Here is a 72,089-nt window from a genome sequence, read left to right on the forward strand (position 1 = left end):
TTCCCTTGACTGGAGATCAAGCCCACAATCCATGCATGTTCCCTGACCATGAAAGTAACCCGCAACCTCTTGGTGCGTGGGATAATGCTCAAGCAACTGAGTCACATCGGCCAGAACTGCTGTTGAGCATATTTTTATATACCTATTAGCTATTTGTATGTTCTCTTTGGAGAAATGTCTGCTGTCAGGGACATAATGTGCCTATTATTATATGCATTATTGAGATAACTATGGTGCCATTCAGGGGCACTAAGAGACTTTCCAGCATTATAAAAAGTAAAATCTGTGTATGGAATATGAAGAAAAAGATGGCAGCAGGCAGGACTGGAGGGAGGGTGAGTGCGTGAGAGAGTGAGCAAATGTGAGAGAGAGTGTGAGTGGATGTCAGTGTGGATGAGCAACTTTGAGCAGTGCAAAAATGTGGAACAGAACTTTCCTGTGCTTTGGATAGAGAGCAGCTGGCTACGGTGGTAAGTGACTCTTCATGGCATTTCTCCCTGCATGGCCAGGAAGCCCCACCATTTTAAAAGACCCATGGTCTTTTCTGGGAGGAGGCAGTGGGAGCGGCTAGGGTCCAGCAACCTGAGCCCACCAGTGCACCTGGCACCATCAGACCAGTGGACTCGCTGTGTCAACACCGACCAGTGCACAGTAGTGGCACTGTCAAGGTGCCTGCTGTGGAAGCCACAAATGGCTGGGATCCCAGTACCATCCCTCACAGTAGCAGCCTGATCAGAGCTGAGACACACCCCCAGCATAAGGTGCTCCAGAGCACACATCCATCCCCAGGCAGCAGCAGTAGCACAGATCAGCAGCTGAGGCCCATCCCCAAAAGTTTCAGCAGAGGCTAAGCAGGAACTGGAGCCCACCAGGCAGCAGCACTCCCCAGCCACCAACAGTGGGACCTGGGGCTCCAGTGGGGCCTGTGCAATCCAGATGCCCATGGGATCAGAGGCATGTGGCTCCAGTGGGACCTGAGGGCCTGAGCAATACAGCTGCCTGTTGCACTGTCAACTGGCAGGAAATGCAGCTTCAGTGGGGCCCATGGTATCCAGCAGATGCACATACTAGGACAAACCAGTACCAGCCACCAGTAGTCAATCATCCAGGACCCACAGCAGTCAAGAGGCAACATGCAGTCTGGGAGGTACAGCAGCCTTATTTGATACACACTGATCTGCCTACACATCCCAACGTTCCTCACTGGGTCTAGAACTACCAGACAGCTAAAATGGGGAGACAAAAAGATAACACCCAAATAAAAGAAAAGGAGGAATGACCAGAAAAAGAACTACATGAAATGGAAGAAAGCAATTTGTCATATAAAGAATAATTAAAAGCAATAATTTTAAGGATGCTCAAACAATTCAGTGAGAACCACAAGCAACTTAAAGAGAATTATAGAGAGCTCAGTGGAAACTACATCACCTTAAAAAAAGAGGTAGAAACTATGAATAAAAATCATGAGGAAATAAAGAATGACATAGCTGATATGAAAATTACCTTGTAAGGATTCAATAGTACATTAGAAGAAGCTAAAGACTGACTCAGTGAGTTAGAAGAGAAAGTAGAAAAAAATGCCCAAATAGAACAGCAAATGGGAAAAAAAAAAAACAAAAAAAACAGAAGAGTTTAAGGAAGCTTTGGGACAATACAATGCGTAACAACATTTGCATCATTGGGGTACCAGAAGGAAAAGAATCAGAGAAAGGAATAGAGAAACTGTTTGAAAAAATAATGACAGAAAACTTCCCTAATTTGGTAAAGGAAAAAGTCACACAAGTTCAGGAAACACAGAGAGTCCCAAGCAAGATGAACCCAAAAAGACCCATGGCTAGACATTATAATTAAAATAGCAAACATTAAAGGCAAAGAAAAAATCTTAAAGGAAGCAAGAGAGACACAGAAAGTTACTTACAAGAGGGCGCTCAATAGACTGTCAGCTGATTTCTGAATAGAAACACTGTGGGCCAGAAGGGAATGGCATGAAATATACAAAGGAATGAAAGGCAAAGGTCTGAATTCAAGACTACTCTATCCAGCATGGCTATTATTCAAAATTGATGGTGAAATAAAGAGCTTCATGGACAAATAAAGCTAAAGGAATTTACCATCACCAAACCAGCACTGTAAGAAATGCTAAAGGGACTGCTGTAAGAAGAAGAAAAATAGAAAGAGAAAGAGAGGAACACAGGCACAAAATATAGATGGCAACTATATGTATATATCAACAATAACCATAAATGTAAATGGCTTAAATGCCCCAATCAAAAGACATAAAGTAGCTGATTGGATAAGAAAACATGACCATATATATGCGGTCTTCATGAGACCCACCTCACAACAAAAGACTCACACAGAATAAAACTGTAGAAATGGAAAAAAGTTTTCAGGCAAATAAAAATGAAAAAAAAGCTGGTGTAGCAATACTCATAGCTGATAAGATAGAATTCAAAATGAGGGCCATAATAAGAGAAAAAGAAGGTCACTACATAATATTAAAGAGAACAATCCAACAAGACGATATAACCCTCATAAAAATATATGCACCAAGCACAGGAGCACCAAAATATGTTAAAAAAAAACTCCTGGAGGACTTCAAAGAAGAGATCAATAGCAATACAATCATAGTGTGTTACTTCAACACTCCACTGACACCACTGGATAGATCTTCTAGACAAAACATGACTAGGGACACAGAGTCCTTAAATGACAAACTAGATCAGCTGGACTTAATTTATATTTACAGAACATTTCACCCCAAGCTGCAGATACACATTCTTCTCAAGTGCACACGAGGCATTCTCAAAGATAAACCACATATTAGGACACAAAGTAAATCTTCACAAATTCTAGAAAACTGAAATCATATTAAGCATCTTCTCATATTACATTGGCATGAAACTAGAAGTCAATTAGAACAAAAACATTCAAACACATGGAGGCTAAATATCATGCTATTAAACAATAAAATGGTTACCAAGGAGATCAAGGAAGAAATTAAAAACTTCCTGAAAACCAATGAAAATCAACACACAACAACACAAAATCTATGGGACACAGCAAAAGCAGTCCTGAGAGGGAAGTTCATAGTACTGCAGGCTTACTTCAAGAAACAACAAAAATTTCTCATTGACTTCTTAACTCTGCAACTCAAAGAACTAGAAAGTAAACAAAATGAAAAACCCAGAACAAGTAGAAGGAAATAAATAGTGAAGGTCAGAGCAGAAATAAATTACTTAGAAACCAAAACAACAATTCAAAAGGTCAATAAAAAAAGAGTTGCTTCTTTGAAAAGGTAAAAAACATTGATAGACCCTCAACCAGACTCACCAAGAAACAAAAAGATAATATTCAAATAAACAAAATCAGAAATGAAAGAAGAGAAATAACAACGAACACCATAGAAATACAAAAGGATCATTAAAACACACTATGAACAATTATATGCCAACAAATTGGACAATGTAGGTGAAATGGACAACTTTTTAGAAACACACAATCTCACACAACTGAAACAGGAAGAGAAAAAACACTTGAATAGACCAATAACAATTAAGAAAATTGAAGATGTAATCAAGACTCTCCCAGCAAACACGAGCCCGGGCCCGGACAGCTTCACAGGGGAGTTTTATCAAACTTTCAAAGAAGATCTAATACCCATTCTCCTCAAACTATTCCAAAAAATCCAAGAAGAAGAAAGACTTCCAAAATCATTCTATGAGGCCAACATAACTCTAATTCCAAAACCACATAAAGACACCACAAAGAAAGGCCAGTATTCCTGATGAACACAGATGCCAAAATTCTTAACAAAATATTAGCAAATCGGATCCAGCAATACATCAAAAGAAGTATTTATCATGACCAAGTGGGATTCATTCTAGGCATGCAAGGATGGTACAATATTTATAAATAAATAAATGTGATAAACCACATAAACAAAATAAAAGATGAAAACCATGTGATCATATCGATAGATACTGAAAAAGCATTCGAAAAAATCCAGCACTGATTTTTGATAAAAACACTCAGCAATGTGGGAATAGAGGAATTATATCTCGACATAATTAAGTCCATATATAAAAAAACCTACAGCCAACATCATACTTAATGGGTAAAAACTACAAGCATTTGTCTTAAGAACAGGAAATAGATAGGGATGCCCACTCTCACCACTCTTATTTAACATATTACTGAAAGTCTTAGCCACAGTTATTAGACATGAAGATAAAATTTAAAGAATCCAAACTGGAAAGGAGGAAGTGAAACTGTCATTATTTGCAGATGACATGATATTGTACATAGAAAACCCTAAAGTCTCCATCAAAAATCTACTAGACTTAATAAATGAATTAACAACGTAGCAGGATACAAAACTAACACCAAAAAATCAATGGCATTCTTGTACACCAACAACAAACTCAATGAAAGAGAAACTAAAAAAGCAACCCCATTTACCACTGTGGCAAAAAATTAAGACACCTAGGAATAAACTTAACCAAAAAAGTAAAGGACCTATTTACAGAAAACTACAGGTCACTGAAAAAAGAAATAGAGGAAGATATAGAAAAGTGGAAGCATATACCTTGTTCATGGACTGGAAGAATTAACATCATTAAAATGTCCATACTCAAAGCAATCTATAGATTCAATGCAATTCCCATCAAAATACCAACAACATATTTTACAGAACTAAAACAAATACTCCAAAAGTTTATATGGAACCAAAAAAGACCCTGAATAGCTACAGCAATATTGAAAAAGAAGAACAAAGTAGGAGGGATCACAATACTAGATATCAGGTTATACTACAAAGCCATAGTAATCAAACCAGCCTGGTACTGGCACAAGAACAGGCATGTAGATCAGTGGAAGAGAATAGAGAACCAAGAAATTGACCAAGACATTATGCTCAATTAATATTTGACAAAGGTGGCAAGAGCATACAATGAAGTAAAGACAGCCTCTTCAATGAATGGTGTTGAGAAAATTGGACAGCTACATCCAAAAAATTGCAGCTAGACCACCAACTTACACCATACACAAGAATAAACTCAAAATGGATTAAAGACTTAAATGTGACTCATGAATCCATAAAAATCCTAGAAGAAAATGCAGGCAACAACATTTCAGACATCACATGCAGCAGAATTTTCACTGATACATCACCTACGACAACAGAAACAAGGGAGAAAATGAACTCATGGAACTAGGTCAAACTAGAAAGCTTCTGCACAGCAAATAAACAACTATCAAAATGGAAAGCAAATCCACTCTATGGGAGAGCATAATTGCCAATGATACATCAGATAAGGGGCTAATTTCCATAATATATAGAGTACTCATACAACTCAAAAAAAGGAAGACAAAGAATTCAATTTAAAAATCTGCAGATGACCTAAATAGACACCTTCCCAAACAGGACATATAAATGGCCAAGAAATATATGAAAAAATGCTCAACATCACTAGTCATCAGAGAGATGCAAATTAAAATGACTATGAAGTATCACCTCACAACTGCCAGGATGGTTGCCATCAACAAATCATCAAACAACAAGTGCTGGCTGGTGAGTGTGTGGAGAAAAGGGGACTCTAGTACACTGCTGGTAGGAATGCAAACTGGTGCAGCCAATATGGAAAACAATAGGGTGTTTCCTCAAAAAATTAAAATTGAACTGCCATTTTTTTCAGTGATCCCACTTCTAGGAATATACCCTACAAAGCCTGAAACACCAATCAGAAAGAATATATGTACCCCCATGTTTATAACAGCACTATTTACAATTGCTAAGATCTGGAAACAGCCCTATTATCCATCAATAGATGAGGGGATAAAAAAGTTGTGGTGCATACACACAATGGAATATTATGCAGCTGTAAGAAGGAAAGGTCTCTTATCCTTTGAGACTACATAGAGGGACCTGAAAGGTATTATCCATTTTCACTTTTTTATGGTCTTTGTACAAATTAACCACTTTTTTTTTCTTCTCTTTATCCATTGCATTTGGATCGCCATATGAATTGTTTCATATTTTGGGCACTTAATTCAGTGCTACCATAGCTTTTTCTGCAGATATGTATTGGTGCACATTGGTATGATTTCCTTGGGTTTATAGCTAGTAATAGAAATGTTAGTCAGAGTGTATGCATAAGTGCAGCTTTACTAAATACTGCCAGTTTTCCAACAGGGTTCAGCCAATCTATACTCCCAACCCACTGCATTAGGGTTCTCATTGGTTCGCCTCCTAACCAACTTTTGTTATTGTCAGTTGTGCTTTTTTAGCTTTTTTTCTGAGTATATATATTTTTCTATTTCTATTCAATTATCTTTAAACATATTCTCTGAGTTTGTCATATACATTTCATGGACAGAGGGTGAGTTACTAAAACTGAAGAAAAAAATAACGAAAGCAAGTTTTTATTAAAAGAATGAGAGAGGTCTTGGGTGGAGGTTTTCATGGCCAAACCAAAATCAAGTAGCACAAATTTAAATTTGTGGATATTGGTGTGCACTCATCATCCTGAATTGGTTAAAGCATGGCGGGTAGCTAAAGTATAATGTCCTAGCAAACGTGTAGAAACTGAGAATGAGAATGAGAAAACAATAGCTTAGCATGACCATGTAACCTGAACAATTTTTTCCCACAAAGAACATGCATTTCTCTAAAGGAGTGAGAGAGAATTATGGGATTTCATGGTGGGCTTGCTTCTCGCTCCCTGTCATTCCACATGAAACAAATTTAACCCAAGGTCATTTTTGTATCACAAATTCAAATTGCAGTTTCCATTTAAATCCAGTTACCTAACATTTCAAGTTTCTTTCACCAGTTTGTAGCTCCTTTTTGGCCATAACAATATTTTTGTATTTTATCCTAAGAACAATGGGGATTCATTGGAAGACTTTTAAAAGTCACATTTTCCATCACAGGTTTCATGAAGGGGAAGAGCTTAGTTAAAAACCTTAGATGTTGAGCTTGCAAATTGAATGTAAAGGAGACTTGCTTGTTCTTTCCATCAACATGTTCCCCTGCTGTGGGTTTTACCAGTCTTCACTCTTGTAGCTTCAACCACATGTCATGATTTGGGGTCAGTTTCTTTTACTAACTTCCTTGGTTGTTTTTCATTTGTTTTTACCACCAACCTGTAAAATTCCACTATTGAATTTCTCTCTGCCTTTTTTTTTGCTCCACAGATTTTATGGCTTTTTTATAGTATCAATTACTTGGCCTTTAATATCCTTCAGCTGGAATTGTGCTAGTTTATAGATTCCTACCCCCAGGTGAATCTAGGATTCAAGAAGCCTTTTTTTTTTTTTTTTTTTTTTTTTTTAAATATCTTATAAACATCCCACAATATTCTCTAACATTTATTCTCAAATTGGTTTTTCATGTCAGTAAATAACACAGAAGTGATGGTTTGAGGAACAGAATAAAAGATGAGCAACAATCCAGTTTTAGTTTCAGAAAAATTTTGTGCTGAAATCACAATATTTTATTATTAAAGACAAATTAAGATTTATAAAATTACATTCCATCTAACTGTATGGGCATGGTGTTGGCAACCACAGATTTATAAAATAAAAAATAAAATTACATATTTCTTTGAAAATAGAAAAGCTGTTCAAATGGTAATAAGCTGGAATTATCATTTTAAAAGATCTTATTTTCTTGTAAAGTTACAACAGCTATTTTAAAAAAGTATTTCTATCTCAGAGAAAAATGATCCATAATTATTGTTGAAAGTAGTTTTTTTTTTTTTTTTTTTTTTCACCATCTAATGAAGGTAACCCTTCTTTTATGTTATAAAATAATGGAGTAATTTTAAAACATCTATCAAATGTTTTTTACATCAAGAGAAAAAAAGATATATTACATGGATTCAAAACTTCAAAATTATGAACACTATTTTTCTTTAAAGCATTAAGCAGAGACAAAAAGTTTAATAAGATTTCTCTACAGTTTAATTTTTACTTTAGTGATTGGTTTGAAAATTAAACCTCAATACTTAACAACTTTTTTTCCAATTAGTTTCTGTTTTACCAGATGATTGAATGGCCTCACATTGTACAAAACTATACAATTATTTTTATATGTAAAAGGGTAACTGTAAAACTTTGCCCACAGCTTCTTTTTTATGATTTTCTACCTTTACACTATTATATAAATACATGTGTGCATAACTGTCTTGTCTCCTGTATAACGCCCCATTACTTCCCTCTTATTTAGAAACCTGATTTGTACTAAAGGTATCATTAGGACAATTTTGTAATTTCTGAAATAGTCATGTAATTGTTGAGTGTTACTAAGAATTTACTTCTTTATGGTTGAAGACCTTTCAGTTGCTACAATCCCATTGCATTCTTACTTACAGGAATAGCTGCATTCTTTAAGTTTGCACAAAAACTTTCTTGTTTATTATCATTGCTCTTCCCATTTCTAGATGCTCACAAGCATTTTCTCTTGGCTAGATGTTGAAGTATGCCTCTTGTATCTAGACTCCTCCCACTCACCCATCCATTACTTTGGCAGTAGAATTACCATTTCATCATAGGATTTAGTGCCGTGGACTTTAGAATAAGTCAACTGTAGGTGTGATTCCTTCTGCCACCTTCTAGCCTTGAGCCTGAAATATCTCATATAACTGCTCTGGCCCTCAGTTTCCAATTTAGAGAAATAAGGCTAATGATACATAACTCCTAGAGCTGAGAGGATTAACCCAAGATAAGTGAATCAAATATTTATCACACATAGTGCCTATCAAATGGTGTATGTTCAAAGAAGGAGTATTATATTTCTATTATTGGCCAACTCTCTCTGCTAAGAGACCATGAATTTCTTGAGAACAGGAAGGATATTTTTGCTTTGGTTTTTCTTACGTTCACTAAACATGTTTGAGCTGATATAAAATAGAAGCTCAATAGATGATTTTATTGTAATTGTATGCAATTCAACTAAATAATAAGGTTGGCCTCACTCTTCTGTATTCCTATCCTAACCCTACTAAAACTGCATCTTCATTGCATTTGTCATTGCCTCTTTGGGATCCTCTCTGGTGACTCCTTCTCCATTGATATTATTGCTCCTTAGATTATAACTTATGGCCTGTATGGGGCAGGCAATGACACCCTTTAGATTCATTCATTCAATATATTTGAACATGTAATCACCACACAACAGCCACTTCAGTGGCATTAAACCTATCACTGAATCTGGTCCAGTAGTCCAATTGTAACAACTTGCAGTCCAATGTCAGCCTTAGATTCTACCATTCTCCTTCTCTTCTGTGTAATTTATTTTAGTTTTCTAATTAATGGTCCAAATTAGAAAGAATCCCTTATTCAATATGTAAATCACTATGAAAAAAATGACTTATAAAGCAAAGTGATGGGAAATTTACTCCCTCCTAAGGAATCTGCTTTCTTATTTCTCCTGAAAAAGTTTTCCTAAGTTAAGCTGCTTTCTACTTCAACAAGCTTTTTTCCTATAGTAAATACATTTTTATTATTTTAGAAAGAGAGGAAGGGAAAGGGAAAGAGAGAGAAACATTGATCAGTTGCCTCCCACACATACTCAACCACTAGGGATTGAACCCGGTGACCTTTCAATGTGCAGGACAATGCTCAGCCAACTAAGCCACACCGACCAGGGCAAGAATCTTCCTTCCTATAGTGTTTTTTGTTTTTCTTTATTGATTATAGAGAGAGAGGAAGGGAGGGGGAGAGAGAAATAGAAACATCAATAAGAGAGAACATCAATTGTCTGCCTCCTGTATGCCTCCCACTGGGGATTGGGCCCACAACCAGGGCATGTGCCCTGACCTGGAATCAAACTGGCGACCTTTGGTGCATGGGTCGACACTCAACCACTGAGCCACACTGACCAGGCTCTTCCTATAGTTTTAATACTCCTTTTGGCAAGACTGATTTGTCTTTTATGAAATAGAAGATTTCAACTATTTAAAGGTAGTTCTTGCTTATTCCCTGAGACTATTTCATTAAAATATATATATATATATATATATATATATATATATATATATATATATTTCCTTCAGCTATACTTTATGCAAGTTAATATTAGATTCTCTAAATATTAAATTGTTGGACAAATTTTTTCTGTGTTCTTGTTAATGACCCATACCCAAACAGTAGTATGGATTGTCCAACATGGAGAATTTGTGCCAAATATTCTCTGGGCAGCAAAGGTCTGAATTCATCAGTGTTGGGTTTTGATGAAATTGCTATCAACTGAAACCTTAACACATTTTATTATTTGTTTCTGATACTCATTCACTTCTCCTCCCTTGAAACTACTATCAGACATATGTTTTGCCCTATTAAATTGCACTGCTAATTTCTGACTCATTCTTCTAACACACTCCCAAGATATTTTTGGATCCTGATTTTATCAGAATCTGAAATGTAATAATTTTCCTTCCCAGTCTCCCAAATGCTTGCCATCCACCTCTGGAATTAAGTCTCATTCCAACAACCTTGTAGCCAAAATCATCAACATTTGTAGCATCTCTAAAAGCATAACACCTCTGAAATATATCTCACTTTTCATCCCCAAACACTCTTAGTTATTAATGTCAATGTCTGATTTTAAAATACATATGTGTATATTATTGAAATTGTTAATGCCCACTTAAGCCATAACTCCTTTTGTGAACTACTGAAAATATATACATTATTGAGTTTTTTTATTTTAATTTTATCCATGAATACATCAGAAAGATTTGTATTTGATAGGAATGCACTAATTATTATTTTTTTCTTTTAAAAATGAAGTTTCATTTTCTAATAAAAGGTTTTAATAGTTTCTATTATTACTAATTGCATTTTATTTAGTTACTATAGTCTCCATAATTCTAAATGCTTAAATTTCAATTAATAGCAAATTCTTGAGATAGTGGGTTCTAAAATATTTAGAAACTCAGGTTGCTATTTTTGTTGTTGTTTTAATCCATGTAGGAGGGGAGAAAGAGCAAAAGTATAAATTCTCTTTGGTTTTGCATTTGCCTTGGTTTGTTTCAGAATCAATTTATTTTTAGACTGACTCTTCCACTTTCTCTACAGTTTGCTGGCTCCTATTCATCTCCACAACTTAACTTGAGCTAAAACCCATATCACAGATCCCTGTACAGAATCAACAGTTTCCCAATTCGTTTTTTCGAGACTTCTTCAGGCTTTAAAAATGTTTTTAAATGTATCCACCCACTCTTTGCTCCCAGTTTGGTGAGAAATGCTGTCATTGCTTCTGATCCAATTCCTCTTCTTGCTTTCTTGCCAGACACACAATATTTTTTTTATTCGGTTTACATTTTTAGAGTATATTTAAATTTACATAAAAATTGAACAGAAAGTATAGCATTCACATTTCCTCTCCCCCAAGCTTGGCAAACAGTTTCCCCTATTATTAGCATCTTGTGTGAGTGTGGTATATTATTTACAATGGATAGATTAATATTAATACACTATTGAATAGAGCTCATAATTTTTATTACGATTCCCACTTTGCATTACACAGTTCTATGGGTTTTGATAAATACATGTCAGGTTTTCACCAAAACAGTATAATACAGAATATATTCGGTGCCATAAAAACCATGTGCTCACTACCTATTCACGCCTCTCTCCTGGCAGTCATTGAGCATCTCGATAGTTCGACCTAGTCCAGACGGTCGTGTAACTGGAATCCTATAGTATGTACTCTCTTTCAGATTAGCTTCTTAGCAATATGTTTTAAGCTTTTACACCTTTTTATGGCTTGAAAGTTCTTTTTTTTTAATCACTAAATAATATTCCATACTTGGCTTATGTATTAAACAATTGAAAGAACAGCTTTGTTCCTTCCAACTTTTAGCAACTATGAGTAAGGCTGCTGTCAACATTCATGCACCTGGTTTTGTGTGGTCATAGGTTTCAGAGCATTAGTATAAATACCTAACTGCTAGATCCTATGTTAAAACAGTTGCATTTTGTAAGAAATTGCCAAATTGTCTTTCCTAATAACTTACAAACATCTATAAATAAGGATTTCTATTCTCCACATCCCCACCAGCATTTGGTGTTATCAAAGTTTTGGATTTTAGCCATTCTTATTTTATTTTATTTTATTTTATTTTATTTTATTTTATTTTAATCCTCACCCAAGGACATTTTTCCATTTTTTTGTTCAGATAGAATAGGAGGAAGAGAGAGAGAGAAACATCGACGTAAAAGGGACACATCAAGTGGCTGCCATACACACAACCCAACCAGGGCCCGGGACAAACTGCAACCGAGGTATGTGCCCTTAGCGGGAACCGAACCCGGGTCTCTCGGGACCGCAGGCCAATGCTCTAACTGCTGAGCCAAACTGGCCAAGGTGGATTTTAGCCATTCTTATACGTTTGCAGTGGTATCTCCTTGCTGCTTTAATTTGCAAATCCCTAAAGACATATTATGTTGAGCATCTTTTCATAGGTTTATTTGCCATCTGTATATCTTCTTTGGTCAAAAGCCTGTTGAAATCTTTGCCTATATTATATTGGGTAATTTTTTTTTGTTATGTAGACTTACAAATATTTTTAGGACACAAATTTAAGGCAAAATCCTTTCTAAAGTACACTCATATCAGTAATACTACTCTGTCCTTTCCTGAAATGCTCTGTCAATTTTATACATACTCCTATTAAAATGTAGGTAATAACTGATTGCAATCATTGCTCACACACTCGCCTCTTTTATAGATGACAGTGAAGTCTTTCCAAAGAGAGGCATTTCTGCATCCTCACCATAGGGGAAGCATTTCATCAATAACTTTGGGTGGATGTCATTACTGAATTCAGCGAAGGCAGACTGTACAGCTAGTTGTGTAAGACACTGTCTCAAACACACAGTGAAAAATACTGTTTCCAAAGCAGAAGAGGAATTATTGGTGATTTTTTAGGAAAAAAGAAAGCATTTGACCCATCTACCAGAAATTTCCAAAAATGCTCCTTTTTTCCTACTTTATCTTCTAGTTTCTTAATGGTGGGGGTACCTGGGAGTTACACTTTGGCTATATCATTCACACAAAAAATCCATTCCCTGTAACCTGAGCCTCTGTCAGGCTCAAGATAAAGAAGGAGTTAAGCACTTACTGATCAGTTCCAGCTAGTCAGTAATCAACTTTACTGCGGGATATGAAGACAGTGGTAGAATCACTGTTTTCAATGGATTCAGTTTTATAAAAAGCACTATCAGCCCAGCCAGTGTGGGTCAGTGGTTGAGCATCGACCAGTCCAAATCCCAGTCAGGGCACATGCACTGGCTGTGGACCCAATCCCCAGTGGGGGGCATGCAGGAGGCGGCCAATCGATGTTCTCTCTCATTGATGTTTCTTTCTCTTCCTCTCTCTCTCTCAAGTCAATAAAAATAAAACAAAAACACAGTCAATATCATTAGTTTAATGCGTAGATGTAGATAGAAATATAGATAGATAGATGTAGTGAGATAAATAATTTTGGGAAGTGGGAAAATAAAGATACATCTAACAATATGTGATACAACTGAGATTGTGTATACTTTTTCTGACCCAGAATTCACTTCTAGGCATTTACTCTTTGTAGACTCTCACAGTAACTATATATTTTATTTTAAATTGCAAAACACATGAAATAATACAGATGATCACCATTATAGTCATATGATAGAATGCTATGCACCACATTGATTAAGTAAATAAATAAATAAATGCTATAGGTATCAATGTGAATAGGTCTCAAAAACAATGTTAGGCAAAAAGCCAAGTTTCAAAATAAAATGTACAAAATGATATAATTTATATCCATTAACAATCAATATATTTTGTCTATGTATAAATATGTGTTGTAAAATATATATTAAAAATTGACTGCCAGGACTTCCGGTCAAGATGGTGGCGTAGGTAAACGCGGTATCGCGTCCTCCCACAACCACATCAAAGTCACAACTAAACTACAGAACAACCATCATTCAAAAACGCCTGAAATCAAGCTGAATGAAAGTCCTACAACTATGGAATTAAAGCAACAGCCATATGGAGACTGGTAGGAGGGGCGGAGGCAGACGGGCTGGTCCCACACCCACGTGTGGCGGATAAAAATCAGGAGGACACCTCGGCTGGGAAGATCCTCCCTGAGGACTGAGGGGTCCCCGTCCCACACCAGGTGCCCCGCTAAGGGTCCCAGTGCCAGGAAGAGAATCCCCATAACTTCTGGCTGGAAAAACCAGCAGGAACTGAGGCTCAGGGAGACTGAAGCAGCTGGAGCCCCAGGCAGCTCCTTAAGGGGCTCGCGCACGGACTTCTCCGACTCTCTCCCTCTAAGCTCGGAGGGGAGGCAGATCAAGGGGCACCAGAGACATACAGGGAAGAACTGAGCTGTTTGGCACTGGAGCGAGGGCTGGAGAGGGGGCTTTCTCCTGGACAAATGTGCTGTCAGAGGCCTTTGTTCCTTTGGTGAGCCCTTCCCTGGGGCGGCAGACAGCTGCCATATCTGGGACTCCAGCAACCTGGCTCACACTGGTAGCCCCGCCCTTGTGATTCCCTGAGGCCCCGCCCCACCCAACTTTCAGGCCCACCCAATCTGTTGCCAGTTTCTTAACCACAGGATTGGCCTGTCTTGGATCCTGCTTGAGGTTTTCCTAAATTCTTTCAAACAAGCAGCATCTGGTCTCAGCGAGCCCCATACCTCGTGTTAAGTAATACATAGAAACAAACATAGGGAAGCAGCCACAATGAGGAGACAAAGAAACAGGTCCCAAATGAAAGAACAGAACAAAACCCCAAGGAAAGAACTAAGCGAAATGGAGATAAGCAACCTAACAGATGCTGAGTTCAAAATACTGCTTATAAAGATGCTCAGTGAACTTAGTGAGAACCTCAGTGAACTTAGGGAGGGACTCAAGAGCATAAAAAAGGACCAGTCAGAAATGATGGATGCACAATCAGAAATGAAGGAGGCATTAACTGAAATAAAGAATAATTTACACAGATTCAATAGTAGAGTACCTAAATCCAAGAAGCAAACCATCAATTTGGAATATAAGGAAGCAAAAAACGCCCAATCAGAAGAGCAAAAAGAAAAAAAAAGAATCCAAAAAATTGAGGATAGTGTAAGGAGCCTCTGGGACAACTTCAAGCATGCCAACATTCGCATCTTGAGGGTGCCAGAAGGAGAAGAGCGAGAAGAAGAAATTGAAAACCTGTTTGAAACAATAATGACAGAAAACTTCCCTAACTTGGTGAAGGAAACAGACATACAAGTCCAGGAAGCACAGAGAGTCCCAAACAAGATGAACCCCAAGAGGCCCACACCAAGACACATCATCATCAAAATGCAAAATGTTCAAGACAAAGAGAGAATCTTAAAAGCAGCAAGAGAAAGGCAGCTAGTTACCTACAAGGGAGTTCCCATTAGGCTGTCAGCTGATTTCTCAAAAGAAACTTTGCAGGCCAGAAGGGAGTGGCAAGAAATATTCAGAGTAATGAAAAGCAAAAACCTACAACCAACATTACTCTATCCTGCAATGCTGTCATTTAGAATCGATGGCCATATAAAGAGTTTCCCAGACAAGAAAAAGTTAAAGGAGTTCATCACCACCAAAACGTTATTATATGAAATGATGAAGGGTCTTTTTGAAGAAAAAGATAAAATATATGAACAAACAAAATGGCAATGAATACATATCTATCGACAATGGAATCTACAAACAAAATGAACAGGCAGAACAGAAACATTCTCATAGATTCAGAGAACATTTTGTTGGTTGCCAGATGGTAGGGGGTTTGAGGGAATGGGTGAAAAAGGTGAAGGGATTAAGAAATACAAATTGGTTGCTAGACTGACAAACCTCAAAGGGAAAGGGTTTAGGAGGTGGGAAGAAATAAACCAAAGAACTTATATGCATAACCAATGGACACAGACAATAGTGTGGGAAAAGGCTCAGGGGGCGGGAGTGGGGAGTAGGGGGTCAATGGGGGAAAAAATGAGGAACATCTGTAATACATGAAATAATAAAAATTTTTTAAAAATTGACTGTCAAAGTATCCCAACTAGCTATGCCTATGTAGACATAGGATTGGGGAATATTTAAAAGAAAACTTTAATTTTCTCTCCAATTGGTGTGTTCACTTGTAAATGTTCTGAGGCTGATTCATCAAATATTAAAATTTTGAGAAGCATAGATGTTTGTTCTATTCTTTTTCTATGTTTAGTTATAAATTTTGTTTTAATTACAAATGTAAATATATGTAGGGAAACTTTATAGGATATGCAACTAATTTAGTAGACAGAATATCACACTAGTTAGAAACACCTTAGTAAAAAATGAGTGATCATAAACATTGTCAGGATTAGCCCAAGGGATGGAAGAAGCCAGCCCAAAGACTAGTAGCCAAATAGACAATAACATGAAACCAGAGATAATGAAACATGCCAGAATCAGTTTAATACGTATAGGACTTTGAACAGGGAATCTTACTTCCTTGGATCTTTCTTTCCTCCTGTAAAATGATGGTTATAAATACACATGTATCTATTATATGGCTTCCCATTTTAAAATATAACAGTCCTCTGAACATATGCTACATGATGTTTTACCAAACCTTCCAATAATTTTAATTTTGATACTATGATATAAGAAAAGAAAGAAAAACAATTCTGTTTTAAATCATTGGTTGCTACTCAATAGCTTTTTCCTTTCTTTTTCTTTCTGAAAGGTGAGCAATGTTAGAAAATGAAAATCAGACACTTTTTTTTTTTTAGATTTCCTTAAATTGAGGCAGCCATCGACCAATATTGGCCAATGAGATGTGAAGGACCACCTGTTGGTAGATGAGAGCTTCTAAAGAGGATCTTTCATTTTGACCAAGAGATGAGCAAAGAAGCGAGCCTCTTCCCTCTCTGCCTCTGGGGATGCCTCTGATACTTGGTGCTTGGCAGTATACAGCAGAGCCATTTGTGGCCGTGTAGCGGCAAGCTGAAGCATAAAGTGTTGGCTCACTGACATGGTCTGTCTGTGCTCAGTCACCGCAGGCTTGATCGCCTTCCTCCAGGCTTATTTAGTGAGCTTTATCTCCTCTTTACTTCCTCTTATTGTTGTTCTTCTACTTGCAGCCAAGAGCATCTTAATGGTTCTGTGTGTGTTCTCTTAATTCTTTCCACGATACCACACTGCTTTCCACTACATTTTTGTTTTTAATCAAATTGGCCCATATTTCAAATGTTGCCCCATTACTAGATGTTTGAGCCGAGGCAACTAAATAAGCTACCTATAATTTTTTATTTTTTAGATATCAACTTAGGATAATGGGACTTCATACTTTTTGAAACTCAGATAAAAAAAATTATATCATTGGTCATAATCCTTGGTACAAAATAACCTTTCAATACCAATGAAGTGTCCCTATCTCGGTGACCAAGGAGTAGGCGATAGGGAACAGTTAGCTGGTGGCAGTGGATCAAGACAACTCAGGGCATCACTAGCAACAGCTCGGCTGTGGTACAACGAGGCAAAAACAAGGGAAACAAAACCATCAACACAACAAACACAGAGGTTCTATAGACAAGGATTTTGAAAGAGAACTAGTAAGTGTGTCAGTGTTTTTCCCATGCCTTTCCCCTCTGTTAGAGAAAACCTGAAATACAGCAATTCTGCACATTTTCTCTGATTTCATTAGTTGTGAAAAACCCAGAGAATTTAAACACCTTGAGTCTGTAATTCTCCTTTTCAAATATGCATAACAATGCTTGTATCAAAGAATTAATCTAACAAGAAATGAAAGCAGAGAGGGAAAGAGAATGGGCATTTAGATCGACTGGTGTATGCCACGTACGCAACAATCGTTTTGGTCTCATATTACAATTGCTACCTACTCATGTATCCGCTTTTCACTTTTGATTTCCTTGAGACCAGTGAGGCGCTGAACGAGAAAATGAGAACTAAATAATAAAAATATACATTAGATTTGAAAAGTTAAGTAATTTTTTTTGGAATTCCTTCAATCAGTATACACATATTGGCACCTTCATATAGTAACATCATTTTACACACCAGATTTTTTAAAAAAAGGAGTTAAAATCCCTGAGCACGAAAAGCTTAGAGTACAGCTTCAAACTCTAGAAGAAATTTCAACCTCTTTTTCAAATCTCTCACGCTTTGCTGTTCTCACCATTCACCCTTTCCCTTTGTAGTCATCGCTATTGTGAACAAAGACCTGGGTGAGGACTGATGGGCTCCTTCACACACCAAAGTCTGCATATTTAAGTGCAACCAATTATTCTCTCTCTTCCTGATCCTTCTATGTAGGAGCAGCATCTGCCTCCAGTCTGACTGGGCTTCACTCATGCCTTTTCAATGTAATTTATCACATACTACTATGTATTATAATTATTCTGATATGTTTCCTTTTTTTTCCCTGAAAGGGAGAAGATAAGCATAGTGTCTTCACTATCATTTCTAAGCTCTGCCCTTTGTAGCACTGAATTGTGCACAATTGGAAAGTCAGCATATATTTGTTCAAACATGAATGCATGTGTCTAAAGTGACATGATAATAACTACATTGCATCAATTCAGAAAAATGTGCAAGGCACTGTGCTCGATGCTTAAATAACTTGCACAAGTTATAGCTGTCCAAGATGAACTTCACCTCTGGAAGAAGTTGGGGCCAATCTTATTCAAATCATTTGACTAATGTATATGGGGGGAGAATACATTTTCTCAAAAAAAAAAAATAGGGTATATTTTGTAAGGGAAAAATTATGGCTGAGAAGCCAACATAATGACAGAAAAGTGGGGAATGAATCACACGACATCAAAGCTCATATTCTCCAAAAGATATGTTCAAAGTCATTACTATGTTCATTCTACAGAAGAGAAAATAAAGTCACATAAGTTATTGCAAGAAATCTAGGATTCACATTAAAAAAGAAAACTCAGTGAGAATAAGCAGTTTTGCCCACATCACACAGCAAAGACATGCATTTATCATTTCAGATGCTTCTCTTTGCAGTTATCAGATATCCTAATTTGAATCATCTTCTTAAAATAAATTTATTATTTTATGTGACTAAAAAGTTCAAAGGTCAGTCTTGGGGGACAATTTCATACAAAGTTTCATGATCTGAGCTGACTCAGGTCTCTGAAAATATCTTAACTATGCCGCTGTCCATGTGAAGGCTTCTTCATCAGAAAGGCTGCCTCATGACAGTAAATAGTTGCAGGTGGTCAGACCTCACACCTGCATCCCGTACCACTTGGAGTTAAATGGACCGATTATTAGAAATGCTTCTTATTAGTTATAGATTAACAAGGAAGCTAATCTAGAAGGCCCTAGAAAATACCTCTGCTTACCCAGACCAGGATAGCTGCCCATTTTGCAACTGTCCAAGATGACCTTCACCTCTGGCAGAAGGTGGGGCCAATCTTATTCAGATCATTTGACTAATATAAATCGAGGGAGAATGAATTTTCTCAAAAAAATAATAATTAGGGTATATTTTCTAAAGGGAAAAAAAGGTTGCTGAGAAGCCAACATAATGACAGAAAAGCGGGGATTCAATCACGTGACATCAAAGCTCATATTCTCCAAAATACCCCTACATGGCTCCCACTCTGTTATAGATGGTAAAGTTCATTTCTCTTTAGCCACCTAAACAACTGTGCAGGAATTTTCAGAGCCTTTAGCAATGCATGTGGGTACAAGTATCATTTGCAAGTTTCTCTCTTTTCCAAAACCCTGCCCTTTCTTCCCCAGGACATATTGCTGTTCTCTTCAGCCAAGCCTCCTTCAGCAGCCTGGACCGCATGAGTGCAGCTCAAATGCAGCGCCAAACAAATCCACAGAATCGCTGTCAGGCCTTCGCAAGAAACAATATTAGCCTTGTCTGTTCACACTGAGAGCAGAATGGAAGTGACACAAATAAATGTAATGGGATAAAATATATTGCTAAATGTATGGTAACGAGGACAATTTTTTTTCTCCTCACTACATTTCAATATAGTTTCTCCAGGACTTCTACCTAGTGTCAATAAACTAAGCACTTACAGCAGTGTCAAACACTTAGTAAGGGATGTATTTTTAAGGACTGAATTAATGAATGGATTAATTAAATCAGATCCAACAAATCAGTTATAGAATCTGTCCTTAGAAATGTCTCAAAGCTGGTAAAGAATCTTGGTTTAAAAGCCATCTGGTCCACCTAATTTTCCTGAAAAGAAATTCTTTCCACTGAATGCCTATTGAGGAGTTATTGTGATGCTAGTTGAATATCTCTACAAAGAAAATATATTAACACATGGATCACTGAATTTCAAAGTCAGGCAGAAACATGTATCTGAGAGTTTATCTTAAAGGGTAACAGTTCTTGTGGCTTCAAGCCACTGGACCTATCCAAGGTGGACTGTAAAAATTAGAAAAGTACTAAGAAGTTTATATGAGCCAACACTATTGTCTTTGGGTATATAGCATTTCTAAATGCCTAGAGAATTAATAGCATGTGACAAAATTTTAAATTAAAAAAAAATGATGCCTTTAAATCTGCAGTTTTACTTTTCTTGATACAGTTGTCTTCTCTCTCAATAATTGGGGTTTTCACCATTTAAAAGTAAAGGGAATTGATGAGCTTTTGGAGTGTGAAATATGTCCACTGTACTGTTTTGCATTTCATCACAAAATCTGTTTTCATCTTTGCAATGTTACCATCAAGTAGGTATTGCTATTAATTCTATTCTCAGAGGAACTAGGTGTAGGAAATGTGCATGACATGCTCAAGGTAACACAGCAGGTAAGCTGTGGAGCTGACAATTTCATCCGTGTCTACCTGGAGAGAAAGTCTAGCCTTAGAGTACATTCACTGCCTTCCAGCTATGTTGATCCCCACCCGCACCCCAAACTGCCTCAGAAAAAAACAAAAGATCCTGACATATACTTGGCAAAGGATTCATTCGATAAAACCCACATGCCATTGACTCTGCTCTAACATTTAGCATCGGTGATACTGTTTGCTGAACGAAGAGAAATGCTAAGACTCGTAACCACATATTTACTGAGCAGATTATTCTCTATGGCTTTCTGCTTAGAAGTTTAAAATGAAACCTAGAACGCTATTCACTGTCTGTCTCCTGGCAAACAGCATGGGAGCAGCAACCCAGGTTGCAGGCCAAGGTTTCCAGAGCTTGGGGCTCCACAATACATCTTCCTTGGCCCCCAGTGTTACTATGTTCTCCCCCTTTCTTTCAGAACAGAAATAGTAATCAACAACTGCCATAGCTGCCACTTTCCTCACTTTTACTGCAAATAAACTCAGCTTTTCTTTCATCTTTCAGCACCTACCGATGGCCACCTACCGCTGGATGGAGTCTTGCAACTGTTGCTTTGAAGAAATTACTACAGTGCTTCCCCAAATCGGTCTCACCACAAGAATGATTGATACTGGTAAAGGAGCAAGGATGGGGTCTTAGGAGACTGCAAATATGTCCTTCAGTTCTCAAGATGTTCTCCGGGGGCATCACCTTCGGGAGAGTGCCAGGAGTGAGCTGGCAGAATGGGGGAATTCAGCCTTGGGGGGGCATTTGTTTTCTCCTGATCTCTGGCCAGGGAGGAATGCATGCCCTGGAAAGGCAGCGCTGGGATTCTGCAGCCCAACGTGTGCTGTGCTGCGCAGGACCCAGGGCAAATGGAGGCCTGGCTTTAGGTTCCCATGGTGCCACTTGCTGACTGTGTGATCAAAGACATGGAAGGAATGCTCTGGGGGCCTTCTTTTCCTCCTGTAACACTGGACAGTATTAGCTGATCTTGCAGAGTGGCCATGAGAATAGGGTTACCAGGTTTAGCAAATAAAAATACAAAACACTTTGTTAAATTTGAATTTCAGACAAACAATACCAAAAAAACAAAAAACACCTGTTTTTGGTATAAGTATATCCCAAATATTGCATGGGACATGGTTACACTAAACATTATCTGTTTATCTGAAATTCACATTTATGGGGCATCCTGTGTTTATCTTGCAACCTTACTAGAGAAATGAAGCACCAACCAGCACAATGCATGACACAGATTTGCTGCTCAACGGAATTATGCCCCCTTCACCCCCTGCATCTTAGTTCTAGGCTCCACACAGAAGAACTCAGGCTTTTAATCACCAAAATTGTCAAAATTTAATTTTTTTTTTTTTTTTTTTTTTTAAAGGCACCTATTAGCAAAGCATCCAATGTTCTTGTTGGTGAGGGCTAAGGGATTTCTGCCTCCCACCATTAGAGATTCCAGGACAGTTTGATGTATCAAGGTTGAATCTCTTTCAATAACTGATTGAGGAAGTCAATTCATTTGTCAACTAGGAAATATAAAGCAGTATGACTTGAGTTTAGGTGGCACCATTTCCTGTATTTCACATTTCATTTGGAAGGAACTGCAAAGGCTAACTCTCCATTTCATAGTTGGAGAAAATGAGGCACTGATGGATTTATTGAATGATTTATTCATAAACACCTGTCAATCAGATGGTAGGAAGAAAATAAAATTCAGTTCCTTAGATTCTAACCCAGTTTTATTTTTCTATTTGATTTCACAGGTGGAAGAAAGGACAGAATAGGACAGAATATGTGAAATTATTTGGAAACCTTCAGGGAAAAAAGAAGTAAAACTAAAAATATTGTTATTATGTAGAAGCTAAACAAATTTGTCACAATTAAGTCCATTTCCCATCATTCTAATATTAAACGAAAGAACAAGTAAGCTACACTTAGCATTTAAATTAGGTAAATGTTCAGAAAGGTTGATAATATTTTTATATAGCTCTCATTTTTATTTTACAGTTGAAGTAAGTCCAATTAAAAAACATTCCCTCTGTTACTAAAAAAAAAAAAAAAACAAAAAACACTTGTTCTTATAAAGTATAATTATTAGAAAAGTGTACCTTTATTTTAAATGTTTACCTATTAAAAGTAACAAACATGACAGTATGTGTACACTTGATTTGTTTACTACCTATAGGCAAGTTACTATTGAACTACTTTTTAATGAACTGATGCTATAAAAAAGAATATCTAGAATTCTTAGTGGCCCTTAGACATCAGGAAACATGTGCTCTGTGTTTGATACGGACCTTGATATATGTCCCGGTTTGTATCCCATTTATTTTTATTTTTCCAAGTACACAATCAATGCAAAAATTAAAACTTTTTCATTGGCTTCGAATTAGTCACTACTTACATTCAAAAATTGTTGGCATCAGAAGCCTCGGTATTAAAGTATGGGCCATGTTCTGCCACGTAGCTGCAATTACACTTTGTAGCATATGGGACATTTTCTGTCATCCCAATTTTTTAAGGAAATGGGACAGTCAACAATATTCTATTGATGCCTAATAATTGTTTTCACGTTTCCTTTTTTTTCCCCATCTAAATATTTCCCCTTCTAATCTTTCTAAAGGCAGTGTGAGGTCCACAGGAGGAAGTCTATAGCTTTCATCTTGATCTGTAGATAGGATGATAAAAGTTCAGTCTCGCAGCGTGCTGCCCACTCCTCTGAAAGAATGCGGCCTGGGGTGTATGTTCAAAGACAGATTATCCATAGCTGAATGTAGTTTGATTTTAGTAAACAGCCTATGGCATGAACATATTGAATTTAGGCTCAAGTGGTACAGAATAGAAAAGTAAGAATATTCCAATATGTAATATGCTTTCAAATTAATTCGATGCCTAAAATCTTTGTTTTGTTTTCTGCTCAATCTTTAGGAAGTTTAATTCCCAGTACACAATGGTCAATAGACACTATAAACACTTCGATAGAATATTTAGCCTCAATGCAAATGTTATGACATGAATTCATTCAGAAAATAGTTTTCATAAATGTCCCATACCTGGCAGGCACTGTTGTAGGGGCAAAATCTACAACTGTCTAACCCTTATTAGGTTTATAATCTAGTGTGGAAAACAGACAAATAAACACGCAAATGATAAATCATGATGCATGTTACAATGGGAAAAGCGCAGGGTGTGATGAAATAATGTAATTAGATGTTAGGAAAGGCTTTTCTAAGGAAGTAACACTTAAACTCAGATGCTAAAGAATAAGGAGTCAGCCAAGCAAAGAGCAGAAGGAAGACTGCTCTTGTCAGGGGACTATGAAGACTTCAGAGCTCTTGGGCCGTGGTGCTGATCAAAGATGAGGCAAGATCTTGCTGAATCTTGTAGCCCATTAGCTGAATCTTTGGAAAGTCAATAGCAGGAGAATGACAGATTGAATTATATGTTCCCTCTTGCTGCTGGGGACAGAGAAGGCACTGACATTGGCGAGGATGGGGCCGGAGAACCAATGCAGAGACCTACTGGAACTGAATGCTGGCAGTGGGGATCGAGAGGAATGATGGTTCGCACACATACACATCCGTTTATCTGAAGAGTTCCGTGAAGTCCTGTGAGATAGGAACTCACTCATCTCTGCAATTCCCTTAAAAGATGGTAAATGTATTATTTCACAAAAGGATTGCAAGGATAACTACAAAATAGATAGGGCTGTGGTGACTATGTGGGGACTTTACAAATGACTGAGATGTTGGTCACGCTCAAATGCACCATTGTTAAAAAAATTCAATGTGGTCGTTTAAAATTTTAAGGGTAAAATGAACCAGATGATGAAAAAGTTACACAGTTAAATTTGATATTCTGCGGAAATAAAATATTTTCTTTCTTAACAATTGGAAGAAAGTTCTTTGCCATTTGTTTGGGGTGATGTGACTTAGGATTGCTATGAACTCCCTTAAGTTATAAAAGTGACTCAGAAAATACTCAGAATATAAAGAGATAATAGCAGTGAATTTCAGATGAAAGTTTGTTACTTAAACTTATTTCTAAGGAAGCAACCTATTACAGTCCCTAATTTCACACCAATGCCATCCTACATTCATGGAAAAAACTCTTACATTTTTAAGAGCAATTCAATTCTTAATTCAAATCTCATTTTTTTACAGTCATCTCTAACAATGTGTTTTGAAGCCTATAAAGCTTGCTATTTAATTTTGTCATTTTGGCTTTACAGACTAAGCACAAAGTTGAATGTCTTCATCTGAAGGGGATCTCTGCTTTCAGCACATAAAATAGCTTCCTTCACCATTACAATTTTTTAACAATCCAAATCAAATGTTCACCAATAGGCCAATGGTTGGACAAATGTATTTATTTTTCTTTATTGATTTCAGAGAGAGAGAGGGAGAGAGAGAGAGAGAAACATCTATGAGAGAGAACATCGATTGGCTGCCTCCTGTATGTTTCCCCATCCCCCAGGGATTGGGCCCACAACCTGGGCATGTGTCCTGACTTGGAATCAAACCAGCGACCTCTTGGTGCATGGGTCGATGTTCAACCAGTGAGCCACACCAGCCAGGCTCTATTATAATTTTTTTTATGTGATTTTTTTCCTCCATATTATAAGGTAAAGAAAAGCAAGTCAACATAGATATGAGATGATTTCACAAGCACTTATTTTTAGACAAAAGTGAAACATTAAAGAATTAAAGCTGAATTAGCTGATGTACAAACATCCATTGTCCCCTAAGCAAAGAATGGTTGCCTAGTGGTGTCGTTGGAAAAGAGCAGGTAGTTTGAAATGAACAGTTTAATTAAAAGTTGAAACTGTTTTAGCTTTGCAGGGTCTGAGAGTGGTGTGCTTCCTCTGGCAGCACATGTGGGATGACCTCTTTATCTCTGCTCGAGCCTCCAAGTCTCATCTCACAGAGCAGCATGATCTCCAGTCAAACCCCTGGCTTTACCAGTGGCAGGGGTGATGGAGAATCTCTGGGAAGTTAAGTGATTTGACCTAGTGACACAGGTAAGCTGAGGTTAAAAACAATACATATATGTGCATTAACATATATAGGGGTGTGTGTGTGATAATTTTTTCACATTCTGTATTATATATACCGACTCCAAAACAAATTCCCTTCACACACCACACAGCTGATATTTCTGTCCTGGACAACATATGGATAGAATGGGCAGCCGAGGTCAGCTAGGTCATTTATCATCATTTCTAAAAAATATCAGATACATTTTATGTTGTGTTAAGAACTCATGCTCTTCCTGAGCAATATAAGAATCATATGGCAATGGATATCAGTGAACCTTGCGGAGAAAATGGTCAAATATATACACCTAGATGATATTTTGGAATGTCACTGGCACCAACAGAATGTTGCAGGGACACACTGGCCACCACAACAGGGCTTTCAATTCAAAGAAGCCACGTTGTGGTCATTCCCTACTATCCGTCACATCTGACCACCAGTCTGCAGAGCTCTTATCTGACTTCCTCGCGGCCACTGAAGCAAGTCCTAAAATAAGATAAGAGAGTTTTCCTTCCTGAACTCTTTTTCTCCCTAGCAAGATTTTAAGATAATTGTGATAGAAATAATTCAGGCAATCTAATTTATCTACTTAGGACCATGTAGTTGCAGGAAAACTCTGCCTTTGCCCAAATAAACTTTTCCAAAAGCCTCCCTAAAACGTGGTCAGAGACACTGGATGTAATCCCCAGTAACTGCATGTGGAAATTCATTACAACAAGGCTCACCATCAAAAGCTATTGCCACCATCTGTTCTGCTGAGGTCCTGGCAATCAGAGGTATCACAGCCCTTAAACAAATGGAGATGTGGATCTCTGACAATGCCTCCCGTACTAACAGCTGGGGACAAAGGAAAAGAATTCAAATGTGGTTCCTTCTCCCAGTGTGCTTACAGTCTCTGTCCTTCAGCCACCATGGAAGAAAGGGGGGTTCCTTTACATTTATTCCTGCCATTTATTTGTTGTTTTTCTGTAACAACCATTTCCTTTTTTCTCCCCTTTTTGAAACAAAATTACCATCCATAGACCTTTCTCTGGCTCCTTAATCAACATTACTTCTATAAATTAGGATTTAAATTAAGATTATAAATTAGGATCCAGTCTGAAAAGAAAAGGCCCATATCAGGTAGTCAAAAAGCCGAGCAGCGGGACTCACTTAGAACCAACAGTTTCAGGCTACACAGGCAGGTTTTAAGTAGTGAGTCAGTCTGCAGAGGGAATAAAAGGGAAATAAAAAGTGTGAGGGATCTGTTGAAACACAATTGTAAACAACATGAATTGTGAATGTCTGAGAAATCACAGTAGTTTGATAGACCTGCTGGGTTTATCTAAGGAGGAGAATGACTTTTTTCTCTGAACAAAGTAGTTGCCTATGTCTGAAAGCATCATGGGGCCTGGAGGCTGGGACTGAACACACACACACACACACACACACACACACACACACACACCATTTAAAGCCTATTCGAGATTAGAAAATTATCTTTTATTGCTAAAAGTGATCATGATAATAACAACAGTAAGAAAAAAAAAGTTGCCAGTATTCACTGTTTTCATGAAGGCCATCTCATTATGCATTAAAAATACATTTATCTATGTGCTCTTTTTATATTCGTATACAATAAAACACTTCTAGACAAACTGGCTTGTGCTAAAGGAAGAATGTGTTTCCTTATGTAACTGAAAGGCTTCAGGTATGGCTGATCCCAGGCGCAGAGTCAGTGCCAGCAGAACTTCGAAGGTTTGCTCTCCTGTCTTTCTTGGGTGCTCATTCCATAGATAATTCTATTCCCTCCTACTGGCCAAAACTATAGGCAGCTCCAGAGAGCAAACCAATTTTCTCATTCGCCTCAAAGAAAGCTCCCCAATTCCATTAATCAAAAGTGCTGCAATGACCATGGCCAGTGTGGCTCAGCTGGTTGAGCATCATTCTGTGCATCGTAAAGTTGCTGGTTCGATTCCCAGTCAGGACACATATCTGGGTTTTGGGTTAGATCCCTTTATGAGGTGTGTACCAATTGATGTTTCTCTCTCCCTCTCCCTTTCTCTCCAAAATCAATAAAAACAATTTTTTTTAAGTGCTGCAATTAAATCCCAGTAGCCCTGATTGTCTCTCCTTGGGTCACTTACCTACCTGACAGCCAATGCCTCGGCGGGCCTGGCCTGATGCCAACCCTATTGGACTTGTGCAGAATGAGGAGGAAAGGGTGTTCAACAAGAAATTTAGAATGCTGCTATGGGAATTTTGGTGGATGAATGCTGAGTAGATAGAAATCTTCTTTATACTTTCTATTGAAAAAAAAAAGAAAGAGGAATTTAAAACTTAGATTTGAAGGATGCTAAATTCAGACTAAAAGTCAAAGCTTATGAAATACCTACACGTAAAATTAAGAAATACAAATTGGTTGTTAGACTGATGAACCAAAGGGAAGGGGGGAGGAGGGGAAGAAAGAGATAAACCAAATAACTTCTATACATATATGCATAATCAATGGACACTGACAATAGTGTGAGGAAGGCAGGAAGGGGGTGGGATTGGGGTGGAGGGGGTCAATGAGGGTCAAAAGGGGGAACATTCAACAATAAAGATAAGTTTTTAAAAAAGTAAAAACAACAAAAAAGGAGTTGTATAGCACTCTCTTATATAGTACAGCTAAAACAAGAGTGAGGAGGGCTAAAAGAATTCAACAAAAATCACCTGCCAAGCTCTGTTTGTTTTCATGAGGCTATCAAGGAATGAGCTACACTTAAAAAGGAAAGGTGGATAGAAAAGGAATAAACAGATATTGTATCTCTTTATCCTCATTTTGGAGGTGAGAAAATAGAATATCAGAGAAACAATGTCAGGTCCCTAAATAACCAGCTAGTAAGTGTGCAGCTGGACTGTGAACCTGGATATGGTTGGCTCTAAAGCAATTTCTAAGGGAAAACCCCTCCTTGTATCCATGTCCTACTAAACCAAGTGTAGAAATAATGTTTGGCTCAGAAATTTATATTAATGTGTGTTTCAAATATGAAGTTTTCAAAACCTTGAGAAGGTTTTTGGGTGGAAGTCACCTATAAAAATGCATAATATTCTGATAAATGCATTCTAGCTACAAAGAAATTTATAAGTAAGGTAGAAAAGTTAATGATTTATGTTTTAATAAAAAAAAAGTACTGGTTAGCAGTTAGTGATGTGTTTATGTTTGTGCAAATCAACATATTGGTTTAAAGATATAAAAAAATTTAATTATTTTTCAAACAGAATTATACTTAAGAGGGATGGAGTCACCCTGGGCTCACAGCACAGCACATTGAGAGTGAGGATTTGAATACTGAAAAGCTGAAGTCTCTGGAAAATGCCAGAAATATAATTATCTGGAATTTGACTGTTGATGCCTCACGTGGCACAGTATTCAGCCTGCTCTACCCTCCCCATCTTTTTGTGGCTAATGTGAAGGAATATTTGAAATGTGAAAAATAACCTTTTCTTTTTATCCCTGATGGTGTTACCATATGGCATTAGCATTTGGTTCCATGCTTTTCACCCTCCTACTATTTATTTATTTTAATCACTACTCATGATTAGTAAAAAGAAGGGCTCTTAGCATCTATTCCTGGCTAAATGCCCCCTCACTTTGGCCCTGGATCTTTCCATTCCCCTTACCTGCAGAGCCAGCCATTTCTAATTGAGCATGTCATTCACCTGTTGAATGGAATCCTTAAAAATGACAGTTTTTTATATTTTAAAAGAAAGTCTGTTATCTGTGGATTTTTATCTCCCTAAGTTCTAAAATCATCTGTATCTTCTCATTTACAACCAAGACTATTTTTCAGTTTCAAATTTGCTTAGAGCTGACAAAACACAACATCTGGATTTCAATGGAAGGAGGAAAGCCCCTTTGAAAGCTTTTTAATGCCCCTGGACCACAATGAGATCAAATTGAAGAACATTTTTTTTTTATGAGTTGGTGCAAATGAATTAGAAACAGGTGGATTAAAATTTTCTTAAACCTCCAGGGAATTTAAATATGAAGGAAAAGTGTTTTGCTAACTGCCTCTTGGCTTCTGCCAAAGTCAGAAAGCTTGGAGAAAAAAGAGTTGGTGATGTTGACTGAATCCAAATGTATGCAGCATTTTCTTCTCTGGTGTATGAAGGACACTTTGCTCTCTGAGTAAAAGAGAATAGAACCAAAGATTTGCCAGTTTCACATCCAATAATGCTCAGTCTTCAGTCTAAAATAAGCATATTCCTAGAGTTCATGCAATCTTTCCCTGTTTTGTTTTGTTTTTTACTTCTGCTAGTTTGTTTGTTTAACAATAGCCAAGAAAACACGAACGACAAAACTATACTGATGTGACACAAAATCTCTCAGTCATTTCACGTGCTTTATTTCAAGGACAGAAGAAATTGATTAATAAATATTTGCCTCAGATTTGTGAGTATATCAGTCTGTTTATTTCAAGTCAACTCTATTTTGTTTGGTTTTAATAAGCTTTTCTGATTAATGGAAAATAACCTTGCCCCACTCTTGAACACATAATAGTCACTTAAACACCCATTTCAGGCCAATGTTGTAAAAAAAAACAAACAAACAAAACAAAAACATGCGTGCTTTTGTATATATGTGCATGTAGGGGTGTGTAAAAACTGTGTCTGTAATGCTTTAGTTCACTACATCGGACCTGAGGCCCTGCACACACAGAACACGTCGTAGTTCTCCAATTATTTGCAGGAAAAACTGCGCCGGGACCGAAGTCCCAGCAAACGGCAGCTCTGAAGAGGGCAGATGGGGCGGCACACTCACTGGCGTCGCGGCTGCAATTTTCCCAATTTCCTGGGTGGGAAGCAGCTTAACACGATCCTCTGCCGGGAGCCAGAGTCTGGCAGTGACGAGCCATAATGCTGCCCTCCTGGCCTCTCCCCGGAAAGCCTTGATCTTCTCTCATGGGGGTAACCAGTGTCACCACCTGTCTCTCATCGGGGGTAACCAGTGTCACCACCTGTCTCTCATCAGGGGGTAACCAGTGTCACCACCTGTCTCTCATCGGGGGTAACCAGTGTCACCACCTGTCTCTCATCCGGGGGTAACCAGTGTCACCACCTGTCTCTCATCCGGGGGTAACCAGTGTCACCACCTGTCTCTCATCGGGGGTAACCAGTGTCACCACCTGTCTCTCATCGGGGGTAACCAGTGTCACCACCTGTCTCTCATCGGGGTAACCAGTGTCACCACCTTGTCTCTCATCCGGGGGTAACCAGTGTCACCACCTGTCTCTCATCCGGGGTAACCAGTGTCACCACTGTCCTCTCATCGGGGGTAACCAGTGTCACCACCTGTCTCTCATCGGGGGGAACCAGTGTCACCAACTGTCTCTCATCCGGGGGTAACCAGTGTACACCACCTGTCTCTCATACGGGGTAACCAGTGTCACCACCTGCTCTCATCGGGGGTAACCAGTGTCACCACCTGTCTCTCATCGGGGGTAACCAGTGTCACCACCTGTCTCTCATCCGGGGGTAACCAGTGTCACCACCTGTCTCTCATCCGGGGTAACCAGTGTCACCACCTGTCTCTCATCCTGGGTAACCAGTGTCACCACCTTCTCTCATCGGGGGTAACCAGTGTCACCACCTGTCTCTCTCGGGGGTACTCTCATCGGGGGTAACCAGTGTCACCACCTGTCTCTCATCCGGGGGTAACCAGTGTCACCACCTGTCTCTCATCGGGGGTAACCAGTGTCACCACCTGTCTCTCATCGGGGGTAACCAGTGTCACCACCTGTCTCTCATCGGGGGTAACCAGTGTCACCACCTGTCTCTCATCGGGGGTAACCAGTGTCACCACCTGTCTCTCATCCGGGGGTAACCAGTGTCACCACCTGTCTCTCATCCGGGGGTAACCAGTGTCACCACCTGTCTCTCATCCGGGGTAACCAGTGTCACCACCTGTCTGCCGCCCACCTAATCGCTGCTGCTACTAACAGATTCGCGCCCGGAGGCAGCGTCGTGAGCGCAATTTTCCAGGCTCCTCTGGGACAGAATGATTTTGTAAAGCGGACTCTGCCACTGAGGCAAATATTCACGACTGTGTCAGTGATAACTCCGGAAGTCACGTGAAGACATTAAGATAAAACCTTACCACTGACAACACTTTTCCCCCTCTCCACTGCCTCTTACAATTTAGCACAAGACCTGCAGAGACATCCTTGTCCTACCAGTCTCTCCTCCCTGGGAAATGGCTAAAGGAGGCGACTGTTAATCTGAGTGAGAAAGAGGGCCCAGGGCCATACCAGTTCTCTGAGACAGGAGAGGTGGCCTGTTGAGTGGGCGGGGAGAGAGTCAAAACAAACTCTCCTAAATTAAGAAAGAAATGGGACAATAGTGTGGGGAAGGCAGGAGGGGGGCCGGATTGGCGAGGAAGGGCTCAATGGAGAAAGAAAGTGGGGGGGGGCAATTGTAATACATTCAACAATAAACATGAGTTTAAAAAAAAGAAACAAGGCCGCAGAACATAGACTGTCTTGTGGATAATTAAACTGATATTTAAGGTGCAGCTTGAATAGAAATACAAATAGGCTTGTCCATCCTCTGCCTCACCTGAGGGAAAGCTCCAAGGAAGTAAAAATCTACAGGTTCATAGCCTCCCCTTTCTTATGTTGATACTGCCGTAATAATCTGATTGTTATTTAACAGAAAAGGAGCAAAAGGAGAAACTAAATAATATAGGCATGCCATTTGTCAGAAAGCTGCAGGTAACACACTCCAAGTCTATTCCTCACTAATTAATGGGGAAAGGACTGGACAAAGACAATTTAGATGCATGACCAGTACGGTCTGGGTAATGTGGGAAGGTGCCTACCTGTCTGTCACACCTGGGAATAAGTCAGTGGCCAGAATAGGCGTGGCCACTGCAAACTGTGAAATCTGAGGTACATAATCCCCTAAGCAAAGGAGGTTCCCTCTCTGCTTCTCTTCCCTCTCTCTCGCTGCCCTTGCTGGGCTCCGGTCTTGTGGGGCTCCCATTCTCCCATTCCCTCATCCACCCACATGGCTTACTGTCATGTGGGACCCATACCATGAACTAATGGACTAAATCCTGCCTGATATTCCGAAGGAGACAGTTTCATCATGGAATGGAAACTCTAGACATTGGCCCTTCTTCCAGCTTTGCTGATTCCTCAGCTGCATGTCTTTCAGGACTGTCTTAAGGGAACTAAGACTTTGCAACCCAAAGAATGTAACTCCATACAAATAAATCTTTTTATCACATCTCATTCTCCCCTGGGGACTTCTAAAAATGCTTATTTCAAAGGTGCCCCCAAAACCTCACTCCCATGAGCAACAGGAAAATCTGGCCCAATGATTTCTCCTGCAATGGTGGGAGAAAGCACTGAAAGGCAGGAGAAGAGTTGGAGAAGAGCCCACTCAAATGATCAACATAAGGAGGGGGCCTCTGCTTTACTGAGGATGGATAATCAACATAGACCAACAGGAAGGTAGGGAAAACGCCTCCTAGAGAGCTGAGAAGTGAAAATGCGCCCACCCCCGTGAATTTTAGGAAAACTCACCATTTTCATACATTGGCTGGGGATCTCTAGCAAAAGAGCAGTTCAAGCACTGCGAAACACTCCTGCCCAGTTTCAGTCCTAATTTACTTAACTCTTTCCTTAAAGCCTCTGGAGTAATGCACTTTCTTTTCTTAGGCTGCCCAGAGTAATTCATGAAAGCAAAACTGTGTTTGTTTTTATTTCCGTTTATAAAACCTCTCTGGTGCTCAGATCTTCACAATATGTGCTTAGTTACAGTGAATAGGGAAAGTGTGTTTTCTGCCATGTGAAAGGCAGATCTGAACGGTTTCTGATCCTTAACTGTAGCCTGAGACTACATTGCCCTGCAGGAGAAAGATTCTGTCTGTCCTGTCAGGAAGCTAAAGAGTGCTTCTCAGTGACTGCTCCTGTGAAAAAATGGGTGTCTATAATTTGCTGTGGCTTCCATCTTTTATACTACACCATGGAATCTATAGTTTTTCATATATACATAAAATTTGAAGTTGGCAAACATATTTTTCTGCAAGTGATCACTAACCAGTGACAGAATGAATAAGCAAGCCATGAATAAATATCAATAGGAATATTGATAAAATTCCTAAAAACAATCTATATATCACCCTTCCCCCATACGTAGTAAAGACATTTAGCAATATAATTTTACTATTAAAAGCATCACATATTCAAATTATTAAATAAAATACGTTAACATTGCAATGTTGGAAACAGAGAATAGCAATGTATTAGAATGATTCCACAATCTATATAAATCTAAGGCTTTTATGTATTTATTCTTTAACTGAGAAAACTTTCATTAAAGGCCTCATGACTTGGAAGAAGAGAATATATGAAGAAGAATCAGAATAATAGGAGAGGCAATACCTAATTTTTATTGGCCATTAATAATTTTATTGGCACCTACTGGCTACAAACTTTACATATTCCCTGATTTAATTATTAGAGTAATGCTATAAGAGAGATGCTATTATTAGCCCTAATTTACAGCCGAAAAAAACTGAGGCACATCTAGTTTGAATAGGTTACCTAAGGTCACACAAGCAGGAATAATCAGAGGCAGGAGTTACATTAAAACAATCTCCAGAACTCTCAATCCCCATGTCCTTGTGCCTTGATGGCAGAGATCTGAAACACGCCACTCCTTCTTAATATACTGAGCTAAACCACAGAATATAGAGATGGCCAAATATCTGAGTTCAGCTGCCTCCACTTTGCAGCTAGAGAGCCCTTTCAGGCATCTAATTTAAAATATGTGATTTCTTGTGCAATGGGTCCTGTTGGTGGCCTGAGGTGTGCATCGTCATAGGAGGGGTCTTGGCAGGACCGGGCTGTGTATGTAGACGGTCAGGGACTGATCTATGATTACAGTGATGCTCGTCAGCACATCCCACGCTCTCCTTCAGATGTGCCTGTAATCAACTTACCAGGAGTGGCAATTATTCGACATACTTTTTTAATACCTAAATGAATCATATTTCTTCGTGATACTCCTGTCACCTTTTTTTTTTTTTTTTTTTTTTTAAGCCATGAATATGGCATCTGCTCTAGTTGGTGACCTCAAGCAGAATCACATACACATTTTTGTTGTTTCTTTCTTTCTAGTAAACATTTTACCGCTTTGAAAAGATGTTTATTGTAGAGGAAGCCTGACCTGGATACAAGATCGACTTTTACTTTTCAGATTTTTTTTTAACTGAACGTGCACAGAGCGAGGGAGAGGAGAGAGGGGGAGAGAGAGAGAGAGAGAGAGAGAGAGAGAGAGAGAGAGAGAGAGAGAGAGAAGGGACTACTTTTCCTGATTTATTCGTTAAGTTCCCCATAGAAAAGAATATACTGATCCACAACAGTTCTATTTCTTATGCATCCAGCAAATGCCAACATCTTCTATGAAGACCTTCCTGATCATTCCTATCCATCCAGTAAAAATGATTAGTGCTTCATACTTACTTCTTCTATCATGGGCACACTGCTCTGTAATCTGTTTGCTATCTGTCTTTCATACCAGACTGTGAATTTCTTGGAGGCAGTTGAGGTATCTTAATTATCCTTTATTCCTTATTCTACCTCAAAATCCTGGCAAGTTAGTGCAACTTAAAAAATATTGTTTGAATAAAGGCTAGAAACCAGCGTCCTAGAGACACAATCTTAATAAATGTCTCAAAATGTTTTCTATAAAGTATTCTTATGTTTTACATGTATGATGTGTTAAATGTTTGAAGGAAAAGCAGAAGGAGAAAAACTAAAGGAAATTATGTGATATTTATTAATTGCAATGTTCTACCTGCCAGATACTCTGCAAAGTGTGTTTCAAGAATTATCTCCATTCATCACCCCCAACAACCTGTGATGAGCACTTTTATTAGATACACATTATAGAACAGAAAGCTGAGATGCACAAGGACTTTCCTAAGAAAGGACAGTAAACTCAGAAGATGTAGACTGGATGTCAAGCAAAATAGTCTTACTCTTAAGCCCACTCTCATGACCATTATACAGGGCCAGAGTTGGTTTACAGCTATGAGTATGTGAATCACACAGTTTATTACTGCAATATTATTAATTATTGTATACTTTCCAAAAGAACAACTGTAAACCTACTTTGGCCCCACCCTATATAGACTCTCTCCCTGGGAAATGGAAACACTTTTTGTGTCTAACCCCAGCAAGGGGAGCTTGAAATGGAGCCAAGGCCAGGTTCACCAAGCAAAAACTTAAAAGATAGTACAGGTGTGGATGAAAAGGACAGCTGTGATGGGACATCCACAAGCCAGAAACTTGGCCCCCAGACTGAAGGCCCCATCACTGAATCTCTTCTTCACTGGCTGCGTCACACATTCACTACGCACGCACCCTGTGCTAGCCACTGGCGAAGCCCGTGAGACGCAGAGCAAGCCCTGGGGGTCTCAGTTTAACAGATTTTTACTCTAGAGTCACTGAACCATATGCTAGCCACCAGCTACCTGTGACTACTTGATTCAAATGGTAATTAAAATTAAATGAAACTAACAATTCAGTTCCTCTGTTTCTCTTGCCACCTTTGAAATGCTCAATAGCCACACATGGCTAGTGGTTACCATGCAGGACAAGACCACATATTTCGGTATTGCAGAAAGTTTTACTGGATATGGTTATACTAAAGAAGTACAAATAAGAGCAAGGGCCATTAAATCAGAGAGGCAAATGCTAGCCATGTGTCTTTGGGCAGGATACTTAACCTTTTAATAACCTCAGTTTCTAATTTATCTGTTAAATGAATATAATTATAACACTTGCTTTTGAGAGCCATTGTAGGGATTATTTTAGTTAGTTATTACAAATATTTTTGTGCACCTACTTAATCTATACATATTCAACAATATTGGGTTTTAAAGTTATTGTCATGGATATCACTAATTATAAGTTATTTATATCTCTGAAATCATGTGATTTGGTTATGGTCCTGGTCTGAAAGACCAGGATCCCCTTTTCAATTTACACATGAAAACATGTAATTCTTTGAGAAATTACCCACATAAATCAGATTCACTGAATGAGATATCAAATGCACAATTCATGCCCAACACCCAGGCTCCAGTCACCTGCTTGACCACTCTGACACAGATCTGTTGGCACCTTTATAATAAATATAAAAACATATGTTATATAATTTGTATAATAAAAATTTATTTATTATATAAGTTAAGTGAACCATATGGTAAATAATAATAAGTGAAGAAAAGCAAATTAGAAACAAACACTATTCAAGTTTTTTACAGTAAAGAGAGTTACTTACATTTGGCTCCCCTGTAACAGAGCTAATCAAAAGAAGACTTTACATCCAAGTCTTTTCAACTGTATTTGCCAGTTAATGGGCTGGTTTCATCCAGCACATAAACTTGTGGTTGCATTTAGATGTCTGAGATAGATCTTCCTTAATGGAAAGCACTGAAAGGAGCCCAAAGGATCTTCCATAGAACATTGAAAATATGGACCCCTTTGGTGAATGAGAGACTCCATGGATCCACTTTGCATTGAGTAAGATGTTGGGCATCTTAAACTGTCCCATAGATTGAGCAAGTGAAATTCACTTATAAATATAGATGTGTTAAGTGTTGCTTAGCTTAATGAAAATACTACTGCATTGGAAAGTATTGTCCTGCTAGAACTACCATACGTGCTTTAGTACATGCATTATTCATTCAAGTGACAATTTTGTTTGCTCCTCATAGAAATTTATTTAGCTACTTCTTTAATGCTGATGTTCAACCTTCTCACATGTGTATTAACAAATATAGTGAGGAATTATTGTGTGCCTGTTCTAATCCTGGAACTTTTGACTTATATATGTATACATGTAGAAACAAAATAAAGCAAAGCAAAAAAAAAGCATTGAGTTAATAAATAGATTTGATTCTGCTACTGGTTATCTGTGTTAACATGACCACATTATTCAATGTGCAGAGGCTCAGTATTCCTATTGGAATAATTTCACCTACTCTATTGTATTTTTAGTGAGGATTAAACTAGATAATGGACATGGAGCACTTAATAAACTGCACATCTTATATCACTTAATTAGAAACTAAAATTATAAAGAATTGTATTATAATATGTAACCTTTACAAAAGCATTATAAGGTAGGTATGGTTATCTCTTATTTGCAGATGAGAAACCCAAAGATCACACATCTAAAACAGCATGTCAAAGCTCAAAGTTGTCAAAATGATACCTAGTAAAACTGACCACTTATATCCAGATCTGCTACATACCTTCCTGGCTTTTAAAATAATACTAAATGTTACTACAAGGCAATATTAAATACATTCTAATGTAATACTGAAAAATAATATATACATTTCACATATTTGCAGATAAGGAGTGAAAATATATGAAAAAAACAAAAACAAAAAAACCCTATATGCTGATTGCTCCAAATTTACATGTCTAGCCTGGATTTCTACTCTGAACTCCAAACTTATATCCAAATGTTTCCATGACATCTAGGCTTGAAAGTCTAATTAGCATCTCGAAATTAATATTCCTAAAACTGAACTCTTGCTCTTAGCATCTTCTGACTCCACCATCTGCTCTTGCATTGTCTTTTTCTACTGCACTACATGGAAATTCAATCCCACCAGTTGCTCAAGCCAACACCTTGGAGTTATCCTTGACTTCTCTCTTTCTCTTTTACCCCATATCCAATTACTCTGAACATTTGGTTAAGACTCCCATAAAAATATATCAAGAATGCAATTACTCTACACTTCCTAACTTCTTTGTCTACTTCTTCCCTTTAATCTGTTTTCAGCACAGAAGCCAGAACGACTCTTCCATCTTTTTGAAAGAAAAAGCAAAAGTCCTTAGAATAATCTATCAGGTCTTCCATTATCTGAACACTCCTTCTTAATTAACTCCCTAGACTCAAATTGTAGGGCTGACCTCTTGTTCATGCCACTCTAATTATACTGGTCCCTTCCATGTTCCATCATCTACCGAGGCATGCTCCCACTTCAGGGCTCTGCATTCATCATTTCTTCTGCCTTGAACACCCTCTTCTCAGTTTTCTGGTAAGATCATAATTACAACCTCTTCAAGTTTTTGTTCATGCTTTCTTACTGAGCCTTTCCCTTACCACCTTATTAAAATCGCAACCCCTTCTAACCATACACACACTTCTTATTCCTCCTTTCAGTCTTATTTTTCTCCATAGTATATGTTTGCCTTCTGTGGGGAAAATCAGGATAGGATAGGATAGGAAAACATAGGCTAAGACATGATATTTATTCTCTATCTTTCCTTACTAAAATTTAATCTCCATGAAGGCTGAAGTTTGTGTCTGTTTTGTTAAAGTCTTTCTCCACAATGCCTAGAATATATGTGTTTAATAAGTATTTGTTGAATGAATGAATGAATGAATGAATGAATGAATACATAAGGGAAAAAAGTGTTACAATGGTAGAATGTTATTTTATTCTCCCTGTTTTCCTTCTCTTTTATATGAGCAATAATTGTGTATAGTTTCAATGCTATGTTTCCTCACATGGTAGATTTCCTTTTTTAGTTTCCACCACCAATCCTATAACATTTTATTTCTCTCTGTTTCTGGTTTTGATTTTAGGAGCTCGGCTTTTGGCAAGCATTGAAAGAATCTAAAAATGTCATCGTTTGAAAACAAATATTTAATGATACATGTAGTCATAGTTAATAGTTCACTTAGTGGTGGTACCAGTAGCAGCAGAGAAACCAGTCATGGGGCCTCCTATGAGTTATAGACCATGACTGTTCCTTTGTTTGTGTTGGTTTCTTTAACCCTCAAAAAACCCTATGGAATGTTTGTAGTTAACAGAGATGGAAAGTGACATTCAGAGCTTTAGATAAATGTCTCAAGGTTGCAGAACTGATAACTGAAAAGTTGGAATGTTAATGGGGGTAATTCCTTATCCACATAATTCATAGCATCTTTATTTCCAAACATTAAAGTACAACATATTGAAAATGATTTAATTTGCTCAATACATACTTGTTAACACAACTGACTACCATATGGATTAAACATAATCAGAAGGATTACTATTCTTCCATATACTTACTAGAGCAAAGTTTTAAAAATAATGCACAGCTGTCAAGTGAACACATCTTTTTTGATTTAACAATACCTTACTCTTCGTCTGTCTGTATTTTATTTTATTTTTCTGCTGCTAAAGGTCTTATTGGATAAGCAAGCGACTCTTTACACAGCCTGACTTTCTTTCTGAAGAATGGTCTTGCTCCTTGGAAAGGACTCATAATCACGCTTAGCTTTCTTTAGATATGTTTGCTGGACTCCTTGGGGAGGCTTTGAAATTCTGACACTTTCTGGAAGTGAGGTGTGTTTGCCAAAAACCATTCTTTGTTGGGGAGGCTGAGGACTGTTTTATTTACTTAAGGACACAGCATGGTGTATGGCCTCCCAGAGTGAGGCAATGGGGAAGGCAAATGACAAACGCAAAATCAAAACCAGCTAGTTGGTGAAAAAACTTTAGGTTACACAAAAGAAGACAGGAAACCTGGAGAAGAAAACACCTTAAAAATTAATCAAAGTGCCTAAGGGGAAATGATATTTACTGAGCACTTATGGTGTGCCAAATCTTGTATTATGTGTCTGTGCACACTGTATACCATGTCTTCACAGCAAATTTTAATGTGGATATTATCCCCACATTAAAAAAAAATTTTTACATGGGGTATTGATATTGAAAAAATTTACATAACTTACTCAAAATGAACTCACTAAATATCTCTTCATTTTAAAAATCATGAGATTCCAGATTAAAATACAAGAATAAAAGTCAGGAGAATGCTAAAGATAAAGACATTGTTTATTGGCATGTTGTTATAATGCCCCTCTTTTTCAAATACTCAGTAGGATTTTCTTTTCCTTTATGCCCTTCCTCCCCTAGTCATATTATAGTCATACTATTTGTTATTTTAATTCTGGGACTATAGGAACCCTTTTAGAAGTAATCTTAATGAAATCCTCCTCTTGCTGATCAAATATTATCATTTTCTTAATAATGACAAACTTTGTATTAAATCTCAATTTATCGTGTATATCCTGCTAAAATTCTCCAAAATGTAAGCTAAGGCCAAGATGGAGTAAGGTTTCCCTAAAACCAATAACCATAGCTATCAGATAAAAATCAATGAATCTATTTCTCTAACATCCCATTAGGCAGCACAGGACACTGACACCTGAGACAAGTGAACTACCTGATTGCCCCAGGGTTATGACCCAGGAGGGTTTACAGACTGCAGTCCTGAGAGAGAAGACCCAGTCAGAGCCTAGCAATCTCACAGAGCTGAGGGGATGGATCTGAGAGTCTGAGGAATGTGGTTAAGACCTAAAATTAAGACCTATTATAATGTGCTGCCTTTATATCTGGTGAATCCCAGAGGGCCTTGAATGGTATAACCACAAATTACCTTCCCAGTTCTGCTCCCATGGATGAGGTCCTTTAGCCAACAGACTTACTCATCAAGAGTATCAGGCATGGTTTTAGTTTATCCTTGAGTAGTAAATTTCAGTTCCCTGACAACTCAGAAAATTAGCAGTCAAGCCAATCATAGCCTCCTGCAGAAACTGGAGGTCACCACACCCTCTTAATACCACAAAGCCTGCCTTCCATAGCTCCTGGTGATTCACTCTGTTCCTGAGTGCCACCTCCCTGTGGCATACTATGCCCTCCTCCTGTAGACTATGAGTATATATGACTACTAATATGTAATTATGGTCAATCTCATTTGTCCAGTGTTGGGTTACGTGTGCTTGGTTACCCTTATAACTCTAGGATGGAAGTTCCTTTCTCATCAAAGGGGTAAATAGGAAGTATTTAAAAGGAGGAGATAAAGATGGGAAGGGTATGCTGGTCAAAATACTATAGAGATATGATATGCACACACAAAAAAAGCAAAGGAGATTTGCAGAACATTTCCTCAAATCTTCAACTCATTACTGAAAACACACATGAGAGGAACTTCTTGAGGGCAGGAAAAAATCATGCAACCAGAAAGAAAAAGCCTCACAATTCACAGGAAATCAGATAAGTACTTAGAAAACACAGTAGAATCTTAGTAGTGGGACAAATTTATATATACATTAGTCTGATCTAATGCTACTTGGCATAGCTTAGAAGCAACTTCAAAAGGATTTCTTTCTTTCCAAGTTATTTGGACCAAAACAAGCTCAAGAATATTTATAGATATACAAAATTATCAAGCAACAAGTTAAAAGTAACAATGTATGATATTCCATCAAAAACTATTAGGTAAGCAACGAATCAGGAAAGTGTGACCCATAAAGAAAAGAAAAATCAATCAATATAAAGAGACCAAGAAACATTACAGATAATAAAATTATTAAACAAGACATTAAAACTGTTATGATTGTATTTTTATATGTTCAAGAAGGAAGGGAAAATATTAGCAGGTTAAGTAGAAACATAAATAATATTTTTAAAAACTGAACATTTAGATGTGAAAACTAAAATGTCTGACATAAAAAATCAATACAAAACAAAACAAAAACACTGGTTTGCATCAACCACAGAGGAGGTGCTTCAGAAGGAAAAAAACTGGTGAACCTGAAGACATGGCAAAAAAAGCCAAAAGAGTTGGGGGCAAATAAATATGTCATCAATGAGCTATAGAACAACTTCAAGTGGACTAGCATATGTGTAATTAGAGTCAAAGAAAAATAATTCAGGGAAGGGGGGTAGATAAAAAATAATTGAGAAAATAATGGCTGATTATTTTTTCAATTTTAAATATTTTTTCATTTGATGAAAATTATAACCCCTGGATCCAAGAAGCTCAATGAATCCAAAATACAGGAAACATGAAGAAAACAATGCAAAAACACATCTTAAATTGCTTTAAAAATGTGATACAGAAAAGGTTTTAAAGTAACTAGAAAAAGATTATATGTTTTGAACCAAAGCAAAAAAGATAACAAAAAGATTTCTCATTGGAAACCGTGCAGGTCCAAAGAGAATGGAGCAACAACTCTTCTAAAAGAAAACACTGTCGATCTAGAATATACAGCAGAGCAAAATAAGCCTCCAAAAATAAAGATGAAATAAAGACTTGCTTAGATATATAAATGCTTACAGAATGCATCACCAGCAGACCTGTGCTTTAAAAAAATGCTAAAGAAGTTTTTCATGCAGAAGAAAAAGCATACCAGATGGAAATATATATCTATACATGAAGCAATTAAGTGCAAGCAAATTATAAAATTGTGGGTAATTATACCATATTTTACTCTGCTTTTAAATCTCCATAAAATTAATTTAATGCTTATAGTAAAAAATAATAACAAGGTATTGTGAGGCTTATAATATATTCAGAAGTTAAATGTAACAAGAATTTTACAAAGGCTAGTGGGGGTTAGGGGGCAATAAAGTATATGTTACTAAGGTCTTATACTATACACAAAGTCACATAATGTTACTTAAGTTATAAATTAAAGAGTATAATTAGAGGATAAAGAAAGCTCTTCCTTTATTGGGCCCCTCCACTTTATACTTTGCTGATGTATAAGGTAGCTTTTCTCTTCAATCATACACATGGATGGTGTTCCATAGACTCAATCTAAATTCCACTTTCTGTTATAAATTGATAAGCCAGTTCCAATAAAATGAAAGGCTCATTAAACTGTATAGACAGCATACTTGATTGAAAGCATGAAACAAAACTGCATTTATCCATATTTGAATTTTTTCTTGTTATTGCTTTTATTGATTTAGAAACACAATTTGATTTTTTATCTGCTTGCACATCTCTCTTCTAAATCTTTTTAGAATATTCATGAAAATTGTTTTAATGATATGCCTACTTTTGTTTTTAAATCCAAAGAAATAAGCATATGATTTTGAAAACCAGACAACTTAATGTACCCTTTGAACTTTATAAATGCAGCTATGCATTCAATGTTTCTACTGGAGTTGATTTATTTGGGTTTTTTGAATCCAGAAATAACTGCTAATGTTGAAACCACTAAGTATGCTCTCTCACTTCCTCATGTATGGCAGATACTATGTTTATTATTACTTCTCAAAAAATAAAATTAACTACTATTCTCTTATGAAATAAAATAGAAAAGCCTTTTTAGTCTTTTTTTCCCCTTTATATCTGATATTGCATATACTGCATAAATGCCCATTCCAGTAAAGTATAACAAAAACTTTGAATAATGGAACCTTATTATATAGGGACACATAATAAGCTTCAGGTATGCATGCTTTGGAAAAGAGAAAAGAAACTATCTCGGGGAGAAAATGACAGTAGAAGAAATCTATCTCCTTCCTTTCATCTAATTTACTGAGTGCAAAGTATGTGCCTGTGTCCTAGGTTCCAAACACAAACGTCTCTCTACCGGGCTTCGGTTGCTGACCATCACTGTCCCATCTTAAAAAAATTCTAATGACATTTTATTAGTAGAATTAAGTACCAATTATTTTTCTTAAAATATATCTATAAAAGTTGCTAAAGTGCAATGTAGGCATTGAGATGAACAATGAAAGTAATATTAAAATAATTTAGAATGGCTTTTGATAGAGGTTTAAATAAGCACAGACTCTGAGAGTTATTTACAGACAGCTATTAGATTTCACTTTGAAATTTACCTTCAGATAAGAAAACTCAATGAGATCCTTAGAAAGAAATGGTAGTAATCTGTATTCCCATAGGGAAAAAAAATTACCTGGTTTTCTCCCTAGATATGTTTTTAGGTGGAGCTGCAGAGGATAGAGAAATGTCCGCACTTCACATTTACATTTGATTATAGGTAGTTGCTACGGAACAAGCCTGCACCTGTGTGATAGGTGAAGTGAAGAAAAATATTTATATATTATTTTAGTTTGTTATTTGACTATAAAATAAATCATTTAATGTTTCTTTCTCCAAGAAACAAACATATACATCTACACACTCAGTGTTTTAAGTTATTTTTTCTGAACAGACTGAATGAACAAGATAGTTAACTTAGTCACTGTAGTCAATACAATCCTAGAATAAAAGTATCGAACTTTTCCAGATAAATTTGTCATTGATAAACATTACCTTGCTCCTAAAAATATAAATCTTCTAAGTCAAAAATATAATTTTATTTATTTGGTTATTATCTAGTAAATATGTCATCAAAATTTACATTATATAATATAATTACATTATACATTATATTAACAACAATCAAAAAACAATGAATCCAAAAACCTCATGCTGGTCTCCAGGACAGTTTCAAAAAGTATTAAAGTTAACAACAAGCAAATGAACAAAAGGAAGAGTATTTAAATGCCAAACTCCAAAAAATAAATACAGATAAATCAAAAAGATGAAAAGTCAAATTTTAAAAAGGTACTTGCCTCTTATTTAATAATATGGAAAACCATCCAGGCTGTGAATAGAGCTTCTAGGGCCTTAGCAAATCTTTATTTATTTATTAGTTTATTTTGTTAACAGCATAAATTTCTTTTTTTTTTTTTAATCCTCACCCAAGGACATTTTTCCATTTTTTGTTCAGATAGAGTGGGAGGGAGAGAGGGAAAGAGAGAGAGAAAGAGAGAAAAAGAAAGAGAGAGACATTGATGTGAGAAGAACACAAAGAGTGGCTGCCTCCCTCATAACCCAACCAGGGCCGGGGACAAACTGCAACCAAGGTTCATGCCCTTAGCGGGAACTAAACCCGGGTCTCTCTGGACTGCAGGCTGATGCTCTAACTTCTGAGCCAAACTGGCAGGGCAACGGTAGCATAAATTTCTAAAAGCCTCATGCATTTAGAGAATGAATTCACCAAGGCCATTCGGGTTATGAGAGGCATGCATACAATTTGATATATCCGGAGTGAAGCCTCACTCTGAACTTCTCAGCTAGCAAAGCAATGTAAGCTGGAAGGGAGTAGAGGACAAACATAGGAGGCCAGGGCAGAACAGGTGGGGGATGTTCTATAAACACAGATTGAAGAAGGGTGATACTACACTTGTTTGATACAGTCTAAAGAATCTGCTTTCAATAATGTAGACAGAATCGTCCAGATCAACTATTTGTAGGTGTGATTACCAAACTAGCATCCCACTAAGTGTTGTTAGATTGTGAATTTTTTTTTTTTAATTTTTGTTACAGATGTTTCTCCTTTTTTACCCATTGACATCCTCCTCCCCAACCCCCCTGCCCAATCCCTGGCTTTGTTGTTCATGTCCATTGGTTATGCGTACATGCATATAAGTTCTGTGGTTTATCTCTTCCCTCTCCCCACACTCCCTCTTCTGAGGGTTGTTAGTCTGTACTTTACTTCCACTTCTCTGGGTCTACCCTATATGCCACAAAAAAGTGAGATCATGTGGTATTTGTCTTTTTCTGCTTGGCTTGTTTCACTTAGGATAATACTTGACAGGTCCCTCCATGTCATCTCAAAGGATAAGAGATCTTTCTTTCTTACAGCTGCATAGTACTCTACAGTACTACAACTTTTTTATCCATTCGTCTACTGATGGACCTTTGGGCTGTTTCCAGATCTTAGCAATAGTAAATAGAGCTGCTATGAACATGAGGGTACATATACTCTTTCTGATTGTTGTTTCAGGCTTCTTAGGGTATATTTCTAGAAGTGGGATCACTGGGTCAAATGGAGTTCAATTTTTAATTTTTTGAGGTAACACCATATTGTTTTCCATAGTGGCTGCACTAGTCTGCATTCCCACCAGCAGTGTACCAGAGTCCCCTTTTCCCCACACCCTGGCCAACACTTGTTTGATGATTTGTTGATGGCGGCCATTCTGACAGGTGTGAGGTCATTGTTGTTTTAATTTGCATCGCTCTGATAATTAGTGATGTTGAGCATTTCTTCATATGTCTCTTGGCCATTTGTATGTCCTGTTTGGAGAGGTGTCTATTGAGCTCCTCTGCCCATGTTTTTATCGGATTCTTTGCCTTCCTTTTGTGGAGTTGTATGAGCACTCTATATATTTTGATAATTAACCCCTTATCTGATGTATCATTGGCAATGATGTTCTCCCATACAGTGGGTTGCCTTTCCATTTTGATGGTTGTTTCTTTCGCTGTGCAGAAGCTTTTGAGTTTGATGTAGTCCCATGTGTTCATTTTTTCCTTTGTTTCTGTTGCCTTAGGTGATGTATCAATGAAAATTCTGCAGCAGCGTATGATGTCTGTAATTTTGCTGCCTACATTTTCTTCTACGATTTTTATGGATTCATGGGTCATATTTAAGTCTTTTATCCATTTTGAGTTTATTTTTGTGTTTGGTCTAAGTTGATGGCCTAGTTTCATTCTTTGAATTTAGCTGTCCAATTTTCCCAACACCATTTATTTAAAAGGCTGTCTTTACTCCACTGTATGCTCTTGCCTACTTTGTCAAATATTAGGTGAACAAGGTGTCTTGGGTTCATTTATGGGTTCTTTATTCTGATCCACTTGTCTATCTGCCTGTTCTTTTGTCAGTACCAGGCTGTTTTGATTACAGTCGCTTTGTAGTATAACCTGATATCTGGAATTGTTATCCCACCTACTTTGCCCTTCGTTTTCAAGATAGCTGTGGCTATTTGGGGTCTTTTTTGTTTCCATATTAACTTTTGAAGTATTTGTTCTACTTCTGTGAAATACGTCGTTGGAATTTTGATGGGGATTGCATTGAATCTTTGGGTAGTATGGACATTTTAGTGATGTTAATTTTTCTAATTCATGAACAAGGTATGTGCTTCCACTTTTTCATATTTTCTCTATTTCTTTTTCCAATGGCCTGTAGATTTCTGCAAATAGGTCCTTTACTTATTTGGATAAGTTTATTCCTAGGTATCTTAATTTTTTTTTGCCACAATGGTAAATGAAATGGTTTTTTCAGGTTCTCTTTCTGTGAGTTCATCATTGGTGTAAAAGAAGGCCATCAATTTCTTTATGTTAATTTTGTGTCCTGGTACTTTGCCAAATGCATTTATTAAGTCTAGTAGATTTTTCATGGAGTCTTTAGGGTTTTATATGTATAATATCATGTCATCTGCAAATAATGAGAGTTTCACTTCCTCTTTTCCAATTTGGATCCCTTTTATTTTTCCTTCTTGTCTGATTGCTGTGGATAAGACTTCCAGTAGTATGTTAAATAAGAGTGCCAAAGTGGCCATCCCTGTCTTGTTCCTGTTCTTAAGGGAAATGCTATTAGTTTCTGCCCACTGAGTATGATGTTGGCTGTAGGTCTTTCATATATGGCCTTTATTATGTTGCGTTATGATCCCTCTATCCCCACATTGCTGCGTGTTTTTATCAGAAATGGATGCTGGATTTTGTCAAAAGCTGTTTCAGCATCTATTGATATGATCGTGTGGTTTTTATTCTTCATTTTGTTTATGTGATCACATTTATTGATTTGTGAATATTGTACCAGCCTCGCATCACTGGGATGAATCCCACTTGGTCATGGTGAATAATTTTTTTGATGTATTGCTGGACCCAATTTGCTAGTATTTTGTTCAGGAATTTGACGACTTTGTTCATCAGAGATATTGACCTGTAGTTTTCTTTCTTTGTTGTGTCTTTATCTGGTTTTGGAATTAGAATTATGCTGGCCTCATAAAATGAGTTTGAAAGTCTTCCTTTTTGAATTTTTGAAATAGTTTGAGGAGAATGGGTGTTAGTTCCTTTTTGAATGTTTGGTAAAACTCCCCTGTGAAGCCATCCGGGCCTTGGCTTTTGTTTGCTGGGAGAGTCTTGATTAACTCTTCAATTTTCTTAGTTGTTATTGGTGTGTTCAAGTTTTCTATTTCTTTTTGGTCCAGTTTTAGGAGACCATGTTTCTAGAAGTTTGTCCATTTTGCTTAGATTGTCTACTTGTTGCCATATAATTGTTCATAGTAGTTGTTAACAATCTTCTGTATTTCTGTGGTGTCAGTTTTTACTTCTCCTCTTTCATTTCTCATTTTGTGTATTTGGGTTCTCTCTCTTTGTTTCTAGGTGAGTCTAGGTAAGGATCCATCTATCTTGTTTTTCTTTTCGAAAAACCAGCTCTTTGTTTCATTGATCCTTTGACTTGTTTTTTTTTTTTTTTTGTCTCTATGTCATTTATTTCTGCTCTGGTCTTTACTATTTCCTTCCTTCTACTTGCTCTGGGGTTTTCTTTTTGTTTGCTTTCTAATTTTTTAAGTTGTGAGGTTAGACAGTCAATCGGAAATTTTTCTTGTTACTTGAGGTAGGCCTGCAGTGCTATGAACTTCCCTCTCAAATATGCTTTTGCTGCATCCCATAGATTTTGTGTTGTTGTGTGTTCATTTTCATTCATTTCCAGGAAGTTTTTAATTTTTTCCTTGATCTCCTCGGTAACCCATTCATTGTTTAATAACATAGTATTTAGGTTCCATGTGTTCAAATGTCTTTGCATGTTTCTGTTGCAGTTGATTTCCAGTATCATGCCCTTGTGATCTGAGAAGATGCTTGATATGATTTCAATCTTCTTGAACTTGTAGAGATTTAGATTTAGTTTGTGTCCTATCATGTGGTCTCTCTTTGAGAATGTCCCACGTGCATTTGAGAAGGATGTGAATTCTGTAGTTTTGGGGTGTAATTCTCTGTAGATATCTATTAAATCCATTTGGTTTAGTGTTTCATTTAATGTTTCTGTTTCTTTGCTAATTTTTTGTCTAGAGGAACCATCCAGTGGTGTCAGCGGCGTGTTGAAGTCCCCTGCTATGATTGTATTGCTGTCAATTTCTCCTTTGAAGTTCTCCAGAAGATTTTTAATATATTTTGGTGCTCCTATATTGGGTGCATATATATTTGTCAAGGTTATATTCTCCTGTTGGATAGATCCTTTCAATATTATGTAGTGGCCTTCTTTTATCTAGTTATGGCCTTCATTTTGAAATCTATTTTATCAAATATGAGTATTGCTACACCACCTTTTTTTCCTTTCTGTTTGCTTAGAAGATTATTTTCATCCCTTCACTTTCAACCTATGTGAGTCTTTTGTTGTGAGGTGGGTCTCTTGTAAACAACATATAGATGAGTCATGCTTTCGTATCTAATCAGCTACTCTGTGTCTTTTTATGGGAGCATTCACTCCATTCACATTTTAGGTGATTATTGATATGTATGTATTTATTGCCATTTTTGTTATTTTGGTTATATTTTTCTTCCTATTTGATCTACTAATTACAACAGTCCTTTTAACATTTCTTGCAGTGCTGTTTTGGTGCTAATGTATTCCCTTCACTTTTTTTTTTTTTGTCTGAGAAGTTTTTTATTTGACCTTCTATTTTGAATGATCGCCTTGCTGGGTAGAGTAGTCTTGGATTCAGGTCCTTGTTTTTCATGACCTTGATTACTTCATGCCATTCTCTTCTGGCCTGTAGTGTTTCTGTTGAGAATTCATCTCAGAGCCTTATGGGATTCCTTAGTAGGTATCCTGTTGCTTATCTCTTGGTGCTTTTAGTATTCTCTTTTTGCCTTTAATTTTTGGCATTTTAATCGCTATGTGTCTTGGTGTGGGCCTGTTTGGGTTCTTCTTACTTGGGGCTCTCTGTGCTTCTTGAATTTGAATGCCTTCTTCTTTCTCCAAATTAGGGAAGTTTTCTGTCACTATTTTTTATAATATATTCTCTAACCCTTGCTCATTTTCTTCTTCTTCGGGGAATTTTATGATGTGAATATTATTATGTTTCCAGTTGTCCCACAGTTCTCTTAAGCTGTCCTCCTGTTTTTTAATTGTATTTTCCTTTTGGTTTTCTGATCGGTTGATTTCTTTTACCCTGTCTTCTAATTCACTGATCTGGTCCTCAGCTTCCTCTACTCTACTCTGCTGTTTAGACCTGCCAATGTGTTTTTTATTTCTGATATGTCATTCTTAATTTCTTCTTGATGTTTTTCAATTTCCCATCGATTTGTGTGTTTTTTTGTTGTAATTCCAGTTTGGTCCTGGGACACTGTCTGTGTAGTTTCCGTTCATTCTGCCAACATTTTGGAATCTAGGCTGTGTGAAATTAATATTAGAGCATGACCTTTATTTATGTATGTGTGTATTATGTATGTGTGTCTGCATATATGTGTGTATGTGTGTGCATGTGGGTACTGATACATCATTATGTGCATACACACACACACACACACATACATATATATTATATATACATGTATGTATTCATTCTGGGTTAAGGAATTAGGTGGACCATCTAAATTTGGGTAGTTCCTGATTCAACTAAATAGAAAATCCTCAGCAACAACACTGGACCTATTGAGTATATCCAAAGAATTTTAGGACGAGCACATACTGGTCACTGAACTACTTTTTCAGGAGAATCACTTGACCTACCTGATGTTACTAACTCCTATTCTGCCCAGAGCTTTGATATTTGCTGTCCACTCTGAGATGTCCGCTGTCACAGATCTCTGAGGGAGTCATTCAGATGCATTTCACAAATTTTCTCTCACCACCCTGTTGAAGCTCCAAAGTTATTCTTGCTCTGAGCACCCGAGCACATGATTAGACTTCTTGTTCACAGTACTCGACATTATGTAAAAACACCTCAAAAACAAAACAAACCTTTCTTCTCTGTAGAACTGATCTGCCATCACCCGGAGGTAGCCTCTTGGAAAGCAGAGTTTTATGATTTTATTGAATAGGTTCTCTCTGCTTAACTCCTTTTAGAAGACTAATAAATGTTGATTGCATGACATCACTCAGAATTTAGGACAAGTTTATTGCAACATTAACTTTTCCCAAATATAATTACAAATATTTGTTGAGGTCACATCTGCCCAGACACGTGATGAGAACCATGAGGGTTCACTGTGTGCTAACCTAACTGTGAGTACAGGTAGAGACTACACAGGATGTAGAGCAGGTTCCAGATGATTGTCTAGCTGTCTCTCAATAAGAAACTGAGACAAACCATTAGTCAATGGCACTGAGAAATTAATGCCCGGATCCCAAATAAATTGTTCCCATTCTGGCCTGGTCTTTCCTCTTCTTTTCAATGTGCCCCAGGTATTGTGCTGCCCATTGTTGCCCTATTCCTGGTTTCTTTTGTGTTTCAGAAACCCTGGTAGCATTGCTTGTGCCTGGTTTTACAATGGATCCAAATATTCTTCAAGTTTGAAAAGTTTACCCATGGATTGCTGCCCAAGTTTTCTCTGCCAAGTACTTTATCACCCACTACTATGTATCCTTTCTATTAAACCCAGTGATTTTCAACTCGACTTGCACATTAGAATCAACTGGGGAGCTTTTAAAACTAATATTGCCTGAGTACCATCTCAGACCATTAAATCAGAATCCTCAAGGGTGGGGCCGCACTACATCATTGTTAAAACTCCCAAGGCAATTACACTGTGCAGCCGAGGTTAGACCTGCTTTCCGCTGAGTGCCATCAGCTCACCTTCCTCTCCGTCATGCTGCAGTGGTTATAATGTTCATGATATCCTGCTCTTCTGGTGCTCATTGCCATTGCCTAGGCTCATCTCAGCTAACAAAGTGTGAGGCAAAGAACGATAAATACCACGATATGCCATGTAAGTAAGTATGTATGTGTGAGGCACTGCCCACGGCAAGGTGTTTTATTTTCTAATACTGTACTAACACATCCATACATCCCATACATTCATCTACCTATACATTTGTACACCACTCTGGGTCATTCAAAGATATACTTCCAACAAGAGCTACCCCAAATCTTTGCAGTTGAGATATGGAAAAATAAAAATCCTCTTTCAAAAATGTTCCCAGGAAATTTCTATAGATGAATTCTTGAAAGAGGCTTGACTGGAGATGCTTCATTATAATTGAAAAGAATTTGCCGAGTACCTGAATGGGTGGAGAATATCCCATTGCAATCAGTAGTCTGCCTGTATCCTCACAACTTTTCTATTAGAAACATGTTTCTATGATAGACATATTTTCTGTTTTAATCTCTGGTTATTACTAGGATATAGATAAGTAAAATATTTTAAAATGTATTAATATCATTGCCAACACAAAATATATACCATATATATTTAAAATGTACCTGCAAATGTGGCCATTCTAATACAAAACAAAAGAAACTTAAAAGAAAAATTTTTGAAGTAATGACACTCACAGAAAACTATTATAATAATCAAGGCCATGTAACTATCCCCAATCCTGGTTCCCTTCCCTGGGGCTAGCAGAGAAAAGTTCAGGGTATATTCTTCCAAAAAACAAACACATACACACATACCATTGCTGTGAGTATTCTGAACACAGATTTTTTGGTTTGTGTGTGTATGTGTGTCTGTGTTTTCAGCCTTCCCTCCTTTGCTATGTGTGATTTCTGTCAGTCCAGTGCCAAGATGTTGACAGGCCCTCTCTCTAGACCCTCATAGAGCTTACTCTTGGAGCACTCAAACCTGCAAAAGCCCAGAAGAAGCGCAGAAGTCGCAATGGGACACCAAAGAGAAACTGAAGTGTGTGAACCCTTAACTGCTTCATTGCCCTGAATGTTCGTAATGGGTCATGATGGGTTATTACAGCAATGACTGGCCAGGTGTCCACGGTAAAGAATGCAAATAAAAGTACTTTGAAGCTGATATAAAAACATTATGTTGATGGGTCCATGTTGTTTTTTTAGATTGCCTGAGCAAGATCCCACTCTGCCTTCTTTCATCACTCTAGAGGGGAGGAAGAGAGACCTAAGCTTTACCTGGGGGTGTGTAGGGGGGGGGAGCATTGCGAGCCCGCAGGGCAGAAACAAGTGCATGGCAGATTCTGTTTCTCAGTGTGTGGGCCATGAACCAGCTGTGTAAAAGGAGCAGGTGATTGTCTTACTTCACTTAGCACAGTACTCTCCAGGTCCATCCATGCTGTCCAAAAAGGTAAGATTTTCTTCTTTTTTATGGCTAAGTAATATTCCACTGTGTAAATGTAAAGACAAATACCACATGTTTTCACTTATATGTGAAATTTAATGAACAAAATAAACTAAATAACTAAATAGAAACAGACTCATAGAAAACAGACTGACAGTTGTTGGGGGGGGGGGCTGCATGAAAAAGGTGAAGGAATTAAGCCAAAACACAAACAAACACACATAAACTTCATAGACAGAAAACAGTAAGGTGATTGCCAGAGGGAAAGGGGGTGGGGGGTAGAAGAAGGTAAAGAGGGAATAAATGGTGATGGAAGGAGACTTGACTGTGGGTGGTGAACACACAATACAAGGTACAGATGATACATTATAGAATTATACCCCTGAAACATATATAATTTCATTAACCAACATCACCCCAATAAATTGAATTTAAGAAAAAAGAACTGGAGATGTTTGCTTAACCCGTGTAGGGCCGACCTGTTAGCACCTGATCTCGAACTTCTAGCCTTCACAACTATCCTGCGTTCAAGGTGATGCTGGCAGAGACCCTGGACTCCCTTCCTCCCAAGCACAGATGGAACCTGCAGCTACATATGGACCAACTTCCCCCAGAAAAACACCTGATAACTGAGCAATGCCTATATATGGGAGTATGAGAGAAAGCCCACTCTCCACACCCTACCCTACCTTGCCAGGTACAGTGACACAGTCAGTCTGGAGGAAACTGAAAAGACTGAGCTTCTCCCTGAGGAGCCAAGAGTTTGAACCCCACATTGGATACCCCAGCTTTTAAGATCTGAACCTGAAAGATGAGCCCCCAGATTATCTAAGTTTGAAAACCAACAGAGGTTGTGTCCATGAGACCCTCAAGGCTGTATAATGAACTGAGAAACAGCTCTAAGATCCTGGTGTGCACTTATCACCCAGGGTTCAGAAAGGAGGCAGCAGCCAGAGTGTGCAGACTTGACTGAACAAGGCTCATTTGCTGATCTTAAGGCATTAGCCTGGGCCCGAGGGGCAGGCATCTCACTGAGCACACCTGTAGGGACCTGCTGGCCTGAGGCACTGTCTCGAAATTGTCCCTCCAGCTCCTTCAGCAGGTGGACAGCATCTCATCTCTAGGCCCTCTTCTCCCCAAGGCCCTCGTGCAGGCTCCAGCCAGCACGGCGTCTTCTCCACACTGGGATCTTAAGTACGTAATTTGTTGACTATCAGCCGTATTAAACTGCAAAGGAAGGCCTCCTCATACTGGACTAAAACCTTTAATGCTTCATCAGCTGTTCTTAAAATTATTTACTCTCCTTAAGTCTAAAGAGACTGGGGGAGAAAAGGTTTAAATAATTATAAATATCATAAGGAACTGATTTCTGAAGGTTCTGCAGGGAGAGCAGAACCTTGGGATTTTAGATGCAGTTGCAGGAACTGGGTGACTGTGCAGTGAGCACGAGTCCTTCCCCTCTCCTGGTTCACCTGGTCCTCCAGGAAAGAGCCGCAGAATGTTTCCCAGACGTTTGTTCTTTTCGCTTTGAGAAAGGACAGGCTTTGATGACAAGCAGTTTCTGGTCCCCTTGGTCAGCCCCAAGGAAGATTCCTGGGTCCTGAGACCCGAGGGCTCCTTCAGCTTCTTCCAGTCCAGCACTGCCCACTGTTCTACCCACTGCTGTGGCTTTTGAATCAAGAGGCTTCCTCCAAAGTGGGAGCTGCTATTTTTCCCTAAATTCAAATTGTTACACTGCAAATTATTAATTTTATTAACCAATGTCATCCCAATAAGTTTAATAAGTTGAAATTAAAAGAAAATTTTATTTTGCTATTATTCTCTCTCTCTCTCTCTCTCTCTCTCTCTCTCGCTCTCTCTCTCGCTCTCTCTCTCAAAAAAAGTCTCCTCTGGGACCCTGGATGAATCATGTCCCCTCCACTCTTCCTACCCAAGCCCACCTGCCTCTTTCACTGACCCCAGTCTCACCTCCTCCTGCTAGTGCCCTTCCCCTGCTGGTCCTCTCCTCCCTCCTATAACAACCACCTCCCTCCCCTTCACCTGCCGCCCCTGGTCTCAGCTGAGAATCTCAGGTACTCAGGTACCTATCCTCTTAGCAGTGAGGGGCAGGACACAGTGCTTCAGAACTTGGATACCATGTCCATCAAGAACCAGGGAATGTTTGAGCCCTACCTAATGAGCTTCTATGTCAGGTCCACCAACCTCACACAGATCAAGACTCCGAGGCCAGAAATGTTGGCCAACCTAGCAAGGGAATCTAACATCCCACTGTCCTGTGGCAATTTCAGACCTACCTTGGCAGCATGGACAAGGGCTTTGTGGCAGCCACGGTCCAGGCCACTGAAGTCTGTTACACCTGCCTTAATGGCTTGGTCCAGCTACCATCCCACTGTGATGAACTAGTGGTTGTGACTTCCATGTTCATCAAGAATCTATTATATATGTGGCTGGTACAGAGAGATCATCAAACATTTGGCAGAGCTCACAGGCAACATCCAGGTGCCCGTGGCCCAAGCCAGTATCCTGTGGCTCAGCAGTGAGTACTATAAGCATGTCTCCAGGATCACACCTGATGACCCAAGAAAAATGGCCAAGCCCTTCACAGCAGAGGAGGTCATCCACCTGGCAGCCAAGCCCTACCTCATCAACTGTAAGCAGACCAAGCTGCTGACCCAGTATGTGCTCAGTCTGGCTGACTACAGCCACAGCTGAAACGCCCATGATGGAGCACACTTCACTGGCAGCCCATCGTCCCTCCTGAGCAGGACAGGGCCCTCAGCGGCCCTGGCGCAAGAAGCTCTCTTTTTGGCATCAAATTAGCCCCAGTCTCGAAGCCATCCTTCAAAGACCGGGACCACTGCCAGCTGCACTCACTGGCCCACCTGCTCATTGCCAAGGCCACCGGCCACCAGGAGTTCGCAGACAGGACAGAGGAAGCTCCAGACCCATCTGTGCACAGCATGCAGGTAAGTGAGTGGACTAAGGGCTCCCACTGCCAGAAGAGGAAGGAGGAGAGAAACCCAGGATGAGGATGAGAAAGGGAGGAGCTGTGAGAGGAACCGAGTGAGGGGGCAGATGAGAAGAGGAAGAACACGCTGGAGGCACAGGGAGAAGGCTCGACCGCTGATGAGGACAGCAAATCCAGTAATAGCTCACTCAAGTTGGAGAGGAAGCAGGTGGGAACTACCTCCTGGAGGAAAAAAACCCTCCCAGAAGCAAATGTGGCCCTGCCGCCAAAAAGATCTCCCTCCCTGTTTCCAGCCTGTGTCTCCCCGCATGGTGTGTCCAGCAATCTGGCTGCTGACCCAGGTGACCTGACACTCAGACCCTTCTGGTGCCCTGCTGCTAAGGCCTGTGTTGGGTATTGGAAGGCAGGGCCAGCTGTACCCGAAGCTGGCGACGGCTTGGCTGTGGACTCCACCTTCAGGCATGAACATTTCTCTGTGGACCCCCACATGAGTCATGCACATCCAGTCCACTAAGTCTGATACTCATCAAGGGCCTGTTTGTGGACACCCTACTCTGCCTGCTGGCGTCAGCATCCAGGAATTTCCTGACACAGAGCCCCTGGCTCCGGGGGAGGCAGCCACCGCTGTCAAGGGCATGGATTTCCGTGACTCAGCCCAGGCAGCTGTCTTGCAGCCGTGCACGCAGACCTAATGGTTCTGTCTCCATGCAGCCGTCAGCTGGGAGCTGATGGACCCCATGTTCGGATAATGAGTTCAAGAAGGAGCAGAGATAGCTGAATGCGTGAACAAGATCACAAGCACCTGTCAGGGGGACCACATTGTGATGCAGAAAGTGACTGCCACTGCCGACCTGGGTTGTGCCCCTTGTGGGGGATGAGAACAGGCTAGCAGGGAGGACTCTGCCCAGGGAAGCCTGGCCCTGCTGACTCTGGATGCCTGGCACAAGGGAGCTGCCCAGCTGACAGTCAAAAGAGAGAAGATGGTGATGGGCACAATGATGGTGAAGGGCATGGCACAGGCCCTGACCCAGTGACTCCCAAGCTCTGTGACCTGTTTGACCCCCCTACTAGTCCCGCCCTCATGTTAGCCGCCCCTCTCTTTCTTTCCATCTTGTATCACACTCCTCTGTCAGGGAACACCCAGGAGGTCCTCTCTCCCTCTGGTCTCTCCCTGTGGGATCCTGCGGGGCCCGTGCAGAGGGAGAGGCAGCTGCCCTTCCAGCCCTCTCAGCTTTCTGTCCCCATTTATGTCGCACAATCTCAATAAGAGCTCTTCTTCCTAATACACATATTACACACAAAGTATATATATTAATGGAGTGATCATTTTGCCATATATACAAATATTGAATCATTACATTTTACACCTGAAACTAATATAATGTTATGCCAATTACAACTCAATTAAAATAAATAACTAGATCAATCGATAAATAAATATGTGTATTTCAGGAACATTGATCAGGATATCTGGGGATGATCCTAAAAGTCTTCATTTTTAAAGCATCCAAGATGATTTTAAAGCATAGTCAGGTTAAACACAGCAAAAGTATGACTGAACACCCCTTGTTTTAGTTGTCCCCCTTTCCACCTGGGGCCCTTCCGCATTTCACCAGCCCTGCAGAGGGACCTTGGTAAACTGGGACTCAGGTAACAGGAGAAATGTCCTCAAAGTATATAAACTGAAATCCCTGGAGCCCATCCTGGAGTTGACAGCAATCAGCCGAATGAGTATGTGCTGAGACACGGTCCAGGGGAAGCTGCTGCTGGAATTCAGAGTGGACTTTTACCTTAAGGGATTTACAGTCTGGTAAAACACAACGCTACACATAAAAGTTACGTGAAAAGAAAAAACTCTGGTCACCCCAGTTACTTGGGTAATTGTCTTGACTTTTAGCTCCACTTTGACTACAGATATAGAAACTCTGAATAAAGTCTACTAAACTCTAGTCATTAAATATTCTAAATGCATAACCATAACAGAGTCTAGATTTTCTAGTCTCTAGAAATTTATTTTATCTACTTTGTGCAAAAAAATACTTTATTCTTAAATCTCAAGGTATGTCTAGATTCAAATACTCTGGATTATTTTCTCAGATTCATTAAAATATTTCAGAAATTCTATCACTTTGAAATCTCCTACTGCTTTTGTAATGCAAGACAGCTGTGATTATTTATTTATTTATTCTTTCACTGCTTCTGAGCCATACATTGAGATAATCTATATCCTGGGATACTAAAGATAGTTAAAACTTGGTCCCTATTCTCACGGACTACAGCATAAGAAATAAGGCAAATATGTAAATGATCGTGTGTCCTGATTTGGGGGGAAAAACGTTCACTAGATAGAATATACCTCGTCCTCTTTGCTTGGCAGATAACAGTGCTTTCAGCATCCATGGAAAGAAAGGACTACACAGAAAGTGCTTCTATATGAGTTGGGTGGAGAGGGAGCATGTTTTAAACCAGCAGGGATGTGGGCAGACAACAGATATGCCAGGAATCTTATTTTAGCAATGGAGAGGTAAAAGACCTGTGATGATCCACTGAGTGAAAGCAATGTGCTCCTTAAATAGTCCCTCTGTGACATGCTTTTCCCGTTTGATAACTAAATTAACGGTGACACAATGGGATTTAGGGCATGGTGAGTGAAGGAAGATGAGCTCTCAACTCACAGTGAAAACAGGGTTAGAGAACAGAGGCCCCTGTACTCCATCCGCTGAAGAGATGTCATTTGCGAACAAAAGTTCCCATCAAAGAATTTCAGCATGCGATCCTGGGAGGCCCTCATTTGTCTGCCTGGCTCCCTCTCGGAGCTGCAGCAGGACTCTCAGATGCTAATTGCCACCATGAGTTCCTAGATTTACACGCTGAACACTATGACATCATCCTGGAGAAAGACAAGGAGATTGGGGAAGACAGATCTCTTCAGTCTTGCCGTGAGAGTAGAGATAAGCAAACCAAAAGCGAACCTGACAACTTTCCCTTTAATTGATTTAAATTAGGAATTTCTCCAACTTCCAAACTGTTTTCTAATTAAGTTTGATATGAATGATGGCCCATATTGTAGATGGTTGAAAGATGTGTTTTCTAAAATAATAACGAAGGAGAAATGTGATCTAGTTTTGTGGAGTGATCCATACCATTTAGATGACATCTTTCAACATTTTCAGGGAGGGGGGGAGGGGTGGTGATGATTAGCTTATTTTAGGTTTTAATAAAACAATAAATCCAACTCGAAAAGTTTTAAAAAGCCTTCCAAATACCTAGGTTTATCTTTAAAACAACTTTAATGAGATTTATTTTTATTTACTTTAAAAATTTATATGTGCTCATGAGAAAATATTTGGGATATAGAAAAATAGAAAAATGGGAAAAAAGAGCACCCATAATACCTTACCAGATATAGTCACTGATAAACTTTTTAGTATACTTCTCTCATGCTTTCTATTTTAACCTGTTTGCATTTTTAAGATCATACTAAATATTCTATACATATAGTATATTACCTTTCACATAATAGAGAGCAAATGTTTCCATGAAATTATATATTTGCAAAGATGGATTAATTCTTGTGTAGTATTTCTTCATATAAACCATGAAATAATTTGTTCATTTTTCTCCTTTGAATCATAAGTGCTGTTTCCAAAGTGTTCAGTATTTGAATAAGACTACACATATGAATATTAATGTGAATATTTTAAATTTTTATTTATTTTTTTATTTGTTGACTTCTCAGGATTTGTTTTCAGACATAAGTATTAAGGGTTATGAAAATACTTAAGAGTTTGATGTATTTATAACATTTTCTGATATGATTACCTTCGTTTTTACAATTGTTGAGAACTAGAATATTTCTGTATGTATTTTTTTTTTTTTTTTATCCTCACCCGAGGATATTTTTCCATTTTTTGTACAGATAGAGTGGGAGGGAGAGAGAGGAAGGGAGAGAGAGTGAGAAACATAGACGTGAAGGGACACATCGAGTGGCTGCCACCCGCACGACCAACCAGGGCCGGGGACAAACTGCAACCGAAGTACGTGCCCTTAGCGGGAACCGAACCCGGGTCTCTCCGGACCGCAGGCCGACGCTCTAACCGCTGAGCCAAACCGGCCAGGGCTGTATGTACTTTTTAATCAGTATTATTTCCTCTTATAAATGATCTATTCAAATCTATTTTTTAAATGTTTTTATTGATTTTTTTTCTCAGAAAGAGAGAGAAAGGGAAAGGGAGAGAGAGATAAAAACATTGATGAGAGAGAACATCCATTGACTTCCTCCTGCATGCCCCCAAATGGGGATCAGGCCCACAAACTGGGCATGTGCCCTGACGGGGAATGAATTGGCCACCTCTTGGTGCATGGGACAATGCTCAATCAACGAAGCCACACTGGCTGGGCTCAGGTATTCTTTTTAATACATAAAATCAAACTGTCTATTCCTTATTTTTAAGGGTTATGATTGATTTGTGGGTAGATTTTCAATAAAAATGTGCATGAACACAATTTTCTGTAGTTATGCCATTCTAAAAAGTTCTGGACCATTGCTTCAAATTAAACAATAACAGGAACTCCCTGATACACACACTCACCCTCTTACCCAACAGCCCCTACTTCTTTCTCTCTAAATAACCCACACAGCATTCTGATGCACACTCAGGGAATGTGGAGCCCAGACCTCCTTCGAGGGGTGTGCAGGCTGACGTTGAGGTACTGAACAGAGAGGATGCTCTTTGTGGGCTTTGCATCCTCATAACCCCCCTGCATCACTAAACACATGCAGTGGCAAAGGAACAATTTTATGGCAAGAGAGACTCGCTTCCTTTTGAAAGGTGCAGAGATTAAGTAGGTTTCATTTTCTGGGAGGAGAGAAAAGGTGGAGGAGGTGGTAACAGAGCTCACTCATGAAACTTCTCTGGTTATAAAGGTATTTGTGCTTCCTAAGACGCTCCTCCGAGATAAATGAGCATGTACATGAAATAAAATGTATTTATTTTCTTTATAAGGGAGAATGCTGAAAATGGAATGAAATCAGTTTCACATACCCTCTTCTTTCTCTGCACCCATTCTTTATTGTATAATTTTCTACAGTGATTTCAAAAGCTTTTGCTTTCTTGTTTCCATGACTGCCTAAGATGACTGCCTATTAATAAAAATAACTAAAGATACTCCTTTATGAGTCAGTGCACATGTTCATAACTCACTGATATTTACTCTTGGCCAGTCCCCTATAAAGTGAATTTCTCTATCAAATGTGTTTTTTTAATCTAATTGCTCTACAAAATTTGACATGAGCTGGTTCTTGGGGGTGGGAGAGATTAAAGTAATTCAATACAAAAATTATACCTAAAAGTTCTATTTTTCAGTTTATATAAAAATTAAATAAAATGAAAATCTAATAAGCCCTGGCTGGTATTGCTCAATGGTTAGAGCATTGACCTGAGGACCAAAGAGTCTCAGGTTCGATTCCTGGTCAATGGCACATACCTCACTTGCAGGTTTGATCCCCAGCCCTGGTCAGGGTCATGGGAGAAGCAATCAATCGATGTGTCTCTCTCACATCGATGTTTCTCTCCCTCTCTCCCTCCCTTCCTCCCATTCTATCTAGAAATATATATATATATATAATCAGACTCAAAATAAATATGAAGTATGGATATAACATAAACTTTCAGTAATAATAATGTTTTCCTAATAGAAAAGCAAATACGTGGAATGCATGTCTCATTCTATATCGCTCTTGGAGTTCTTTCATATGTGTATCGTTTCACAAAAGATTTTATTTGTATTTATTTTCAACCTTCTGACCTTAATTTTCTTGATTACAAAATAAGGTCAATATTTCCTATGGCAATGTATCTTTGTGAGGATTACAAGAACATTATATGTAAACTAAATACCATAATGCCTAGCATTTGGTAAATGCTCATTAAAATGTACTTCTACCTGGTCACCTTTCTCTTAAGTAATATAAATTATATATGTAGGGCATGATCCATACTTTTTCAGTTGCAGCAACAGAACCATGTGCTATTTTAGCAGTTGAGAGAAAAATGGCAAAACATAAGTAAGACTGCCTTTGAAAGCTTAAAGAGATCAATTGATTTATTTTCTTCAACAAAGCCCCTCTTTTTAGAGAGAATCAATACGATGAGATACAGAAGAGAATCTTCTGATCATTGTTGAGGGGAAATGTTAGCTGTACTTTTTAAACATGTGGCTAGCAGAGAGAATAGGAAATGACATTTTCCTCTCCACACTTTGGAACAAAATGGGATGGTGTGAGGAAAACGAGAGGGACCTAGGAAGGGTGTCTCACAAATTGAGCCGTTGTTAGGTGCCCATGTGACTGTGAAGCTGTCAGGTCTGTTTAGCTAATACCTCCAATTTGTTCAAGTTTTAACCAAGGCTTCTTCTGCTGCATTTCAAAGGATTCATAATCTTTCTTTTATTATTTGTTTTCTGTGTTTGAAAAGATGGCTTTGCATGAATATCATTTAATAACATAAGGACATTTATTCACCTCTGACCCTCCATTCTGCACCCCAGTTTATCAGAGTACATTTGTCCTCTTTTACTTGGAGTTCATGACTTGTGACTTCTTCCAGGAGGAGTAAAGCATGCAGGTATTAAGGAAGTGAACTGCAGGTAAAGAGGAGAGAATATCATTTGTCAGTTGGGAGAATATGGTGAAGCTATTGAAATGGTTAAAGATTTATGGAAACACTTTGCTAAGAAGTTTAGTTTTATTACCTTACTCAGTATCCATTATAGTTCTACAAGATAGCAATTATTTTTATATCCATTTTGCAGATGGGGAAACTGAGCTGTAACAAGGTTAAGAAAGTTATTGAATGCACACCACTGGTATGTTTCTGATAAATCCTAACTATTCTTTGAAAATGATGGCTATAAGACAGCTTTATAAAGTTTCATGAAACAACTTGTAAGTTTCTTGAGTTTTCATTTAATAGATGAGGACACCGAAACTCAGAGATCTATTTCATAGTTCTTCACTCTCTAATGTATCTCTTATGGTAATTATCTGTTACTGGGTATTGTTAGTGACAGAAAAATAATAAAATGCTTAGAGCCTATCAGGAGGATTGGATTTGATATTAAAATAATGAGTAAAGTCTAATGTATATACTCATAATAGTCACCAGATTAAGAAAACCCAGAGAACTAGGGAATAAAAGGGAAGAGAAGGATTTGAAAGAACTGGATGAGAAGGACCCATAGGGGTACAACACAACTTTAGTACTTTGGTCTCCCCCTATTAAACGGTTCAAATAATGTGGATAGTAATTGTTCTAAAATTTACCTTAGGCTTATTTTTTTCAATGATATTCTACAAATTTTTAGAATAAAAATAAATAAATAAACTTGATAGGTCCTCCTGCGTTTCATATTTTTAACTACTTGGAAGAACATTTAAACTAATTTGCATATTCTATTTCCTTCAATGTAGAAACCACTTTTGAAGAAAATGTTACCTAAATGATAATTCTAAGAAATGCAGTTGAATTATCCCCTAATTGTTAATAGGATTTTTAATTTTCTGATTGTACTATTTTGTATTTTTGAAAGGATAAAATTTGGGGAGTTATGCAGACCTGTTTAATCTCTGTCTCTTCTACTTACTTTGTAAATCTTCCGAAATTATTTTTTCACTATCAAAAAAAGGTTTTACATTCTGTGAATTAGTGGATTTGTTACTGTGGTTAGTGAAATATTAAGAAGGAAGCAAAAGGAATTAGACATTGTTGAGCTTAATGGGCTGGGACAGTGAGCCTGTTTGCTTCCCCAGGAAGCTACAGCCTAATAACCCTCCCTTGCTCCATGTAGGGAGCAGTCTGCCCTCCCCTACAAGATTGTGCTGTGGGGGGAGAGTAAACACATGCCCATAGAAATAAAAATGGTGCTGGGGAGGTGCTTGACTAAAGAGGCCTGTACTAACCTGGGGAAGGGATCATTGGTCAGGGGTAGACCAATCAGAAGCCAGAAAAGATTGGGAGGTAAATTGGTTATTTTTAAAAAGGTTCTGCACCCCCCCCCCACCACCACCACACACACACACATTCACCAAGTTCCTTTGCGTTTTCTCTCACCTGGGAACATGCAACCATGAGGGTCTAGCAGTTGTGTGGGCCCGTGGCAGATGGTGTAGGCTCCAAAGCTCTAAGCTTTAATAGAAAACAGAAACTCTGGACACTGACCTTTGTTTTAGCCTTGATGAAGATGATGTTGGACTTTTTCCGTGGCAGGATGGACAGAGACGAAACATTGGGAACCCAGGAGGAGAACTCCTTTAATTTTACATCACAAATCATCTTCCACAATGCAATCTTCCCTGCATGGGTCTGTGAAATGGTTTTTTTTGCAATCCCCTGTAAGCTTCTGATTTCCACTCAGATTAAATAAAATTATATGAAAAGTAAGCTGGTTTCTATTATCTACAGACACTTAGCAAATGTTATTTCATTATCTTTAGGTAAAATGCCTGTTGTTATGTATGCGTGGGATGGAATGGGTATCCCAAACTCTTAAGTCTCCTACTAATTAATAGATAACTAATTATGTGTATTTCTTTAGTTATTATAGGTCTGACTTTCAAGCAGAGGTTGGAGCACCCTTTCTTCCCCTTCCTACCCTCATTATCATCATGACACTGACAAAGAAAATTTCCTCATTCTCTCCTCACTGTGTTCAGCTATGGACTGAACAAAACACACATCAGTAATGATTTGTAAATAATGAAAGTTATCATTGTAATTAATGACAGGCTCAGCCATGAAGGCATTGATTCTACGTTTAACTAATAAATGAGGCACTCTGCTAATATTTAGCTTTAGTTCTATGGCAAGCAGAATGTAAGAAGTAGCTTTTTAAACTTCATTGGAGAAGAGTGAATGTTGGACATATTTATCTTAGGGCAAGAAAGATAAAACTATTGAGAGAAGAGACAAAAACTACCTATAGGAACAGAAGGACACGTGATGCACAGGAAGATACCTGGACCAGAAATATGGATGACCTGGAAATCCACTAGTGTTATAATTTGACAAAAGTTTAAGGAAGAAGAAAATAATGACTGAGATGTCCTTGGACTTTAAAATTTTTTTTTTTATTTAGTCCTAACCCAAGGACATGTTTTTATGGATTTGAGAGAGAGAAAGAGAGAGAGAGAGAAACATAGATTGGTTGCCTCCCCTATGCACCACTCTTGGTTGCCTCCCTATGGACCCTGACCAGGAATCGAACCGACATCCTGGGTATGTGCCCTAACTGGGAACCTAACAGGCAACCTCTCCATGTATACTCCAACCAACTTAGCCACACTGGCCAGGGGGGTTCCTGGCACTTTTGAGAGAGACTTCTCTTTGTGTTCTCTGATGGACTTTTTTGTAAAAGAATTATGTAATTATCAAAATACATCTGTGAGTTGATCTTCCCAGTTTGATTTTAAATGTCTTAGAGTAAGAGAGAAAGAAGAAACATAAATGGAGGTGGAGTATCTAGCTAGTTCTATGAATTTTGTATTTATGATCATGATATGAAGCAAATACATTTGACAAAACTGAGACTCAGAGATACTTGACAAATTATTCAAGGTCACAGAGGACTAAGGGTTAAGTGCAGGGGTCAACATCTAGGTAATTTAGACTCACAACAGTTTTCCATTACACTGCTTTGCCTCAAAGAAAGAAATCTGGTCTAATTTTCTATTAGTTCTCCATCTTCTCTTCTCCCTTATAAAGACCTAAGTGCTTACATCACTGAGATCAGTCATTTACTAAATACCTAAATACAGAGAACACTCTCAAACAGTCTCTGACATCCAATCAACAAATGCACCAGTCAAATAGGGTTCTTGTAAGCCCTGAGAAAAAGCAGGATCTACTTTCTTGGCAAATTTAAATATGCAATAGAGCACAGTATTATTAATTATAGTCAAAATCCTGCACATTATATCCTTATGACTCATTTATTTTATAATTTTCTCATTTTTAATACAATTTAAAAAATAAAAGGCCTTATATATCCAGTTTTGGTATGCATACACACTTATTACTTACTACAATATCAGAACCTTCTACAGAGTGCAATAATTATATTTAATATCCCAAATATTCTTTGTACCCAAATGAAATAAGGATCTATAATTTCCTACTAGTTTTCTCTTAAAGAGCTCAAGCTCTTCTATAGTGGTAAGCAAATCCTGCACTATCTTAGAGATTTTGCAATTTGATTGTCCTCAATTCAATGAATTACTCACCATATTCAATATGACAAGTATGTTACATTCAGATTTATCTATATCTATATTTAGATTATCTTGTAATTCACGTATACATTTTTATTATCTTTCACAACACTTGGCTTTTATTACTGAGTCAGTTTATTATTGATATTATGAGAAATAAACACCTACAATGACATTTGTGGTGTGCTATAGTATAATGTTCAGTTGCTCAGATGAACAACCCAGGTTCTGCACAATCTGGTTCCTCATCTCTCTTTCCATTCTTGTGCCGTGTTATTGTCCCTTCACAGGCTTCCATTTATGCTAAAATTATCTCTTCCCTGAAATATGTGTTTGTTCACCTTCTATGTTTTCCCTAGCATGTGCACTGTTTGATATGTTCTCCCTCTTCTTTTTTTTTTTTGTTTTTGTTTGTGTGTTTATCAGGTCTATTTCTTTCCTTAAGGTTTAATTTAAACTTCATCCCATTTATTAGACTATAACCAATTACCAGCCTCAGGAGATTATTTCTTTTAATTTAAATTTTGTGTTACTCAAAGGCTGTGTCACTTATTTTTGAATTAATTAATATACTCAAAGAGTTACATATTTATATAAATTTTATTTTTAATGTCCTCTTTTCAGAAAATAAACTGTAAAGAGTTAAGTTATAGAATAGAGAATAGTGTGTGTGTGTATACACACACACATACATATATATTCCAATCTGTATCCTTTAGTATATATATTTTATCCAATTATAGGTAATTAGTAATCTTATCAAACTGCTCAATTGACCTTATATGAAGTGTGTACAGAGAGAAAAAACAAGCTTAATAGATGATATATAGAACTTAAACTCTTACAGATTATTGGTATTTTTGTTCTTTCATTTCAATGTCATAGAAGGAATGTGGGGGTGGGCAGGGAGACACATGAAGATAACATATCCCCTATGTCAGGAAGAGAAAGAACAAATTTGGATTATGTGTGCTGTGGTTCATGTTATTAGAACTAAAAAATCTCAACATGTATACCTGAGAATTTAAATACACATGTGGACATTTTTCATAGAAATAGATCAAAACATTCTAAATTTTTTATGAAGCTACAAAAAAAGACAGCTGAAGGCATATGCTCCCTAATATTAAACTATTATATGAAGCTATAGTAATAAAAACAGTATGGTATTGCCATAAAAACAGACACATAGGTCAATTAGTAGAACAGGGAGTCACAAAATAAACTCACACATATATGGCCAATTAATTTATGAAAAAATGAGCCAAGAATATACAATGGGGAAAGGACAGTATCTTCAGTAAATGGTGTTGAAAACTGGACAGCCACATGCAAAAAATATCAATCATGTTTGGTGGAAAATGACAGAATCCAGAGTTTCTAAAGTATAGCATTCAAAATGTCCAAGACACATATTACTCAATATATAAAGAACTAGGAAAATAACTAGCGGAAAGGTATTTTACAGAGACCACAGGTATTGAAATTAGCAGATAAGAATATTAAAGCAGTCATCATAATTCTACTGATAAAACATTGTAATTACAAGAGTCCTTATGTAGAAGAAGAAAGCAAAAGAGAAAATCAGGTAGGAGAGTGTTCCTATGGAAGAGGTCAGAGAGATACAATGACTCTACTCACCATCAGAAGATAAGCTATCATTGTCCTGTTTTTGGAATAGCACAATGATTTGTATGATATCATAACAAATGTGTTGCATTAAATATGGTTTCTATGTTGAAATTATTATTTTACTCAAAACCAGTACCAGCCCAGCTAGTGTGACTCAGTGGTCAAGACATCACCTGTTAGATTCCCGGTCAAAGCACATATCCAGGTTGTGGACCAAACCCCCCAGTGAGGGGCATGCAAGAGGCAGCCAGTTGATGTTCTCTCTCATCGGTGTTTCTATCTCTCTCTACCTCTCCCTTCCTCTCTCTCTAAAATCAATAAAGAAAAAAAGAATCAGTACCCCTTCCAGGTACTGGCATGTAGGAGATGCTGTATGACAACAATCTGTGGATGGTCTGCACAGTTTTAATTAGTGTTGCTTTCTGAACAACTGGAAATGGGGTATTGTTGTTGCTACTAAAGACCTGGTTGCTTCAGAAAATCTTTAAAATGGTAATGCAGGGACAAAGATTCCAGTTATCTGTGGCCTGTAAATATGAACGCATGCCATCCACATGAAACTGGGCTTATTTTTCCAAGAACAGAAACACTGTCAGCTTTCAATTCATTTTCATAGAAATTAATAGCTCCTTAAATAAATTGTTGTTGACAAGCAACACTTTGAGAATCAAATATGCTCAGGTTTTTCTTTGTAGCTTGGAGCAACATCTACATATATTTATACCAATAGCAAATTCACTCACTCATATTTTAAGAGACAGCTTAATATCATGTTGAGGGATTTTTTTAAAAACTTTCAATTGAATACCACTAAAGGCAAGACACTATGTTAGATATTTGACATCATTGCAAGGAGATGCTTCAGTATCACTGTGGAACAGAAACTAGTGTTCTTATTTGTTTTTGTCTTATTTATTTATTTATGTATTTATTTATTTATTTGTTTTTGTTACAGATGTTTCTCCCCTTTTCCCTCATTGACACCTTCTTCCAAATTCCCCCACCCCAGCATTATTGTCTATGTCCCTGTTTACGTATACATGCCTATGTTCTGTGGTTTATCTCTTTCTTTCCCCCATACCCACCTCTTCTGAGGTTTGTCAGTCTGCACTCCACTTCCATGTCTCTGAGTCTATTTTGTTCCTCAGCTTGTTTTGTTCATGACATTCCACAAATAAGTGAGATCATGTGGTATTTGTGTTTCTCTGATTGGCTTGTTTTGCTTAGGATAATACTCTCCAGGTCCTTTGATGTGATCTCAAAGAATGAGAGATCTTTCTTTCTTATGGCTACATAGAGTTCCATGGTATAAATGTACCACAACTTTTTTTTTCCACTCATCTATTGATGGACACTTGGGCTTTTTCCAGATCTTAGCAATTGTAAATAGTGGTGTTAGGAACCTAGGGGTACATATATTCTTTCTGATTGGTGTTTCAGGCTTCTTAGGGTATATTCCTAGAAGTGGGATCACTGGATCAAATGGCAGTTCAATTTTTAATTATTTGAGGTAACACCATATTGTTTTCCATAGTGGCTGCACCAGTCTGCATTCCCACCAGCAGCAGTGTACTAGAGTCCCCTTTCCTCCACACCCTCGCCAACACTTGTTTGATGATTTGTTGATGGTGGCCATTCTGACAGGTGTGAGGTGATACCTTATAGTCATTTTAATTTACATCTCTCTGATGATTAGTGACTTTGAGCATTTTTTCATATGTCTCTTGGCCATTTGTATGTCCTATTTGGGGAGTGTCTAGTTAGGTCATCTGCCCATTTTTTAATTGAGTTCTTTGTCTTCTGTTTGGTGAGTTGTATGAATACTTTCTATATATTTTGGAAATTAGCACCTTATCTAATATATTGTTGGCAATTATGTTCTCCCATATAGTGGGCTCCCTTTGCATTTCGATGGTTGTTTTTGTTGTGCAGAAGCTTTTTAGTTTGCTGTAGTCTCGATTGTTCATTTTTTCCTTTGTTTCTATTGCCTTAAGCATTGTATCAGAGAAATTCTGCTGTGTGTGTTGTCTGAAATTTTGTTGCCTGCATTTTCTTCTAGGATTTTTATGGATTCATGGGTCACATTTAAGTCTTTTATTCATATTGAGTATGTTTTGTGTATGGTGTAAATTAGTGGTCTAGTTTCATTTTTTTGCATGTAGCTGTCTAATTTTCCCAACACCATTTATTGAAGAGGCTGTCTTTACTGCATTGTATGCTCTTGCCGTCTTTGTCAAATATTAATTGAGCATATTGTCTTGGTTCAATTTCTCGGTTCTCTGTTCTGTTCCATTGATCTATATACATGTTCTTGTGCCAGTACCAGGCTGTTTTGGTTACTATGGCTTTGTAGTATAACCTGAAATCTGGTATTGTGATCCCTCCTGCTGTGTTCTTCTTTTTCAATATTGCTGTAGCTATCCGGGGTCTTTTTTGGCTCCTAGTTCTGTGAAATATGTTGTTGGCATTTTGATGGGGATTGCATTGAATCTATAGATTGCTTTCGGTATAATGGACATTTTAATGATGTTAATTCTTCCAATCCATGAACAAGGCATATGCTTCCATTTTTTTATACCTTCCTCTGTTTCTTTTCTCAGTGACCTGTAGTTTTCTGTGAATAGGTCCTATAGTTTTTAGGTTAAGTTTATTTCTAGGAATCTTAATTTTTTTTTTTTTGCCACAGTGGTAAATGGGGTTGCTTTTTTAGGTTTTCTTTCATTGAGTTTGTTGTTGGTGTACAAGAATGCCATTGATTTTTTGACGTTAATTTTGTATCCTGGTACTTTGCCAAATTCATTTATAAAATATAGTGGATTTTTTATGAAGTCTTTAAGGTTTTCTATGTACAGTATCATGACATATACAAATAATGACAGTTTCAGTTCCTCCTTTCCAATTTGGATTCCTTTTACATTTACTTCAGAGTGGCGAGAGCTGTGGCTAAGACTTCCATTTCTATATAAAGTAAGAGTGGCAAGAGTGGGCATCCCAGTTTGGATCCTGTTCTTAAGGAAAATGCTTGTAGTTTTTGCCCACTGAGTATGATGTTGACTGTAGTTTTTTCATATGTTGCCTTTATTATGTCAACATATGATCCCTCTATTCCCACATTGCTGAGGGTTTTTATCAAAAATAGTTCTGGATTTTGTCAAATGCTTTTTCAGCATCTATTGATATGGTCATATGGTTTTTATTTTTTATTTTGTTTATGTGGTGTATCACATTTATCAATTTGCAAATATTGTACCAGTCTTGCATCCCTGGGATGAATCCCACTTGGTCATGATGAATACTTTTCTTGATGTATTGCTGGATTCGACCTGCTAATATTTTGTTAAGGATTTTGGCATGTGTGTTCATCAGGAATATTGGCTTGCAGTTTTCTTTCTTTGTAGTGTCTTTATCTTGTTTTGGAATTAGAATTATGTTGGTCTCATAAAAAGAGATTGGAAGTTTTTTGTCTTCTTGGATTTTTGG

At 38.0% G+C, this 72,089-nt stretch overlaps 1 pseudogene; it reads left to right on the forward strand.

Moving 5' to 3' along the window:
- The first annotated feature begins 21,347 nt into the window (after positions 1 to 21,347).
- LOC118641102 lies at positions 21,348 to 57,744 on the forward strand (annotated as a pseudogene).
- The last annotated feature ends 14,345 nt before the right edge of the window (positions 57,745 to 72,089 follow it).

The sequence above is a fragment of the Molossus molossus genome, unplaced genomic scaffold (assembly GCF_014108415.1).
Source record: "Molossus molossus isolate mMolMol1 unplaced genomic scaffold, mMolMol1.p scaffold_m16_p_25, whole genome shotgun sequence".
NCBI lineage: Eukaryota > Metazoa > Chordata > Mammalia > Chiroptera > Molossidae > Molossus > Molossus molossus.